Source organism: Rhincodon typus, chromosome 29 (assembly GCF_021869965.1).
Source record: "Rhincodon typus isolate 14 chromosome 29, sRhiTyp1.1, whole genome shotgun sequence".
NCBI classification, from domain to species: domain Eukaryota; kingdom Metazoa; phylum Chordata; class Chondrichthyes; order Orectolobiformes; family Rhincodontidae; genus Rhincodon; species Rhincodon typus.
Window position 1 is genome coordinate 3,443,103 of NC_063360.1, and position 69,390 is coordinate 3,512,492.

General features: G+C 42.5%; 1 long non-coding RNA gene across 1 annotated transcript; it reads right to left on the reverse strand.

The window, feature by feature from the left end:
- Positions 1 to 23,542: 23,542 nt before the first annotated feature.
- Positions 23,543 to 52,673, reverse strand: LOC125486479. Its single transcript, XR_007265138.1, has 2 exons — positions 52,322 to 52,673; positions 23,543 to 28,721 (listed from the first exon to the last, which is right to left on the reverse strand). It is a non-coding gene; the product is annotated as an uncharacterized LOC125486479 (long non-coding RNA).
- Positions 52,674 to 69,390: the final 16,717 nt, after the last annotated feature.

The window sequence follows — 69,390 nt, forward strand, 5'->3', positions numbered from 1 at the left end:
ACTGGACCTTTCCTCCAGATCAAATTGGGCATTTCCCCCAGATCACATCAGGCCTTTCCTCCAGATCACACTGGGCACTTCCTCCAGATCACACCAACCCTCATCCCCAGATCACAACAGGCTCTTTCCCCCAGATCACATCAGGCTCTCTCCTTCAGATCACACCAGGCCTCATCCCCAGATCACACCGGCTCTTTCCTCCAGATCACACTGGCTCTTTCCCCCAAATCACACTGGGCATTTCCCCAAGATCACACTGGCTCTTTCCTCCAGATCACATCAGGTCTTTCCCCCACATCACACCGGGCCTTGTCCCCAGATCACACCAGGCCCTTTCCCCCAGATCACACCGGACCTCATCCCCAGATCACACCAGGCCTTTCCTCCAGATCACACTGGGCACTTTCCCCAGATCACATCAGGCCTTTCCTCCAGATCACACCAGGCCCTTTCCCCCAGATCACACTTGCTCTTTCCCCCAGATCACACCGGGCCTCGTCCCCAGATCACACCGGGCCCTTTCCCCCAGATCACACCGGACCTCATCCCCAGATCACACCAGGCCTTTCCTCCAGATCACACTGGACCTTTCCTCCAGATCACACTGGGCACTTCCCCCAGATCACATCAGGCCTTTCCTCCAGATCACACCAGCTCTTTCCTCCAGATCACACCGACCCTCGTCCCCAGATCACACCAGGCCTTTTCCCCCAGATCACACTGGCTCTTTCCCCCAGATCACACCGGGCCTCGTCCCCAGATCACACTGGGCCCTCTCCTCCAGATCACACCAGGCCCTCTCTTCTAGATCACGCCAGGACTTTCCTCCAGATCACGCCGGGCCTTTCCTCCAGATCACATTGGGACTTTCCCCCAGATCACATCAAGCCTTTCCCCCAGATCACACCGGGCTCTCTCCTCCAGATTACACTGGGCCCTTTCCTCCAGTTCATACTGGACCCTCTCCTCCAGGTCACACTGGGCCCTCTCCTCCAGATCACACTGGGCCCTTTCCTCTAGATCACACTGGATCTCTCCTCCAGATCACACCGGACCCTTTCCTCCAGACTGCGCAAGCCTCACCTCCAGAGCGCTCCAGGCCTCCCCTCTTGTTCATGCCAGGCCTCAGCTCCAGACGACCCTGGGCCTTGCCTCCAGTCTGTGCTGAACCCACCCTGGATCTGCCTGCCCTCGCCACTGCCAGAGATGCCAGGGTACCTCACTCTCCATCACATTGGGCTCGCTCACCCCATAATGGCTTGACTCCACCACAATGAGTCTGCTGTCGTCCACATTGACCTCCTCCACGCAGCACAAACTTGCTCTCCACTGAGTAAGTAGATTCAAGTGAGAATAAAGAAGACTGTGAGACAAGAGAAGAAAAGTTAAAAGTGGACAGAGCAGATGAGCTCCAGGCAGGAGGCCGCATACTGCTCTGCTACGCCGTCACCATCTTCAATGTGGGACATTTTTCTATGTTAAAGGAGCTATACAAATGCAATAGATTGTTAGTGTCATAAGTTGAGCCTTTGTGGGCTCTTCATGGACCTAATTACAATCATTATTCTGACTCAATGGCATGATGAAAAGACTAAGTTAGGTCTCTGTGCAGAGAGGTAGCCTGCCTTGCTCAATATTCCAGAGAAACTACTAGAGCTAGTGAAGTACCCGAGACTGGATAATGGGTTTGACTAGAGGCTAAAGTTGCAGTTAGACTCAAACTAGATGCAACATTCTGGTGACCGAGAATGGGCCTGCACAAATATATGATCAGAGCATCGTTAAGAATATCTTTAGGTAAACACATGCTTTTTAATTATAGGACTCAAGATAGAATGATTTGGGTTTATGCAGTCACATTTTCATTCTTTAAGCCATTAAAATGATGATTATTTTCTTTCTATGCACGAAGGAGCTGGAGATGGAGCAGTCTGTTTGTTCCCGAAGATGTCAGAGGAGATACTGGCTTGACGGGGAATGAGGTGTTTGGGCATTTCATTCCTCATTTGATTTCACTCTGTCGTTGCCACACGTGCTCGATAATATCACCTCAACAGTGACACTTAATATTCCTGTCAGTCAGCACAATCCCAGACCATTGGAGACAGGTCCGTACATGATCACAGCAACAGTGTCAGGATGGAAGACCCAGCACTTTTATATTGAGAATGCACACTGCAAAGGGCAGAGGGCAGTGAGAATTGTCAGGAAAGTAATTAAACCAGTTAAACAGGCAACGCACTTCAACTTTACCCCAGCAGTTCAGAGATTTCCAGGTATTAGGAAGGTGGGAGCATGTGGTAGGTCAGTACTGATTCCAAATGGTAGCCATTGTGAAACCTGGTGTGTATGAACCGGAGTGAAAACCACTAGTTTTCTACATTCTCCTAACAAAACTTGCTTCATAAACAATCATGAGCATTCTGGGGGAGCCTGTTACGAGAGAGGTATGTTTAATGACTCCCATATCTGTACAGAAAGGCACCTGTAGCAAAGTTAGAGGAGACATTACTACGGTAAACCCACTAGTACAGTAAAGGCTACAATGGCATTTCCCTAATATCTCCTTTCTCATAACGAAAATAAACAAAAAATTATATGCTCTATTGCTTGCAGTTACAAGCTACACAATTTCTCCAATAAACATGGTCCCAAAGAAAATCCTCATGCATCACCAAAATAGTGTGTTAATCCTGATCAGTTGCACTTTTGTCAGTTTCTGCACATTGATTTTGTGCATAGGTTTTAAATCCTTCAGGTCTCCTAATGGTACACATTGTCATTGTCTGTTTTTCTGGTATCTACTTGGTCTTAAGACTGTTGTTTCTTCTCTGGACAGTGTTGTTCCAAGGTATGTTGCTGTGGGACATTAGTGAACCAGGTGGGTTTTTCCAACAATTCACAATGGATTCATTGTCATCATTAGATTCTTAATTCTAGATATTTCTATTGAATTCAAATTCCACCGTCTGGTGTGGTGTGATTTGAACCCAGGTCCCCAGAATGTTATCTGGGTGTCTGGATTAACAGGCCAGTGATAATAGCCCTAGGCCATTGCCTCCCCTATAACTGGTAACTGTTGTGTCATGGCAGGAACAGTGGACCTCAGGGAAAGATGACCATTCTGTATTCTGTGCACGGGTAAGATCATCTCTTCCAACCGACAGCCTACCGTGAAGGGAATCCTTCTCCAGTTATGTGTACGTGCCCAAATTAAAACAAGGTATAATTGTCCATGTTCCCTGCATATCCATTGTCAAGGATTTTCTAGCAGAGCATTTAGAAAGCAGTGGCAGGTTCAGACAGAGTCAGCGTGGATTTATGAAAGGGAAATCAGGCTGGACAAATCTGTTGGAATTCTATGAAGATTTAACTAGTAGAGTTGACAAGGGGAAGCCAGTCGATGTAGTATATTTGGACTTTCAGAAAGTGTTTTACAAAGTCCCACATAAGAGATTATTGTGCAAGATTAAAGCGCATGGGATTGGGGGAATTGTATTGAAATGGATAGGAAACTGATTGGCAGAGAGGAAACAAAGAGTAGGAATTAATGTGTCCTTTTCAAATTGGCAGGCAGTGACGAGTGGGGTGCCACAGAGATTGATGCTGGGACCCCAGCTATTCACAATATATATTAATGATTTGGATAAGGGAACAAAATGTAACATCTCCAAGTTTGCAGATGATACCAAGTTCGGTGGGAGGCTGAACTGTGATGAGGATGCAGAGATCCTTCAGCATGATCTGAACAGGTTGGGTGAGTGGGCAAATCGATGGCAGATGCAGTATAATTTGGATAAATGTGACGTTATTCAGTCTGGAAGCAAAAACAAGACGCAGGCTGTAAATTGGGAGAGGGGAGTGTACAGCGGGACCTGGGTATCCTTGTGCACCAGTCGCTGAAGATAAGCATGCAGGTGCAGCAGGTGGTAAAGAAGGCAGATGTTATGTTAGCCTTCATTGCGGGAGGTTTCAAGCACAGGCGTAGGGATGTGTGTTGTTGCAGTTATACAGGGCCTTGGTGAGGCCACACATAGAATACTGTGCGCAGTTTTCATCTCCTTTTCTGAGGAAGGATGCTCTTGCTCTCAAGGGAGTGCAGCAAAGGTTTACCAGGCTGATTCTGGGGATGGCAGGACTGACATATGAGGAGAGATTGATTAGATTAGGATTGTTTTCGTTAGAGTTCAGATGAATGAGTGGAAATTTCATAGACACTTATAAAATTCTAACAGGACTGGACAGGGTAGATGCAGGGAGGATGTTCCCGATGGTGGGTGTGTCTAGAACCAGGCGTCACAGTCTGAGGATTTGGGGTAGACCATTTAGGACGGAGATGAGGAGACATTTCTTCATCCAAAGGTTGGTGAGCCTGTGGAATTCATTACCACAGGGAGCAGTTGATGCCAAAACATTGAATATATTCAAGAGCTGGCTAGATATAGCACTTGGGGTGAATGGAATCAAAGGATATGGGGAGAAAGCAGGATTAGGCTATTGAGTTGGACGGTCAGCCATGATCATGAAGAATGGTGGAGCAGGCTTGAAGGGCCGAATTGTCTCCTCCTGCTCTTATGTTTCTATGTGAGCTGACTCTTATTCAGAGAATTAAACACCCGCACTGGCTCTATGCTCAGCTCTAGCAATGATTTAGCAGTTTTATCAAAAAGAAATGTGATTTTCTGACATTTTACCTGGATTTTGTACTCACACCAATAATGTGGGTACAGCATGACATTGGTCTTTAGACTGGACCACCTCCCACAGCTCCAGTGGTAATGTTTTCCCACTCGAGGAATGCCTTGTACAAGTCTCTGATGGATTTGCACAATTTCTTTATGACCCCTTTGGTGATTTTCACCACTGCCTCAGGCTTTCCACTCGACAGGTGATAGTGTGGGGACGGGAGTGTGGTGTTGAATTCCCCGGCTTGTTATGAAGTGGTGGAATTTCTCACTCATGGATCGAGGGAAGTTTTCACTCATCACAACGTCAGGAAGGTCTGGAGTGTAATGACTGAGGAGTGTTGTCGGGTTACCATCTCCCTGGTAACCATTGCTGTCAGCTGGTGTAACTCCATCAGAGCAGACAACAACGACATGACTGGTGGTTCCTGGGAGAGTGACCAGGTCCACTCTAAATGGTAGTTCAGGGTCAGTCTGGGCTGCCGTGTGTTCCAGCTGCTCCTTCGCTTGATTAGTCTGGTGTTCACTGCATGTACTGCACTGCTACATGTGGGATTTAGTCTCATTTCTCATGTCTGTCCAATGGAGCACACTTCCTGCTGTCCTCAGACTAAATTCAATCCCTCAGTCATTCACATGGAATGTCTTCAGCATCTCTTTTCTCATCTCCTTTGAGACCACGAGTTTATGTCCTTTATACACAAACACCATCTTGGGCTATCACTTCATCTGTGTGTCCAATACTGTCTTCTAACAACAGTGTGTCCTTAGTAAAGCTGAGAATGCTGGAGAAACTCAGCATCTGTGGAGAGAGAAACCCAGTTAATGTTATGGGTCCAGTATGACTCTTCCTCAGAACAACAACATGTCCTAATGTTCTCGGGCCGTCCTCTCATCAATACTTTGAGCAGCTCTCGGAGCTTTGCATCTTGTGAAGTTGCTTGATTCAATGTCTCTGCTGGTTGGTGACCTCTGCAGCATGTCCAGCTGTTCCCTCTCATTGAATCAGGAAGATTTCACACTGGGTCATCACATCCCCAACTCTCTTCATCAGGAGTGTTGCTCTTGGCAGCATCTTGGCAATGGTAGATCCATTTCCTTTGCTTGTCTGTCACATCCAGGCGATACGTAAATGAAGGGACATTCTAAGGAGCCGCTTTGGAGCAGGCAGGAGCAGTTTGAGGAAGATGATCTGAAGTAGCTTGTGGTTGGCCTCACTCTCACTTTGTCTCTCCCGTATACGGGTGGATTAAAATGCTCATTAGCAAAGACATTCTTTCTCCATCTGAGCGTAGCGTTGTTTAGTTTGTGTTAACATCCTGGATGTAAATACAACTTGTTAGCCTCACTGCATTTGTCTTGCTCCAAGTCCTGTCTCACCGACATCACACTGCATCATCACTTCATCAATAACCAGTCAGAAGCTTAGCTCTGGCACTGCCTTCTGTGCTTGTTTGATTCTAGTGAAAGCTGTTTCCTGCTCTGTGCCCCAATTCCACTGCATGTTCTTAACAGTGAGCTGGTGTAGAGGTTCACTCTGATGACAAATTCAGTGAGAACTTTGAGACATAGTTCACAAATCCAATTAACTGCTGCATTGATTTCACATCTTATAGTCACTGCCTCTCTGCTACAGCTCTCAACTGGTCAGGATCTGAGCACAGTCTTTTGGCTGTTGGTACATAACCTAAGGACTCAACTTCAGACGTCTTCAATTGTATAATTTTCTTGTTCAGCTTGAGATTTATCTGGTGAGCTTTCGCTGGCAGTCCCACTGGATTCTGATCATGTTTCTTGATAAATTCTTCCATAATGTCATTTAGTAATGGCAGATTGCTGAGGAAAAGAGTGTTTGAGGACAACAACATCCAATCCGACACCTAGCTCCTGGTTTACAGAGCTGTGGTGGTTCCAACCCTCCTGTGTGGCACTGAGACATGGACTGTCTACAGCAGACACCTCAAGGCATTGGACCAATACCACCAACGCTGCCTGAGCAAGATCCTGCCAATCCACTGGAAGGAAGACACACTAACACCAGTGTCCTCGATCAGGCCAACATCCCCAGCACTGAGGCACTGACCCCACCTTGATCGGCTATGACGGGCTGAGCATATCGTCCATAGGACCTACACGAGACTCCCTGAGCGGGTGCTCTACTCCCAGCTTGGAAACAGCAGGTGAGCCCCAATTGGACAGAGGAAGTGCTTCAGTGATACCCTCAAGGCCTCTCTGGTGAAATGTAGCATTCCCACCGACACCTGGGAATCATTGACCCAAGGCTGTCCAAAGTGGAGGAGGAGCATCCGGGAAGACATTGAGACTTGCTGTCGGGGAAAAAATGGAAGTGAGCTGAAAACAGCAAAAGCAGGGCACTGCCACATCCATGCCCCACTCATCCCTTCCTGTGACCGCCACCTGCCCCAAGTGTAACAGAACCTCTGGTAGCCGCATCAGTCTGTACGGCCACCTCCGGTCCCACCCTGAGACTGTAAGATAGTCGTCCTCGCCTGCAAGAGACCACTTACAATGATGATGGTGATCACTTTGTAATCATCATGGAGAACAGAGGAAATGCTGTCGTGTTGCTGAACTCAATGCTGTAAACTGCCAATGGGAACAGGGTATTGTTCCCCCTGTGGTCCTGTAAAACTTCACCAATGTGGGCACCCCACATTGTCCCATTCACTGGCCACACCCAGATCCCCCATTTATTGGAGCTCATTCCCAAATCTCTCTTTTAGTTGGTTGTCCTTCTTTCTGTTCTTGTCAGGTTTGGGCTATTTTGTGATTTTCTTCCCATTTCCAGTTGTGTTTCATTGACAGATTGTGAGATTTCAGCTCTATATTGTAGAGTTTATTCCAATTCTGATACTCCGACAGAGCTTCCTGTAGATCAGACAGACACCAGTCACAATGTATGTGGTGGATTCAGACTCCATCTGGAAAAGAACTGCTCAAGGTAGGGTTTGGAGGAACAGTTTGCTCTAACAAACACAGGAGAAAAGGTTTGCTACTCTTGTTGGTCATTCCCGTAGTCACTAAACCACTTTAATTCCTTGTCCCTCAAAAAGGCCATGCCCCTGGAGTCTCAAACAGTGACTCAATCATACATCACTGTTTCTGACCTGCTTCCCTCTCCTAGTCCTAGGGAGATGTGTACTCAAAATCCAAAATGAGTATCTACAGCAATAAACAGCCATTATCCACTGTGGTAGTGTCTATGTTCCGAGACAGTCAGCTCTCCATTTTTAGCATTCTTGTCTTAAAACTGGCTATTGGAGGAATAATAATCATCATTCAAGAACTGCAAATAGTTTAAAGACAAGAAATTTAATAAAATAAACATGAATTATACAGTAATAATTTGAGCCTTATAATTAAAGATGATATTTTTCATTCTAGGTGGCCTGGTTCTGCCAGTCTCGATCAGTCTCAGAGTTAATCTCAAGCCAGCTCCTTTGGGAGTGCTCTGTCTCTTAAACTATTGCTGATCAGAGACCTCTGTATTCCTCATTTCTGTCTCCTCCACCTCATGCATACCATGGAGACAGGTTCCTGCCCTGCAACGCCCCCAGTGCTCAGATTCCTGATCGGTATCACAGTGTGGTACAGTGCAGGAGGAGGCAGTTCAGGCTCTTGTGGCTGTGCTACCTCTTTGGCAGAGCTCTCCAATCAGTCCTCTCCTCTTCCCCTGCAAGGTTTTCCACTTCAAAGTTGCTACTGAACCATCCATGACTGCCCTGCCAAGCAGTGCACTGCAAGCAAAATCAAAGAAAGACTTACATTAACTCACAACAATCCTTCACATTCTTAAGCTTTATCTTTATTGAGGGACCCCTGATTAGGTAACTACCAGGGGACCATTTGCAAGGACCTGTGCCCGGGACATGTGTTATCTTGTGTTAAATGTCATCTCATGTGACTGGAGAGGCCGATTTGAGAGGGACAGTTTATGGTTCCAAAACTATCAGTGATGGTTACACTTCTGCCTCTGGGTTTAAAGGCTAGAGGGTTCAAATCTAACTCCTGTGGCTTGGAAGCAGGTTCTAGTCTAATACTCAAGTGGTGTATTGACGGGGAGCTGCTAAATCGAGACTGTAATGGCTCTCTCAGTGCAATGTTAATGATCCCACAGTACTACATTGATGAAGACCAGGAGAGACTTCCCCAGTGACCTGGACAACAGTGATCCCTCAGCCAACATTATCAATATGGTCACATATTGTGACCAACATGGTCACATTGCTATTTGTGGGAGATTCCTGTGCACAAATTAGGTGCTGGCTTTCTACATTGCAACAGCAACTATGCTCCAAAAATACTTCATTGATGCCTAAGTTATTAATGATTTCCTGAGGATGTAAAAGGTGCTACATGAATGCATGTGCTTTTCCCCGTGGTGTTCAAATAGGTCCCCCTCCCTCACACAGTAGGCAGTTACTGTTAAACTCACTTCCTCATTCTACATTGATCATTCGATTCCACTGTCTCTCCAGGATTTGTATCAACATCACTCCACCATTAACACCATGGGGACTAGAATTAACCAGAAACTGACTTGACCCATTACAGAAACACAGTGGCTACAGCAGGTCACAATCCAGTAATCCTGCAGCAAGTAACTCACCCCTGACCCTCCAAAGCCTGTCCACCATCTACAAGGCACAAGTCAGGAGTGTGATAGAACTCTCCCCACTTGCCCTGGATGGGTGCAGCTCCAATAACACTCTAGAAGCTTGGCACCATCCAGGAAAAAGCATCCCGCTTGATTGGCGTTACATCCACAAACATCTATTCCATCCACCACCGACGCTCAGTAGCAGCAGTGTGTACTATCTACAAGACGCACTGCAGAAATTCACCAAAGATCCTCAGACAGCACCTTCCAAACGGCCACTTCCATCTAGAAGGACAAGGGCAGCACCCCCTGCAAGTTCCCCTCCAAACTACTCACCGTCCTGACTTGGAAATATATTGCCATTCCTTCACTGTCGCTGGGTCAAAATCCTGGAATTCCCTCCCTAATGGCATTGTGGAGGACTGCAGCAGTTCAAGAAGGCAGCTCACCACCACCTTCTCAAGAGCAACTAGGGACAGGGTAATAAATGCTGATCAACCAGTGATCCCTGAATCCCTAGAATGAATCTAAAAAATAAGTTTGAACTCTCTGGCCCCATTAGTGAGTTTGGGATCCCCCAATTTCAGTGGAATTGAATATGAAGCAACTGGCCAGAAGTGAAGTTTCAGCCAGTAACCCTGATGGTCTATGTATGGGGAACAGAAATCATGAAGAGTTTGCATTTATGTAGCACCTTTAACAAACTTAGGATATCCAAATGCACTTTATAGCCTTCACTGATGAATTAAGACCATGAGGTATAAGAGCAGAATCAGGCCATTCAGCCCATTGAGTCTGCTGCATTACCAATATCATTAATGCCCAATGTGTATCCCTCCAGAACGTGCTAGTGGATTTGCAAAATTGTGAATGGCTGATTTGGAGGGGACTGTGTTCACAGGATCGTGGCATGGCCATTTACAGCTGCCCCCTTGAGCTTGTACCCCATCGTTCACCATGGCTGGTCACTCAGGGAGACTCTTCAGGAGAAACTAGGCTGAGGACATGGAAACACGTGACAAGCAGGAAGGAAAGCACAAAGCTCATCACAAAACTTTCTTCTTTCCATCACTGAAGTGAGGCTGGCTAAAGATGTGGGGGGTAAGGTTCTGTCCATTGACTAAAGTCGAATGATGTTGGCCAAGTGGGACTGCACAAAGTGAAGTTGAAGTGAAGCCTCATCATGTAGGCCCCTCCTCGCTAAGCTCAGTAGTGGATGTAGTCATCTCCTGCTCCATTAGAAGCTGCACAGTGTACAGCAGGAGTTATAGGCTGGGCCCTCGGATTGTCTCTGTCGTGGAGGAACTAGCATACGGCTGTAAACATGGATGCTGTCAGCATGTAATTTATATACACTCCCTGAGCAATCGAACCTCTGCTCTGGGAGATGGTGGACTGCTCGGCCATGATTCAGGCCGGTCTATGTTTCTCTTTGAAGACTCTCGGACTTCTGTGGTGATGGAGGACAGGAGTCACAAGCTGTACCTGAAGGAATAACCGCTGTCTCCAGGCAGCCACCCCACATTGAGTTGTTCAGGCCTGACAATAGTCAGCGTTGCTGGGACTAGTGGAGGATCACCACAGAAGAGCAGCCATTGATCAAGTGTAGTTACACTCCAGTTCCCCATTGTCTTAGTGTTGCTCCCCCACACTGGTACCCCCTTCCCATTGGTGGAGGGGTCCTGACTGTGGTTTAAGGTTGCCCTTCTAACCTGCCACTCCCTCCTCAAGAGGAGGAGGACAATGTTGTCCCTTCTCATAGAATCCCTACAGTATGGAAGCAGGCCATTCGGCCCATCAAGTCCACACCAACCCTCCAAACAACTTTCCATCCAGACCCACTCCCCCACCCTATCCCTGTAACCCTGCATTTCCCATGGCCAATCTACCTAACCTGCACATCTTGGGCTGTGGGGGGAAACTGGAGTATCTGGAGGAAACCTACAGATACAGGGAGAACATGCAAACTCCACACAGACAGTCGCTTGAGGGTAGAATCGAACCCAGGTCCCCAGTGCTGTAACGAAGCAGTGCTAACCACTGAGACCCCATGCCACCCCTGTGTATTCTCCTCATGTACAGTGCCTCATTACCTCTTGCAAGCTTCTATTAACAGCAAACTGCAGTGTATATCACTGATGCTGCTTCTTTTGTGTGGAGGGAGCCCTTTGTGGAGGATGTTACCATGATGGTGATCTACACAGTCACAAGGAAGGACTCTCCTCACACTGTGACCTAGGTGACACAAACCGTTTTGTGAAATGGAGCTTCCTCAGGTGTTGCTCCTTACTCCTGGCTCAGCAGGAGCAGGGGCTGGGTGTTGGGGGGCGCGGAGGTGCGTGTCCAGGTGTGTGTCAGACATTGGATGGGGAGCACTCCTTTCCATCTCTCCTTTCGGAGCTTCTACCCTTTCGGGGAACGAGGCGGGCAAGTGGAGCTGAGAATGATCAGATCAGCCTTAGTTTCATTGAACAGCAGAGCAGACTCAATGGGCTGAATGGCCTGCTCCTGCACTTTACAATCTCTACTGCCTCCTCCCCACGTCCTCATGTTGCAGGCCAAGTGGCACTGGAACAGTGTCACCTGTACTCCCAAAAAACAAAACATCCCAATTCATCCTGCAATATACCCCAGTCACTGAATCTGCAGTACAGTGATTGTTCATTGAGTCCTGCAGGGAGTACTGCCTTTACCTTACTAAATAAATTAATGAAACTAGGTAAAACAATTATTAATAAAAGTAAAATAGTCACTTCAATGCAAACAATCAAATAGATAAGGAGATAATGCTTGTTAGACACTATCATAAAGGGAGGTGATATGCCATAGTTGAGGTACTTGGGTGTTTATGGAGAGCACATCAGTCCTGAACAACTGTATCTGTGATAAGAGTCTGCAGCTTAAGATTTCTGAGTTGGAGAACATTGCAGAGCACCAGGGAGGGGGAGAATTACCTGGGCACATTATTCCAGGAGGAGATTGCAGCCGTTTGCTTAGCTAGGGTTTCAGAGTTTATCCATGATTGGCACCAGGAGGATGTATCTGTAAGCCAGGAACATGTGAGCATTCAGCACGTAGATGTGGAGGACCCCTGACCCTTGGCATTGACCATCACTTGCTTTCATCGATCAGAGTATTGCGTGCAGGAGTTGGGGCATTGCAACTGTATAAGACATCAGTAAGACCACATTTGGAGTACTGCGTACAATTCTCATCGCCCTGGAAACGATGCAAAATTCATTGAAGAATGTTACTGAATCTGGAAGGTTTGAGTTATAAGGAGAGGCTGGAAGACTGAGGCTTTTTTCCCTGGAACTTAGAGGGTTGATGGGGGTAACCTTATAGAGGTTTATAAAATCATGAGGGACAAGGATAAGGTGAACAGCCAAGGCCTTTCCCCTGAGGTGGGGGAGTCCGAAACTAGAGGGCATAGGTTTAAGGTGACACAGGAGAGATTTAAAAGGGACCTAAGGGGCAACTTTTTCACACAGAGGGTGGTGTGTGTATGGAATGAGGTGTGAGAGGAAGTGGTGGAGGCTGGTACAGTTACAACATTTAAAAGGCATTTGGACAGATACATGGATGGGAAAAGTTTAGAGGGATACGGGCCAAATGTAGGCAAATTGGACTAATTCAGTTTAGGAAACCTGGTCAATATAGACAAGTTGGGCCAAAGAGTCTGTTTCCATTCTGTATGACTCTATGACTCTATAACAAGCACAAGGTACTTGATGAGAACCAGGTCCTTAGCAGGTGTGGGTAAACTAACTCATTCCAGGTGTATGACATCAATCAAATCGGGGCAGAGAAAAGCAATGTGTTGGTGATAGGGGCCAGAAGAGTCAGGGAACTAGATTCCATCCTCTATAGCCACAGCGAGGAGTCCCAAAGGCTGGGTTGCCCTCTCAGGGCCAGGGCTAAAGATATTGCTCCCATCGCTGCAGGGCAGGGAGGATCCCATTACTGTGGTTGTATTTAAGAGCTAACATTCTGCTGAGAGACCCTGAGGAATTAAGGTCCACATTGAAAATCAGAACTTCAAAGGGAATCACCCCTGCATTGTTAGCTGAGCCACACACCAATTGGCACCAGACCAAATGCATGGCTGAAGGAGGTTAGTTTCACTGGCATTGGCGCCAGTACAGTACAGGAGCAGAAGGAGCTGTACCAATGGAACAGCCTACACTTCAACTGGATTAGGATCATTGACCTCTGGAATCAAATAACTTGGGCAGTGCCCTTGTTTAACATCTCCTCCAAAAGCTAGTCCCTTGCTCTCTCGGTTCTATACTGCAGGGTCTGCCTTGACTTCTGTGCTCCCATTCTAAAGCAAAACATGAACAACCAACCTCTGACCTTGATTATCAACGAACTCACAGTAGTCACAACTTCACTAAGCTATTGACAGTTTTAAATGGAGACCAATGATTCTGTTTTGTTATCTTTGGGGAAATCTGTACCCCAATTTATTACAGTGTGGAGCTGGAGAAACACGGCAGGCCAGGCAGCATCAGAGGAGCAGGAAAGTTGACGTTTCGGGTCGGGACCCTTCTTCAGAGAATGCTGCCTGGCCTGCTGTGTTCCTCCAGCTCCACACTTTGTTATCTCTGACTCCAGCATCGGCAGTTCTTACTATCTCTGAATGAGTTATAACCCCAATTTATTAGTTCTTTTCCAGCAGCTAGTGACACTTCTGTAATGATCAGTAATAATTTGGGTCAAATATCACTCACCTTCAGCAACTAATCAGTTTCATTTTCTGCTGTACTGATTTTATTTGGATAATTAAGATATGCTCTTTGGCTGGGAAAGTCTGGGGAAGCCCAGATTTGATTGGCTCAGGGCCTAATGCTGGCTTTGGGCAACGTTAAGACCACCTGCTGATGAAGGTGGTGCAGTGCTGGCCATTCTGCTAATAGTAGGCCATTTGGCGCCTGAGAAAAAGCTACACTGTGTCCAGTTTCTGAACAATATTCTTGCTCGCAACTAATTTCTTAACAGACAGCAGAGCCAAATACTGTTTGAGTAGTTCTGAGGAAGGATCACCAGACCCAAAATGTTAACTCTGATTTCTCTTCAGATGCTGCCAGATCTGCTGAGCTTTTCCAGCAACTTCAGTTTTTGTTTCTGATTTACAGCATCTGCAGTTCTTTCAGTTTTTACTGTTTGAGTAGGTGGCTGAGAGGATGATATGCATAATTTCTGTTCAGTTGTAGCCTGCGACAAGTGTTTTTGCCATCCTCCATCTTGTTTTAGCTCATCACCTTGGCTCAGCCTTGTGATGCCCCTATTCTAGGATCCTATAAACTCAAGTGAATGAGGTTAAGCCCTTTAAATGCTTCATGTTACGTTATTTCATTGAACATAATGAGGCATGCTTCTGGGTTCCTGCCAGGGCTTACTAAGCTCAGGTTCCAGGTCCTCAGCAAAGATAATGGAATCGTTTTTATTCACATGGTCTGGAGTATCGAGGTTAACAAAGCCTTCAGCTAATGCAGTGTGGAAGGTTGTGATATGACCAGGACAAGAGTTCAGTGTGCAGCGATAGTCTGACAGAAACAGTCAAAATTTAACACTGTTCCTCATGTTCCGCAAGTGGCCACATCTCCCCCACACTGTCCTGAAGCCACTGAGAACTCTCCCAGAATTGCCGTGAAAGGTGAGAACCTGGGACTTCACCCATCCAGGTTGTTGCCAGGATGCAATTGTCACTGATGCAGTCAATTAGAAAATGCACCTTCAGGATACTGTCAGCAGTTTTTGTAGGAATGTGGATTGCATTCCTGCAGGGCTACAGGATATCAGAGGAGTTTTATTGAAGACATGTCTTAATGCCAGCCCTTCATCAGCCCATGGTGTTTTTCCTGCTGACATCAGGAGGTTCATTGCGTGTGAGCACAGGGAAGCCACTCGAGTTTATTGTTTTCAACACTGCAGAGATAATCCGCACAGTCTCCCTGAAGACAGATACATATCACATTTGTGTGAGCCAGGCTGAGAAACAGAATTGTGCAGACAAGTCGACCAGGGCAAGTGAGCCAGAACATCATGTGTGTCTCTGCTGCCTCAAGTGGCATCCACAAACTTGCTCTGAGATTCACTCTGGCTTTGATCTTGGCTCCTGCGTTCAGGGAGTGTTGGAAGAAGGTCAATGGACAATCAAGAGTGATGTTAAGGTATTTTGACATTGGGTGGTTGGTTGGACACAGGACTGGATGTAAAATTTCTCACTGGCCAGCTCGCTCATGTGGGGTGTTTAAATGGCAGATTTGGGCAGGGTTTGGTCAGAGTCTCAACTTCACGAAGGCAGTTCCTAGACATGTGAGTGTTTTCTCAATACTTTTCATTTGAAAAACCAGGGCTGAATGTATGTGAAGAGTTGTGATATGTGTGTGCGTGAGCGTGTGTGTATGTGTGCGTGAGTGTGTATGTGTACGTGCATATGAGTGTGTGTCTATGCGAGTGTGTGTGAAAGTGTGTGTGCATGTCAAACACTGAACTGTGCGGAGGGCTGCTCTTGGTTATTTTTGGTTTGATTTGATCTCCAAGATGGTATTAGTGGTGTGGATCTCACACAGTGGGTGATTTTGAAAATGTTCTGTAGCATCCCTGTGCACCGCACTCTCTCTCATTGGCACATGTTAAATTAACAAAGCCAGGTTTTTACAGCAGGTTCACACACTGAGGCTGTTTCTAAAAAGACCTGAGTCAGGTACACAACCTCAGTGCTCCGATCAACCTAGAGTCATCACAACCCGAATGCTTTGCTCACTTCAGCTCTGCCTCTCTCTAATCACTGGGAAAACCCAAACCCACACCGCCTACGTCATTTCCACAATTGGTTTCTCTAATCGTCTTCATGCTGACATCCCTTTCTCCAGCCTCTCTGTACTGATCATTTAGGACATGGTAAGACATCCAGTTAAGCTCAAAGTCTGTGTGTCATATTTCAAAGTCCCATTAGCTTACAGTTCCCAACAGGAAAATGGATCATGTTAACAGAAATCTGGAGGCAACGGGAACACAGACAACAACAAAGCAGTTCCTTATGTGCTGAAGTATCTACATTTCTTTGAAGAATTATATATCATTTTTATCACTAACATTTAAAGCCTATTCCTCGCTCCCCTTGAGAGACTGGTGTTGAACCATTTTCTTGAACCAGTGTTGTTAGGGCGTTCCACAATTTTGACCTAGCGACACTGTAAGAATGCTGATATCCTTCCAAGTTGGGATGGTGTGTAACTTGGAGTTTGTAGCATTCACAAACATTGCTGCTCCTGTCCTCAGTGCTGGAGATTGGGGTGGAGTGGGGGATGCAGGGGTAAAGGAAACTGAAATGTAACTACCTTAAAGGATGGGTGCGGGACCCTGTGCTGGTGTGGGAAGGGGATAAGGTGCAGTCTCATGGTACTGGTAACATTCAAACAAACTGCCTTGTCATGGAGGGCCTGATCTTGTTTGGTGATAGTATGGAAAGGTAGAAAGTAGAATTTCAGCCACAGCAGAGCTGGTTTTATGGGCTGAATGGCCTCCTGACTATGATTGTTTATTATTCTTGAATGTAGGCATTTCAGTGTTGTTATTAGAATATTAATCCTGCACTACAAAAAATTAAAATATAATCACGTGTTTATAAATTGTAGGCATTTGTTTGGTACACTTTCACCTTTCTTTTGTCACTGAGTTCTTGACAGGCATTTTTGTATTTGGTGTAGTGTTATTTGACTGTTGGGGTAATATATGCCTCTCTCATTTACTCTACAGAGTCACATTATTGAAGAATGTCCAGGAACGCACAGATCCCACTGGGAAGAATTCTATGAGGTTATTGCTGTGCTTCATAACACTGGTGATTTCTGAAAAGCTGTTTCTTTCAGGAATGAGATTCTGCAGCTTTTACTGGGAGCTGTGAGAGACTTAGCTCATAGTGCCATCTAGCTGTTTCTCAGAATGCCCTTTGTGAGCACACTGACTGATACCATCCCACAGTACATTGACAAACTCCTACTTTCAATTAAAGACTGAATTTCGCAGTCAGGTCCCCAAAGAAAGAATGGCTGTCTCTGTTTTAAAAAACGTCAGTTTTGAAGAGTTATAATTAACTTTTACTTTGTGCAGTTCTTTGCAACATTGTGGCCTCAAGATGCTGATCAGGGAAATTGAAGTCATATTTATGTCTGACAGTGGAACAATTGAATTGAAATGTGGAAGTGAAATAAATAAAAGATTGCGTTTTTATAGCACCTTTCACAATCTCAAGACATTCCATGGCATTTTACAGCCACTGAAGCAATTTTGAAAGTGTAGACGTCATTGTCGGAAATGTGGCAGAATCTGCACACAGGTAAACTCAGACAAACAGTAACATGGTAATGACCAGACCATCTGACTTAGGTGTTGGTAAAAGAATTGATCTTGGTCAAAGTCCTATTAAATCTCCTTTGAATGGTGAACTTTTACATTGACTTGAGGGTAATGTGGGCTTTGGTTTAACATTGCATCTGACCATGCTGCATTCCCTCCGTACTGCACCAAGATACCAGCCCAGTTTACCTGCTGGAGTCTCCAGAGCGGGAGCAACTGTGTTGGCTGTGGCACAGCAAATAGCACTCTCATCTCTGAACTGCAAGATCCACAGTTCAAACCTCACACCAGGGGCCAGATGCATAAGAACCTGAAGCTGATAGTCCAATGCAGTACTGAGGGAGCACTGCATTGTCAGAGGTGCCATCTTTCAGAGAGATGTTAAACCATTCCCCTCACCAGCATCTGATCCTGTGAATATAAGAGATTTTAAAGAGGAGTTCTCCCAGGTGTCCCGGCTAATATTATTCCTGAATGGATATTACAAAGATTGTCTTACCATAAATTGTGGTTAGCTGATGATGGGATTAAGAAGCCTTGACCAAAACACAAATTCTGTGTCTCAGTGAGAAGAGTGCAGTCAGTCAGCAATGTTAATTACTGATCTTCATTCACATTCAGGTCAGTGCCTCTTTCCCAGTTGTATGGCATTATAACTGATTTAGAATGTCATTGTCATAATAAAGTGAAGCTGTTATTGATTTGAGCTGCATGACTTTTGGAGTATTGTGTGCAATTCTGGTCTCCCTCCTATAGGAAACAGTTTGGAAAAGATTTACGAGGATGTTGCTGGGGTTGAAGGTTTGAGCTACAGGGAGAGGCTGAGTAGGTTGGGGCTATTTTCCCTGGAGCATCGGATGCTGAGGGGGGTGACCTTATAGAGGTTTATAAAATCATGAGGGGCATGGATAGAGTAAATAGGCAAGGTCTTTTCCCCAGGGTGGGGGAGTACAAAACTAGACAACATAGGTTTAAGGTGAGAGGGGAAAGATATAAAAAAGGGACTCAAGGGGCAACTCTTTCACACAGAGGGTGGTGCATGTATGGAATGAGCTGCCAGAGGAAGTGGTGGAGCCTGGTACAATTACAACATTTAAAAGGCAACTGGATGGGTACATGAATAGGAAGGGTTTTTAGGGATACGGGCCAACTGCTGGCAAATGGGACTAGATTTACTTAGGAAATCTGGTAGACATGGATAAGTTGGACCAAAGGGTCTGTTTCCAGTCTGTATATTTCTATGACTCTATGACTTACCTTAGATGATAATCAAATTCATAGCAAAGCAATTGTGGGTGATTGCACACTGCTAAACCACACAGCGGAGTTACTGCTGTGATAATTGGTTTTCAATGAGTTAATCAACTGCAGCTCAGGCTAATGGTTAGAAAAGTACACTACCAAATTCAGCAAGATCTCAGACAGCTCTTGAACTATCTAATGATCCCTGTTGTGAAGTGTCTACACACACACAGTGGGTGAAGAGAGAATCAGCTCAGCTGTGACAGCCAAGGAGTTAAATACCCATTTGTCACTTCCTGTGATGACTGATCAATTAGATATTGGTCTTTTGGGTGAGGTTCAGGACATAGTCGCACATTCGTGGGATCAGCAGTGAGAAATTTCTGGAATGAAGTTGGAGTGGACAGTGAATAAGGGAAACCAGCTGGCAAGTACTTGTCCCTGTGAGACTTCCACCTGTGTGAGTCTCTGAATTGTTCATCGCAAGTTTAGCACTGGTCCTAATCCAGTTACTGTTTGTTGGTGACCACTGGAACTCACTCACCATCAACTGGGAAAAACCTACACTTTGTGACCTCAGTAAAGATTTGAATTCATGGCAATTCACACAAGATTGTGTGTGACCAGTGCAGGAAGCTTAGCATCGTCTCTCTCCATCCGAAGCTGGCCAAGGTGATACTCATCACTTCCGCCCTGGTTGATTGCCTTGACAATATTCAACAGCCCACTCTGAGGAAGCAGCCCCAAAATGCATTCGTTCCCCAACATGTTGGATCACAAACACGGAAAACAAGTTATTGAAGAACAGCAAACATCACCATTCCAAGAATTGAGAAATATTCTCAAGTTTCAACACACATTAGACTGGCCCTGATCATTCTGCGCTATTTCATTGAACCCTACGCAATATTAAACCCACTGCCTCCCACACCTACTGTGTTTCCACTTCCTTGCACTGATTTCCATACTGACTTCCATTCCTCCAGATTCTGGGGCGACACACTGTCTCAGTGGTTAGCACTGGGGCCTCAGCACCAGGGACCCAGACTTGATTCCAACCTCAGGTGACTGTGGGGAGTTTGCATGTTTTCTGTGTCCGCGTGGGTTTCCTCCCACAGTCCACAGATGTGCAGGTGAGGTAGATTGGCTATGATAAACTGCACCTAGTGTCCAGGGATGTTCAGGTTAGGTGGATTAACCATGGGAAATGCAGGTTACAGGGACAGGGTAGGGGTGTGCGCATGGGTGGGATGCTTTGCGGAGGGTGGTATGGATGTGATGGGCTGAATGGCCTGTTTCCACACTGTAGGGATTCTAACCACTTTTTGAACAGCAGCTGATGTCTTTCACGTTGTTTACCACTTACAGATCCACAGAGGGGCTCTTGTGGCACTACATCTGGGCCAGCTCCAGAGGTGTATAATAACATTTCTGAATGGATTAGAAAATATTCACTCAACCATCTGTTGTTTGCTTATTGCCCATTACCAAGCCTTTTTATCTTGCACTGTCATACTTATAAATCCATGTCTTCCACCCTTTCATTGACCTTTCATCAATCTTTCTTCTCCCTCTCCAACCCATCTCCAGTCCTTGCCTTTGTGGCTGCTTAAAAGAAAAACTTTGGTTTTATTGAGTTATGGGATGAGCACCAATGGCTGGGTCAGCATATATCCCCCTTCCTAAAGGTCCTTGGAAGGTGGTGGTGATGATGAGCTGCCTTCTTGAAGCTCTGCAGATCCAAAGTGCTGCTAGGCAGGGAGTTGTAGGATTTCTCCGAATGAGACTGGGTGAGGGATATTATGTGACTTGCTGGCAATTTTCAGGTGGCAATGTTTCCAAATATCTTCTGTTTGTAATCCTCTAGACAGCAGAGGTCACGGATTTGGGAGATATGGGTCGAGGAAGCTTTGGTGAGGTACTGCAGTGAATCCTGTAGGCAGTACACATTGCTGCTCCTGCATCAGCAGTGGAGGGGATGGATGTTGATGGTAATAGGGTACCAATCAAGCAGGCTGCCTTGTCCTGGATGGTACCAACCTTCTTGAGTATTGTTGGAGCTACACGCATCCAGGCAAGTGGGAAGTATTCCATCACACTCCTGGTTTATGTGTTGTGGATGGAGGATGTTCTTTTGGGAGGTCAGATGTTGCTTATAAAATTCTCACCTTCTAACCCTCTCTTGCAATCATAGTATTTATATTGCCAATCCAGTTTAGTTTCTGGTCAACGGTAACCCCCAGGATATTGATAGGAGGGAACTCTGTGATGGTGATGCTATTTAAAGTCAAGGCGTGTTAGATTCTTTTGAAAATGGGTACTGCCTGGTGCAAACGTTACTTGCAGCCATCAAAGAATAGTCCCACTCCAAACCTTATGGTGGTGTGACGATCATTGATAAAGCAGGTAATGATTAGGCCTAGGGCACTACCCTGAGGAAATCATGTGGAGCTATCCTGGAGCTGAGATGACTGACCTTGAACAGCCACAACCATATTCCTTGGTACAAAGTACATGCGTGGTCAGTAGACAGTTGACACCCCATTATTCCTGTTGACTTCAAATTTACATGGACTCGTTAACATCACACTCACCTCACCCCCAAACTTCCCACAATTCTAACAAAAGGTTTGAAACTAACTCTATCTCTCTCTTCCTAGACACTGCTAGTGTTCCCAGCGTTTCTTGGCTTTATTTTATTTTCCAGCATCCACAGGAGTTTGCTCTCATTTTAAACATGCCATATTACACGTCACAGCTGCAGGAATCATTTGCAAGCCATGTGTATTGGAAAGGAGGGCTGCAAGGCATCAAAGATTTCTGTAATCTGTAGCCACTATACCAAAGAGCAGTTGTTGTCATAACAATGGCCCTGTTCTTGACAATAACTCAACGGTCTTTGTGAAGTGTCTTTTTAATAATTCCTTAGTTATTAAAATATTTTTACATTATTTTCATATTGCACTGTTAAAGGGATTATTCAGGCCTTTATTCTCATTGAGAGAAGGGGATTCTGACCACGGAGTGTGCAGCATTTCAAAGGGTGCCCACTACTGCTGCTCTATTGGTCTTCCCAAAACCTTCACTTAGCTGCAGGATGGCTCCGTTCTTACCCACTTCTCATCAGCAGGATCACCCACAACACCACACTGGTCACAGTAAATGTTAGAAGTAAATGGCTGACAATATATTCAAGATTTTTTAAAAACTGTTCAGATCCAACAATGTTAGGTTATAACTGAGATTTTTGATTTATTTATTAAGCAATACCCAACACTACTCACCCTCCTCTCAACATGTTTCTGGATGGTACTAGCCAACTGCTCTGTCTGAACCACAGACTTAATATGAGAGAGAATAGAACATTTGGAAAGGAACGGGCCCTAATTAATGGAGACATAGCCATGGCCTACACTATCAGAAAGTGCACGAGCACTGGAGTCAGAGAAATGACCCCAGGTATTGGATAGATGCTGGCCTGGGGATAACTCGCCACAGTCAATACATCAGTTTTAAATATACAGCAACTAATTTGTACACACAAAAGTGGCACAAGCAGCAATGCAATAATGATCAGTTTTTAATTTGTTGGTTGAGGGATAATTATGATCCAGACATCAGACTCATACCAAACGCTAACGCTCCTACTCTAACATTGTGCCACAAGATCTTCTAAATTTGGTTTTTAACATTGCATTGTGACAAGGCAGTACTCCCTGGAAACGTCAGCCTATGTAATATGCTATGTCCACCAGGCTGAACCCGAAAATAAAGGTTCTGCCTCAGAGACCTGTGGGAATCTGCTATTCTGAGTCAATACCAATACTGCAAAATATCTCATTTGCATTCACCTCTCTTCCTTAAATACTTTGACTGAGACTGGCTCAATAAGTGGATGGTATCTGCTGTATGATTTCAGATGCTGCAGTGACATCAACATTATTTGCTTAAATCCCATCATCTGACAACAGATGCGATGTCAGGGAACTGCATTCATCTCTTTTCAAATGGAAAACATTCCCAGCCCAGGATTAGATTCATCTTGGGTGTCTTCCATTCTGAGAGTTAAGCTAATCAGATAAGCCTGAAAGCACTTTCTCTCAGACATCTAACATCACTAGGAGAAAGCAATTTGTATGGTGTCTGGCATCTGAAGTGAAGGGCAACAAGTTCATCATTAAAAATTGACTTGCATTTGGCACAAAATTGGCTAACTCAAAGGAAAGGCCATCTCATTCTGCTTTACAGCAAATGCTGTATATTAAAAATAGGAAACATGGAAGCCATTTTGATGGGACTATTTTGATAAATCATTCCTGAGTCACTGAGAGGAGCCCAAATGAAAGGCAATGGATATGAAAAATTCTGTGAATTCTTAAACTACTCTATTATTAAATAGAAGAGAAAAATGTATAAGTTTTACATGTTTCTATACATATAATGTTGTTGTTGATCACACCATATACTTTCAGTATTATTTGTACTCCATGTAGTAATCCATGTTCATTATCACATTACTATGAATTTATCACAAGTCTACTATATCAATATGCTCAAGACGTGGGCAGTGTTATGGGTTGGTGCAACTTATCTATAATTTGTACATAAAACACACAAACACAGATGATTTCGTGACTTTTTTTTATTGACGATGCAAAGAATAAGGTGAATGAACTCAACATCAGTTGATAAACAGGCAGAGAAAGGAAGTTTTTGAAATCTAATGAACAACATCCATTGGTGTTCGTGCCAACTGAACCGTTTTATGATAACAACACACTGAAGATTAGATCTCCTCTGGAGCCAGCCAAATTCTCCTCAAACTACGAAGCTAACAGCACACCCAAACCAGAGCCCAATACACTGAACATGATGCACTGGCATTTCTTAGACAGCACAACCAAGTCAAACTCCTGAATGATTCTTTGTGCCATTGGTGAGTTTCATTTTCCTCACACAAAGGGATGTCAAGAATTGAAGCTGCTCCAATTAAACATGCTTACGATCTGAATAGCTTTCTAAATAAGGTCGTGTCCTCCAAAGGACAGGCATTCCTCACAAGAGGTCTTGCTGTATGAAACCGGTGCACAAGGTAATGTTTTGAAAATATTCACGAGACATGAATACATTGCTCACATTCTGACACTACAATTCACAAAATTATATGTCACAGCTCTTTGAGACAAGATTGAACACTGTACACCACATGGCTTCATCAGAGAAAGCAGAAACTAAAGCTGGAGAAATCTTAAGAGTGCAATGTCCATCTTTGGAGATCACAGCCTGAAAGACTCAGCCCCCACTCCTCCAAATCTCTCTCTTTCTCTCTTCCATGTTGGAATTCAGAGATAACAACCCCAAACTGAGCTAACAAAATCAAATTCAGCTTATGTGAAATGTCAAGTACAGTTTCTGACTTCACCTTATGGACAATAACTCCAATTTCTCCCTGATTTTTATGCCCCCTTCATCAGAAAGCAGCAATGGAGTGTTGGGTTCTCTCTCTCACCATATTCAAGATGCTAATGCTTGTACACAAAGCTTGGCATACCATGCTGATTGGCTACTGGATGTTGGAGGAGGGCTACTGTCACAGAGTTTACTCAGAAGCACAACAGATGGCTATGCATGCAGACTGCACCAGGAGTCTTAGAAGAGAGAAAACAGGAGCTGTAATGCTGGCTAATCGTTCCCCTGACTGTGCAGTCCTCAATTTGCAGCTTTGGCACATTTTAAGTTAGCACAGTTTGGGATTTATGTATCCTTGGAATTCACAACCCTCTAAAGAATGCTTTAAATAAAAATTATTTCAGAATTAAAATTATATGATTCAAAAATGAATTCTGATGTTTGTCAACGCATTTCCTTTAAAAAAAAATCAGAAACATCAGGGTGATCATGTAAAAGCTAGTTTGAAATATTCCAATGTTTCAAGCAGACTGCTCAAAATGAACAACTCCCTGTGTTGTACCTACTTTTAGACATGTTCATTTTAAGAAGCCTTCTGTAAGGAGAGTGCTGCACTTGCTCACGTAAATCCCCAACTCCTTTAGAGCAAGGTCCTCTGCTGTTCGGTTCACTCAGTAAAGAACAGCTACAGCATGAGCACAATTCTCAATCAGTGAATAACAACGTGAGATGGTCACTTCAAACACACAAAAACAGAAGTGAGAAAAGGCAATCTTCCTCAATGCAAACTAGCTCTGAAGCAGATCCTGCTACCTTGGAAACTTTTTCTGCTCAAAGCGAGATGAAGGCCCAAGAGGGAAGATTTAAGATTTCACACACTGGCAAATTAAGTATATTCCTCTGTCTTTCAGAAAGTTATGTTTATAAATAATTAGAACTTTCCAAGGACAGTGTGTTGTTTTAAATCATTCAGCAATACGAATAAACCCCACTTGCCAATGGTTAAGTTCAAATCATCAGAGGAATGTATTTAAAAAAAAAACTAACCCGATTTTCTTTGATTCTTCACACCAAAAGATTTGGCTAAAAGATAATTACACCTCTCCTTTTTAAACTCATTTCCTTTCATTGGTCCTTCCCACAGTATGCATCATCCTTGACATGCAATGTACTCCCACTGTTGGTTGTTAGGTAGTAGTTTAAACAGCCAAGCTGCCCTTCAGGTGATCTTGTCCAATGATCAGAGAGGCTACAAATAGTAACTTGGCAATGGTGGAACCGATGCCTGAAGCCATACCCACTGTGACGCATATGCTGGTGCTCTACTCATTAATCATTTCAAATACCGTACTTTACATAACTACAAAATGCCATGCTCAGTTAGAAGATTAAGTGCTGCCTTTTCCAATTCTCCTGAAAACAATGATGCTGTTGCAAGGTTAAAACTCCAGTTACAGGCTGTTCCAGTAAATCACTCCAGCAGCCAAGTGGTCAGTTTTGAAAGCAGCAACGAACAATACATGACTTGTGGAGAACGTGATAATATCACAGCACCCACACACAACCACACTTCCAGCAGGACCATTCCCTAATGAGCAGTCTGTCTGGATTTCTCCCTCTCTGTTTGCTCAACACAGGCGCACTGTTGTCAATTCTATTCCCTGTATTCTGGTCCTGGCTGAGATGAGCTAACTCATGTACTGAGGGGGTCAATGCACAGACCATGCTTCTCTATACGGGTCAGGGTCATTGACCTTAAGCCTCTCAGACATTTTTCTGATGTGGGAAGTTGGCAGCAACCCCAGAATAATGGCGCTCATGGGCTACTGTCCTACAAAAGAACCTCCGCAGTAAATTCACAGGCTAATGTCTTTACAGTGAACTGTTCGAGGGAAGAAATAAATGTGGTTTAGAGGACATCATCATGTGAAGCTCACGTATTGAGCTGATATTGCAGACACCCTGTATTTCCTCAGCCGTACATGATAAAATGCTGCTGGCTTACTTTCCCATTTAAGCTGTGAGGTCCAGTTCAGAACATTCCCTGTTGTCTGCTGCTGTGGTGTGGGATCTAGCACAAATCAATACCAGCGTATGTGGCACAGTGACCGACCAGTTTCAGAGTCATAATTAACACAGAACAGGACAAGAACCCAACTGAAATGCCTCACTTGCTTTGACTAAGCACTAACTAGGGTATGTGATGAGCATTCAGTAGGGCTAGGGTTCCACATGCAGACAGCATTAAGATATGTTTAATCGACCTGTTCAGATGTTTTTTTGAAACACAGGAGCAGGTGGGACTTGAACATGGGCCTTCTTGCTCAAAGGTAGGGACACCACCACTGTACTATGAGATCTTCCCCAAACAGCAAAATGTCACTGGTGCACCAACCTATGTAAGAAGGTATATTTATCTCACCAGAATGGCAGCAGAGTGCTTGTATGTGTATGTCTGTCTGTGTGTCAGTGTGAATGAGAGTGTGAGAGAGAGACTGAATATTCAACCATAGATGGAATCACAGCTGAGTCCAAACCTAGCCAATCTGCATTTTAAGGGCCAAGTATGTGTAGTTTGTAGCAGTGTTTTTTTAAACAGATGGAACACCACCACTGCGGTCTCGGTCAAATTCAGATAATTCAGCAAAAATCAAGGATCAAATCAGGGATCATCCATTCTGTTTCCCCTAGTAGCACATGATGTCTTTAATCAATGCACCCTAGCAAGGTGGTATTATACCCTTAATAGCTGACGCTTCCTGTGGCATAGAATCATATTACACAGGCAACTCATGTGGTTGGCCCCTCTTGGGTTAACTCCACCACATACGGTTTCAGAAACATTTTTACTATAGATTGTTGCAGCATGGTGTAGCAGGTAGCAACAGGACTATTTACACTGTCATAATGGCAATGAATATATCAGTCTGGCCCAGAAATAAATAATTCTGGCCAACCAAGAACCATATTAGATCTGCAGTTCATCAGCACTCATTCTAATACTGGTCTTTAGAAATTTCACACAGCATTACATACACATATTCAAACATAACAGCTGCATAAAAAAAGTTAACATTTTAAGAGCACATTTTCTTGAAGCAACCTGTTATCTGAACCAGCCCTACATTCCCTGCAGTTTGAGGGCCCGATCAGCTTTGGTTTAGATCTGTGACTGGTCTGTAATAGGAAACAGCCCAGTGCTCTAGTCTGTGTTGGCCTGATTACTAAGTGCTGCTACATGGCAGTTCTTCTCATATTTTTAAACAGCAAAACTTTAAAAAATCCAATATTTCCCTCCTTTAAAAGTAAAATCAATGAACTGTAACAGATACAATGCTCGTACGGCAGACTGAAAATTCATACTGACTGGTGGATGTGACGGGCAGCATGGATGTGAGATCAGCAGGGGTGAAACAAGAGGGAGAATCAGCAAGAGACACACATCATCAAGAGGAGCAGTGCACTGACTAGTCAGTGAAGACTTAGCCCACTTATAGTTCAAACTGGCAGTGAGAGCAAAGCATCGAAAAAAAAACTGGGTCTGACCTGTGCCACGCAGTTTGGCTCAAGCAGAATGCAGGGGGAAAATATGTCAGACTGCAGGGGAGTTCCAACTTGCATCTGCTGGTCGGAATGGGCTGTGATGTGTGGGAAACTGTGGGACGGCAGCACCAGCTGATAAATCACCCAGATCAGAGCAAACACCCTGTGGCATTGGAACCTACCACCTGACTTCATGCTGAATATGGAGTTACATTTGTATCAAAAAGGAAAACATATAAATTGGACAAATCTTGGAATGCATATTGTACTTGCGAGGAGAGCAATGTATTCTTTGTGGTTTTGCAAATGCTTTTTCATAATTAAGTGGGGAGGGTGGTGGTGGTATGGGAGATGGCAATTGAGGTCAGCTTGGAGTGCATTATGACCATTAGTTAGTTTCACATTCATTTGACACTGTTTGGAGAATGAGACAAGACAAGACAAAACACAATTGTAGCCCAAAAAGAGAAATTCCCACTCGCATCAAAATACAACTGCTAAGCAACAACAACGCTCAAACCTTCGGGAGCACTCCAAGTTCAGCCCAGCAGTTTAACTTGCCCAAGGGTTGAGAGAAACAAGTTAAGAAAGAAAGAATTACTATCCAAAAAGGGACAAAAAGCAAGAGGAAGATTTGGCGATGACAGGGACGTATGGGGAAAATGAAAAATACTGCCTTTTTTTTCAGCTCCACAGTTGAAATGTTGAATTTTCCTCATGAAAGATGTTCTATGACAGAGACCTGAAACATGATGAATACACCTAACACTTATACACAATCCACTGAATTGGATCTTCCCGTCCCAATGACTCTTCAAGTGCAATCTTCCTTCATTGTGTTCGTAGTTGGTAGTCTGCAAAAGATAATGGAGGAGACAAAAATCAAACAAAGATATCAACTTTCAAACATTATCCAAAATGAGACAGAACAAACCGGGCAGGATATAAAATGCTTTGTATGATTATACATACTTCATTGCACAGGGTAGACTACAGCCTGTGTATTTGTGAGAAGTAGCGCATCATTTTAGACCTTCTCATTCACTATGTATGCTATTAAAAGTCACAAAAACAAAACAGTGCTTCTTTCGCATCCCTAAAGCCACATGGTACTTTACTATCGCAACACCACATCATTCTGCATTCTATTCCAGTGAAAAGTGAGTAGGGTCTACCAGCAGCAGCTTATACGAGAAACCAACAATATCACACTCTCATGCTTCCAAGTTCTGCTGCTTCCAGCTGCAATTTATACAACATTTGCTTTTAGTTCTCAAAACAACTCCACCTTCCGCTCAGAACCCCCTGTGATGTTCTGAGGACGGGTCATCGGACCGGAAACGTTAACTCTCTCTTCTCCTCCACAGATGCTGCCAAACCTGCTGAGCTTTTCCAGCAACTTTGTTTTTGCCCCTGTGATGTTTGTATCCCCATAATCCCTGTAGGAGATGCTTAATAGTAGCCAGAGTCTTTAACTGATTTTGCCCTCTAAGCCAATTCCAACACCTCATTACCTTCGCCTGATCAGCAACTCAGCACAAATGGAAGGCTAAACCGTCCTTGGTCTGTATGCATCAGCTACTTACTAGGAACGCTTAACCTGCCATCAATGAGTTCTCAAACTTCCTTACTCCTTTGATGTTGGAGGGTTGGATGTTGCCATCAGTTTTAAATAGGGTCTTTTCAGTTGAGAGCTTTGGTCCAGTCCAGGCCAACCAGCTGAAGCTCTTCTCTCTTTTCTGGATTCAAGGGTTGTGTATAAAATAATGAGCCAGCTTACAGTGGCCAGAAATCTGCCAACTACAAACAGTCTCACGCAGTGAGGACAGTGGGCACAGGAGAGACAATGGTTACTATGGTACACTATATAGCATCACATCTACAGTTGGAGAGCAGCTTAACTCAGTAACAAGCTGCCCATCACCTGACGCAGGTATTGGAAACCTGAAACAGTTCCTTCACAGCCAAATTTTTGAACAACATTTTTAAAACCACAACTCAAATTCAAAACAAAAAAATTCAAAATTCAGGACTCAGGAACATTTTCTTCCATTTCTGATCATTACAAATTTGCATAATTGACTCTTGAGCTCTGAAATGATTCTGCAATTCCCCACCTGAGACAGCTCTATACATGTCCAGTTTAAATAAAAAAAATCAAGCAGCACTAACCAAAAACAAACTACTACAAGCAAATCACAAGCACAACAGCTAGAACAGAAATCTGATTCACTAGATTCAAATTCACTGGCATCCCAAAGTACAGTAACTTGAAATGTCTACACCACGCTAGCACCATAGTCTAGAAGTGGCCACCATAGCAGCCTGGTTCACTCTGGGTGAGAGCTTGAGTTGGAGTGTGACTTATTGGTGTCATATGTACCAAGATACAGTGAATACTGTTGTTTGCATGTTTGCATGCCATACAGGCAGATTGTGGGCAGGAGCAGTTGCCATACCACACTGATGCATTCAGATAGGATGCATTTAATGGTGTATCTATGGAAATTGCCAAGTGTCTTTGTGGACATGCCGAGTTTCCCTAGCCTCCTGAGGAAGTAGAAGTGTTAGTGTGCTTTCTTGACCATCATATCAACATGGGTGGACCAAGATAGATTGTTGGTGATCATCACTCCCAGAAGCTTGACGTTCTCGACCATCTCCACTTCAGCACCACTGATGCAGACAGGGGCGTGCCCTTTACTCCACATCCTGAAGTCAATGACCAGCTCCTTCATTTTGCTGATATTGACGGAGAGATTGTTGTCTTAACACCATGCCGCTAAGCATTCAATCTCCTTCCTGTACTGTCTCGTCATTGTTTGAGATCTAACCTACAACAGTAGGTTGTAGGGCAGACTACTTCCATTGGAAGAGATGATGGTTTCCGGATTCCACAAATATGAACAGATACCAACCATTCAGCTCCTTGGATCTGTTTAAATTGATCATGACTGTTCTGTGCCTCAACTTCAATGCCCAGCTTTTACTTCAGACCTTTCAGTCTCACAGTCTAACAGTCTAACAAGATTGCTCTTGGTCTTGAGCGCATTCTCAGTCTATTATGCAACTTTTAAAAAAAATTAATATACCTCTCCTTTAAAAGGCCAATCAGCCTAGTGAATCTCTGTTGTACTCCTAATGTGCGTAAATCGTCTCTAAGGCAGGCACTCACCAAGATTCATTCTGATAGTAGTAAGAGTTCTTCATCCTGATACTTGTATTACTATATAATAAAGAGTTAACCTACCACTTGCTTACCTAATTGTTTGCAGTACCTGCATAGCAATTTCCTGTAATTCTCATACAAGGACACTCGGTCATCTCGGAATACCAATATTTCCAAGTCTCTCACCATTTAAAATATCATTCTAGTTTTCTAACCAAAATGAATAACTTGCCACATTATATTCCACCTGCCATGGTCACAGCTAGCTTCGCATCAGCAGCGAATGTGGATTGTTGATAACAGCTTACATTTATACACACCTTAGCATATTACAGCATTCAAAGGAGAACTATGCAGAAAATTAGACAAAGACACATAAGGTAACTTTTGTATAAATGGCCCAAAATCTTTTGATTTGACAAGATTGAGTAGCTTCTCCAAGGATGAAAGAGAAGAAGAGACCTGTGAGTGCTTTAAGGAAGGAACTGCAGAGGCATAGGGCCTTGACAGCTCAAAGCACAGGCACCAGTGATAGAGCAATTACATTCAGGAATGCTTAAGAGGCCAGAATTATATGGGTGCAGATATCTTACGGGATTATGGGGTTGGAGGAGGTTACAAACATAAGCACACGGAAAAACTTGAAAACAAGGTCACGAACTGAAACATTGATATGCTGCTTGTCCAGGGACCAATCTGAGAAGGCAAGGGTACAGCAGAAAGAAACAAAACTGCTGATCTCTTGACAGCAAAATGGACACAATCGCTTTGTGAAAACTCTTCACGGGGCAGGGTGGGAGGGAGGATACAAGAGGTAACACTTGACCACGCCCAGTTTCAACGGTCCTTTCTTAAATGAGGTGAGTTTGAAAAGTTTGAAGGCTTTTATTAAAGTTCCCTCCCACAACCTCACATCTGTGTCCAGTTTGCACGCATTCTCAAAAACTGCATCTGAAATCGCTTCTTCTCATGGCTGCATTTCAAAGGGATTTTCCCAACAGATCATTTCAGCTGCTGGCAGTACAGACTCTCCTGAAGCACACCAATAGTCCCACTGGCTTTGCTCTGTGTGTAGTGTGCGTGTTTTAAAACAAAACAAACACTTGAAAGAGGCATATTGACATGCTAGCCATTAGCGAACAAATTCGCCATTTTTTGGAATAATCCAGGGCATTCTTAAAAAATCTTTCAGAGGATGTGGCTGTTGCTGGCAAAGCCTGTATTTGTAGGAAGGTAGGAAAATAAGTTGAGAAGTGGACATAGGAAGGTTTCAAAGGAATGTAGTAGGTTAAGTAAGTGGACAAAGATCTAGCAAACTAAGTATAATGTAGGGAAATGTGAAATTATTCATTTTGGCAAGAAGAATATTAGCTAAACAGGAACAAATTCAGAGCTCTGAGATTGCACAGGGATCTGGGTGTCTTAGTGCTCGAGTTGCAGAAGGTTACCATGCAGGTATGGCAAATAATCAGGAAAGCTAATAGAATGTCAATTATTGCCGAGGGAACAAAATACAAACGTAGAGAGATTTTGTTTCAGTTACACTGGCATTGGTGAGACTATTTCTGGGGTACTGTGTACAGTATCAGGCCTGCTTATTTAAAAAAGGATGTAAATGCATTGGAAGCCATTCAGAGAAGGGTTAATAGACTGGTACCTGGAATGAGGGGGTTGTCTTTATATGTACGACAGATTGGGTCTGTATCCATTGGAGTTTAGAAGAGTAAGACTTGATTGAAATGTGCAAGATCCTGACGGATGCATGTGGAGAGGATGTTTTCTCATGGGAGAATCTAGAACTATGGGGCTACATTTAAAAACAAGGGGAGATCATTGAAAACAGAGCCAAAGAGAATTTTTTTTTCCCCTCAGAGGGTCATGGGTCTTTGGAATTCTCTTTCTCAAAAAGCAGTGGAACCAGAGTTCTTGAATTTTTATGGCATGATATCGATAGATTCTTGGTTAGCCTGGGGACAGGGAAGATATGGAGCAATAAGGTCAGCTATAATCTATTGAATGGCACAGCAGGCTTGAGGGACCAAGTGGCTAACTCCTGCTCCTAATTCATACGCCATGTGTCATTATCCATAATAGCTCAAGGTGGTGGTGGTGGTGAGTCACTGTCTTGAACTGCTGCAATCCACGTGGTGTAGACATACCCACAGGGTTGAAAGTAAAGGGTGTGCAGGATTATGACCCAACAACAGTAAGAGAATGGTGATTATAGTTCCAAGTCAAGATGGAATGTAGCTTGAAAGGAACATGCAGATAGCAGTGCTCACACACATCTGCTGCATTTGTTCTCTTAAGTAGTAGAAGAACTTGCAGGTTTGGAAGATGCTGATGAAGAAGTGATGAAGTGTTATCCAATAACACTGTTATACAAACACATACAAATATCGTATTTGACAAATACTTCTCCTCACCATCTGCTTCCATACAAACAAGTTGAGAATGTAAATGACATGTAGACTAAGAGTCTCAGATCAGTTAATCTCAACCTACAAACCAACCATTACTTACCTCTCTTGAAGTATACTTATCTCTGCTGTAACTGTCAATTCCCATAAAGCCAATTCATATTGCTCAGATTCCACATTTCCCCCTATTTTAAAACCAAACTTTAGAGCAAACCTTATTTTAATGCAGTAGTGTTCCCGACAGTTTACCAATTGTACTGCAGTGTTTGTAGCTTGGCTGCAACATGACAGACTCCTCTCATTCCATTTAAAGCATTCCAGAAAACTTACTAAGGAATACTGCAAATTCCTAATCAGGTGATTTTACTATATCACAAACATATTGCTTTTTATCCCCAAAGATAACAGTGGGTGAAGAGTTCCACATTTTCTGCAACAGTTTTTAGAGAGAGGGGAGTGAAAGAAAGCAGGAAAACGAGCAAGCGAGTGACAGACAGAGTCAGAAGAGACGAGGAAGAGAATAAGCAAGGAAGCAGAAATGATAGGAGTTCAGGAGAAAGACAGAATGTGGGGTGGAGAAAGAAACAAAGCGGAGGATGGTGGAGAATGCAGAGGGGAGGGTATGGAAAGACAGCCAGGGAAACAGCAAGCAGAAGGAGATCTCAAGAGAGAGCCAAAGAGAAAGAATGCAGAGAGAGCAGATAAAGAGAACAAAAGATTAGGGAAGAAGGCTGAAAATGTAATTTGAGCAAAAGGGATGATGCAGCAAGTTGGAAAGCCTTTTAAAACAGCAAGTAGGATCAAATTTCAGGATTCCTGTCCCATTTGCTTTCTCTGTAATTTTCACTGGTATGGGATGAGGAAGCCAACATGCAGCAGCTCCACCCTCAAACTTGCACCATTGCCGGGTTGGGTATTTCAAACACTCTAACTTTGATACAGCTGGCCGGTTTCATTACTAACGTGGTTCACAGCACCTTATTGAATGCATAACCAATTAGTGAACCTTTGTCCCAAGTCAGGAGCCATAACGAAAATAAAGCCATTCAACATCCCCTCTGAAATGCACTTCCCCTCGTACCTTCAAAAGGGAGGTGAAGGCCTAATGGCATTACCACTAGACTGTTAATCCAGAGACCCCACTACTGTCCGAGTTCAAATTCTGCCATGGCAAATGTTGCAATTTGAATTCAATTTAAAAAGAAACTGGAAGTAAGAACATTATTGATGGTCAGAAAAACCCGTCTAGTTCACAAACATTCTTTAGGGAAGGAAAACTGCCTTCCTCACCTGGCTGGTCTGGCCTACATGTGAGTCCAGACTCACAGCAATATAGCTGACTTTTAACTCTGGGCAATTAAGGATTGGCAATAAATACTGGTTAGCTAACAATGCCAACATCTCATGAATGAATAATCAAAAACTTCTCATAAAGCCATAATTTAATCCCAGCCATTCACAGAGTCAATGATAAAAAGTTTTAGCTTCATACCTCTTAATATTTTGTGTAACAACACACAGGCAATGAAAACACTGACCAACTGTGTAGAAACAGAAAATAGGAACATTCAGGTCCTACAAGCCTGATCCTCCATTCAAAAAGCTTTCACCCTGTACTATTTCATCCCTTTAGCCCCATGAACTTTATTGAATGGTTTCAAGAAATTGATAAACGTTTTGCCCTCAATCTCTTTGTGTCAGAGAATTCCACAAGTTCACCACCCTATGGGTGAAGAAATGTCTCCTCATCTTAGTCCTAAATGCCTGCAATCCCACACTGTATCCTTAGACTGTGACCCCTGAATTCCCCAGTCATCAGAAACATCCTTCCTGTGTTTAGCCTATCCAGTCCTGTTAGAATTTTATAGGTTTCCATGATACGCCCCCCTCATTCTTCTAACTTCCAGTGTGTATAGTCCTTATCAATCCAGTCTCTCTTCATGCCAGTCAAACCATCCCATGAATCGGTCTGGTAAACCTTCGTTGCACTCTCCATAGCCAGAACGTTCTTCCTCAAATAAGGAGGTCAAAAATGCATACACAGTACTTCCAGGTGTGGTCTCGTCAAGGCCCTGTACAACTGTAGCAAGACGTTCCTGCTCCTGTATTCAAATCCTCTTGCTCTGGAAGGCAACTTAGCATTTGTCTTCTTCACTGTCTGCTGCATTTGAATGTATCAATAGGAGGAGTTTTGGAGATAGTCTCAGTATGAATGCTTGGCTGTGCTCCCAGATTCAATAATGGACTCAGCCCCGTAGGGAACATTAGCACAGGATGGAGTTGGAAATACTACTGACTCCCAATAATGATGAAAATCCAGGCCTGGGTTTGAAATGCTGACTGCATGAGAAGCATTTGTTGGCATGAATCGATGGGAAGCCCATCTCGTGGTTCAACAGCATCCAACACAGAGGCATTCTTGCTCTCAACCTTAGCATAAGACGACCCTATCTCCATCTTTATAATGTGAGACCATCAATAATTTATACATCATTTTTCACAGTAGTGGGGGCTCAGCTAGTTACACTCTATCTTGATTACATGGATAAAGAAATCAATAGTAATAATATAACAAAGTAAAATAACAAAATATATCGAACTAAATGTAAATCTAAGTTTTAGTAGGAGATAAAGCAGGTCTAAAGTGATGTAGACAGAGTAATTGAGTTGGCAAAGTAGTACTTTCTGAAGTGTGAAGTCATTCACTAATGGTAGTGAGAATTGAAAATAAAATACATTTTAGAAGGTGTGATATTTGTAAATGATCATGTTCAAGGAGAATTGAGGGCACTATGAGCCTAGTAATATTGAACAAATTCGATCCCACAGCAAGACGGCTCGATAGACCAGAAGTTTTATTTTTGCCATTTGTGGTCAGTCACTGGACATGTTCACAAGACACTGCCAATTTATTTTAATAAAAAGAACAAAGGTCCATTACAGGCAAAAGGACAAAAAGAAACAACTTTACACTATACAAGAACTGGACAAATTGGTCTTATTACAAATACCAGATATAAAGATTCAACCCTTTTATCCTCAACACCATCTCACTGAAGAGTACGTAGATGCTCAAACCTCAGTAAAGAGTCAGATTAGGAATGTCCACTTTAAAAGTTGCTTGTTCAGTGGTCATGACGGCGACTGATTTCTTCCCAGCAAAGCTCTGCATTCACTCAATGCTTTTTTATTCCATTAATAACCTTCCCTGAGACCCTTAAACAAACTGCAAGCACAGCTCAGTTATTTCTTAATTAACATGAACTCCTTAAACTCCTCATTCACAACCTGTTTCTGGAGCCGTATTCTTAGACATTAAACCATTCAATGTTTCTTTTCTTCTGCCTCTGTTGTTTTGGAGACTGTTAAACAGCACTTCTGCTTTTCCTGATCTTTTCTCTCTGAATGACCCGCTCTTCTCTCTGAAAGGAACTTGCAACACATTGATCTTCATGATGGCACTGTCTTTTGAGAACAACTTGTTTTTGTCTCTCCTCTACAGGTCATAGGATATCTTCTCCTTTCTATTCTTGTTTCTAAAACATTGTACTATTCACTCAAGAGCTTTAAAGCCTTATGCAATTGCCTGTGAACATATTCTGGACAACCTGGTACCATTCTCAGAATTCAATAAGGAAATTGAAACTACAACCCTCCTTCTGAACTCACAATGTAGCAATATAAATCAAATTTAAAGCGAGACAAATGGCGCTTTTTACTTGATTGCAAAGACATTTGAATACACTCTAGCAAAATAGAAAAGTCTTGCTGAAAGAGTGAAGGTTTTTGGTGAGACCACATTTGGAAATACTGCATGCAGTCATGGTCTCCACATTTAAGGAAAGATATTCTTGCCATTGAAGTGGTACAGCAAAGGGTCAACAAGTTGGTCACTGGGATGAAAAGGGCTGATGAAAGGCTTAGTAATTGGGATCACTCTCCACAGCTTGTATGAAAAGGAGACAAGCTCACTGACACAAAACCTGAATCTGAAGAGGCTTGATAAGTTTAACAGGGATTGTTTGCCCAGTCTGGAGAATCTAGAACAGGCCTGACAGATTAAGGATGAGAGGATCAATCATTAGGTGTAAATTGTGCAATTTTTTTCACTCAAGGGCAGACCTCCCAGTTCTGTGCCTTAGATATTTAAAGCACAGTAGAAGTCACACAGCAGAGGCCAAATGACCTTTGTACGAGGTTTCACGGTAGCTGCACGGCCATGCAACTTCCAAGGAATGTTGCTTAAAAGGATTTTGAATCTTTAGCATTCTTTACCAAAAGCACTGTGGACACTCAGTCAAGAGCTATGGGAAGCAGGCAGGAAGTGGAGTTGAAGCAGAATATCGCCCATCAATGGGCAGCATGGTGGCTCAGTGGTTAGCATTGCTGTCTCATGGTGCCATTCCACCCTCAGGCAACTGTCTGTGTAGGGTTTGCACATTCTCCGTATCTGTTCCTCCTGATGCTCCAATTTCCTCCTACAGTCCAAAGACTTGCAGGTTAGGTGGATTGGCCATGCTAAATTGCCTACAGTTCCCAGGAATGTGTGGGGTAAGTGGGTTAGTCATGGGAAATGCAGGATTACAGGTAGTATGGTTGGGGGGTGAGGGAGAATGGGTCTGGGTGAGATGCACTTTAGAGGATCAGTGTGGACCCAATGGGCCGAACGTACAGTACAGTAAGGATTCTATGATCTTACTGAATGTTACAACAGGTTCAACAGGTTAAATGATCTACTATTTCTTAAGTTATATTCATCAACTGGAACAGAGAACTAGAGACAGCCACAGATCTTTGCATATCCAGTTTCTAGAAAAAGGTTTTTTTTAAAACTTGGAATGGAAGCCAACTATTATGTGATCAGTCACGTTGAAGTGAATTGCATCAAGGTGATCTCAGGCTGAGGTGATAAGTTTAAATCCCACAATGATGTGTTGCCAACATTAATATTTGCAAAGGACAAGAAGTTGGTGAATGGAGAACTGGTGTAGTACAGCAAGTGACAGTGCAGCATTGCTCTCAGAACTTGTGGCTAGAAGGAATGACGCTTGTATAGATACTCCCAGCATAAGGCAACCTGAACTGGAAAGTGTTATTCCACTCTGTATTGGGAATGGTTAAAGTTTTTAAGTTGTCTGCAAGAGCAGTGATTGACGATATTGGCAGCATCATCATTCTTGGAAAAGGCAAAATGACCCATTCCAAAGAACCAATGCCATTTGTTTTGATTATCCCAAAATACTTAGCAACGTCAAAATAGAATAAATAGAGTCGCGACTCAAAATTTCTCACATCAACTGCACTGGCATTCTGGCATTTCCCTATGCATGAATTGATCAATGTGTGAATTTCACCAGAAAAATAAACAAACATATTTCAAAAGTCCTCTGTTTCTTTTCAAGAGCATTGAGTTGTCTTGAATATGTGAAAAGCACTGTAGATTTGCGAGTTCTTTTTATATTTAACTGAAGGCTGTTGGTTGTACACAAAGAGTCTCCCGGAAGAAAAAGAACCACAGGAGTGAAACTTAATGGCCCATTCTCTGGAAGAAATGGGTGCAGCAATAAATTGGTGTAGAGCTGGATGAACACAGCAGGCCAAGCAGCATCAGAGGAGCAGGAAAGCTGACGTTTTGGGTCAAGACCCTTCGTCAGCTTTCCTGCTCCTGATGCTGCTTGGCCTGCTGTGTTCATTCAGCTTTACACCGTGTTATCTCAGAATCTCCAGCATCGGCAGTTCATACTATCTCTGCAGCAATAAATAGGGTGTGTTTCTGCAGTGGAGTCAGCAAAGATCCCCTGCCAACGATCAGATGAACAGATTCCAATAAAAACCCACATGTGGCTAAAACCAGATTAGAAGCTTTCAAAATAGGAAAGGGAAATAAATATCAAGCAAACAGGCCCAAACTGAGGCCATTTGCAGCTTTTAATTTTAGAACACTAAGATTTTTTAAATACTTCTGGTCAGATGGCTTGCTAGTGCTTAGAATAAAAACGTGAGGAATCTCCAAGCTTGCCTGCAGCATACACTGGAAGTGGTTGGAGTGCAGTGAAAGTTTTTTAGCACTTCAATGACAAAGGCCACTAGGGAGATGGGAGGGAAAATGCCCAAAAAAAACTGAATTCTTTGTTAATATGTTTACTTAGGGAGGATTGGTGGAAGCGCTCCAATCCCATCAGGTTGTTTGGTGCTCTTTATAAGAATGCAGGTAACTTTTTCCTAACTCAATTATGTCTGCAGCTGTCACTTCCTGTACAGACTAATCGAACATTGAAGTCTCTGGTGAAAACAAAACAATGACAAACTTGAAATAACAGCATGTTGAAAACACACCTGTATCCGCAAAGAGAAATACTGTGGGAGACTACTTTTAGCCAAATCAGCACACAACAGAGTTTAAGCGGGCATTGAATGGAGTTACAGAATTTCCCCACCCACCTCCAACAGTCTCAATGAATGTCACCAGTTGGTGGGTGGGATAATTAGGGTCTTACAGTTTTCTATTCCATACAAAAGTATTGAGATTGTGAAGCCAAACCTCCTCTTCCTGTGATAGAGCCGAGGGTCAAGGCCTTGCTCAGTTCTAAGGTACACAGATTAGGGTAGACAGATAGACTGTTTAGCTGGGGCTTCATTGTGGACACAAAAGGTCTCTAGACCATACCTTAAATAAGTGTTGACTGAGGAATTGGTTGGCAGCATACCTTGCACATAGGAAGATGGTTGTGGTTGTTGGAGATCATTAAACTCAGCTCCAAGACAGCACTGTAGGAGTTCCTTGTGGCAGTGTCCTATGCCTAGCCATTTGCAGTTGTTTCGTCAATGATCTTCCCTCCATCATAAGGTCAGAAGTGGAGATGTTTACTGCTGATTCTATAAAGATCACTACTGAGATAACTCAGATATTGAGCCTAAATGTAGCAAGACCTGGGCAATATCCAGGCTTGTGCTGAAAGGTGGCAAGTAACATTGATGCCACATAAGTGCCAGGCAAATGACCATCTCCAACAAGAAAAAAAAAAATCTAACTATCACCCCTAGATGTTCAGTGATGCTCCTATCACTGAATCTCCCACTATCAGTATCTTGGATATTACCACTGACCAGAAACTGAACTGGACCAACAATACAAATACTGTGGCTACAAGAGCAGGTCAGAGGTTAAGAATACTGCAGCAAATAACTCACCTCCCAATTCTCCAAAATCTAACCAGCATCTACAAGGCCCAAGTCAGGAGTGTGATGGAATACTCTCCACTTGCCTAGATGAATGCAGCTCCAACAGTCAAGAAGCTTGACACCACCCAGGACAAAGCTGCCCGCTTGGTTAGCACAACATCCACAAATATTCACTCTCTCCACACTTGACACACAGTGGCAGCATTGTGCATTACTTACAAGATGCACTGCAACAATGCACCAAGGCACCAAGGCTTGTTAGACAGCACCTTCCACAAATACTAACACTTCGATAGAAGCTGAAAGGCAGTAGAAACTGAGAATACCATGACCTAGAAGATCCTCTCCAGGACCCTTACCATCCTCACTTGGTTAGAAATTGCTGTTCCTCAAGTATTGCTGGATCAAAATCCAGGAATTCCCTCCCTAACAGCACAGAATGCACCTGCATGAAATCTTAATATATCCATGATTTACACGAGGGAACTAAATAGCTCGAAATTTACAGACAACACAAAGCTGGTTGGGGTGGAGGGAGGGTGAACTGTGAAGAGGATGTAGGATGTTTAAGTGCGATTTGGACAAGTTGAGTGAGTGGGCAAATACATAGGGGATGAAGTACAATGTGGATAAATGTGAGGATATCTGCTTTGGTTGTAAAGTAAAGCAGAAGATCATTATCTGAACGGCAATTGATTGGGAAAGGAGAAAGTGCAACGAGACCTGGGTGTCCTCGTATACCAGTCACTAAATGTAAACATGCAGATAGGGAGGTTATGTTGCAGCAATATAGGGTGCTGGTGAGACCACACCTGGAGTACTGTGTACAGTTTTGGTCTCCTTACTTGAGAAAGGATGTACTGGCACTGGAGGGGGTGCAGAGGAGGTTCACTAGGTTGATTACGTAGTTGAGAGGGTTAAGAAGAGAGATTGAGTAGACTGGGATTATACTCATTGCAATTTAGAAGCCAGGGTGGGGGGGGTGTGGGGTGGGGTGGGGAGGGGATCTTACTGAAACATAGAAAATTATGAAGGGAATAGATAAGATAGATGCAGGGAGGTTGTTTCCACTGGCGGGTGAAACTAGAACTAGGGGGCATAGTCTCAAAATAAGGGGGAGCAGATTTGGGACCAAGTTGAGGAGGAACTTCTTCACCCAAAGGGTTGGGAATCTGTGGAATTGCCTACCTAGTAAAGCAGTCGAGGCTACCTCATTTAATGTTTTTAAGGCAGAGATAGATAGTTCCTTTAGGAATCTAAATCTAAGGGTTATGGTGAGCGCGTGGCTAAGTGGAACTGAGTCCACAAAATGATCAGTCGTATTCTTATTGAATAGCAGTGCAGGCTTGATGGGTCAGGTGACCTACTCCTGCTCCTATTTTTTTAATGTTCTTGTGCAGCAGTTGGTGAAGAAGGCAAATGGTATGTTGGCATCATAATGGAAGGACTGGAGTACAGGAGAGATGTCTTGCTGCAATTGTACTGGGCATTGGTGCAGTTTTGGTCTCCTTGTCGGAGAATGTTCTGGAACAAGTGTAACAAAAGTTTACCAGACTGACTCCTGGGATGGCAGGACTGATGCATGAAGAGACATTGAATCAGTTAGGACTATATTCAATGGAGTTTAGAAGAAGTTGCGGGTGGCGGGGGGAGGGTGGGATCAGAAACCTATAAAAATTCTAACAGAACTAGATAGGATAAACACAGGTAGATGTTAACAACAATTTTGAAGTGGGAGGGGATCTAGAACTGTGGTCATGGTTTAAGCATATGGTGTAACTCATTTAGAACTGAGGTGAGGCAAAATTTCATCTACAGAGTGGGGAACCTGTGGAATTCTCTTCCACACAAAGTAGTTGAGGTCAAAACATCGAATGTTTTCAAGAATGAGATAGATACAGCTCCTAGGCCTAAACAGATCAAAGGGTATGAGGAGAAACTGGGAACAGTGTAAGGAGTTGGATAATCAGTCATGTTCGTATCGAGTGGTGGAGCAGCTTCGAAGGGCCAAATGGCCTACTCCAATTCCTATTTTCTGTGTTTCTAAACAGATTGCAGGTCAAGACGATAGCTCACCATTAACTTCTAAAGGGCAGCTAGGGTGGGCAATAATGCTGGCCATATAGTGGCACCCACATCACGAAATAACAATTAAAAATTGGGAGAGAGTCTAAAGTTAAACATAGACAGCAAAGCAGTCTGACTGCCACCTTTTTTAAAACAGTCTTTGTAGGTCAAAATACAGAATTATGGCTTTGGCCAGATGTAGGGTTATAACATAGGCTGTAAGAATTCTGGGAGTGCCACATATGATCATTCATCTCTATCCTCCCACTGTCATTCACCCAACATGTCCAACTTTACTCTTTGCTGACTTCCCAAGACTTTTGGATGATTCTTGACACTGTTAAAACAGTTGTTGTTATCGATCTTCAATGTTAATGAGTATTCAAGGAAAATGAAAATGTTAATGTTTTTGTCCTTGGTTGCTTACAGCATTGGACTAGAGGTTAATAGTTAATTTCTGGTGACACCAGGCCAACCCAGCCATGTTGGCATTGCAGTCTGGCCCAGATGCAGATGACATGATGTCGGATCACAAGGCAGACACTGATGAATGCAAAAATATGGTAAGGTGCTGTCTGCAAAACTGCACATGCCTATGAACAGCCTTCTCTTCACCCTCCAAAGAAAAGGAGAAACTGCATGATTGACAGTAGCGTGTGCTCAGATGGGGCGGTTTATTGGTGGTTGCCACATGGAGGATCCACTGAACCACAAGAACTCCTCGTACTCTAACAGCAAGTACTAGATAATTGCCTTGGGGGGGGTGGGGGAGAAAGAAATCCATAATCCTATCTTGGACTTCAGAGAATCGGCACTTGTCTTCGGCGGTTTACTTAGGCTATATTTCAAAACCATCAAAAAAAAGTCATATTTTATACAACATCTCTTTCAACAGAGTCCAGCTCCATCCCAATAGCCACATACAGCAACCCTAAACATTCAGCATATAGCACACAGTGCCACAACTATAAAAAGAGAAAAATCATTGGCTGCCTTTACTATGTTGTTTCTCTGCCCTTTGATTAAGTACATTTTTAGTGGCTTTGATAAGTAAAAGATTGATGCACAGATGTACTTTTTTTAAAAAAAGCATGTTTCTCAGCAGTTTTTTTGAAATGCTAGAATGCAACAGCAATATCTTAAAGATTTTGGTGGAGACTTGAGGCTTAAAAGCCTTAAATGAAAAGCTAGACACTGTCATATGTTGGTCAGTTGGCACATACGAAGGGCAGTGACTCTGGGGGTGACACTCCCCTAAATGAGCTCACGGAAGAGCTTAGTGTGGTCAGACCCAGGAAGGTCAAACAGAAACCTTCACTGTATTTTTTAGGGTTTTAAAGTAACAGTGGACTTTAAACAAATTGGCAAGGCACCACTTCTTGGTTGATTTTCTACTCCTGAATTGAAGATTTAAATTTGTTCACATACCTACATTTGAATAAATAGTGGTCAACACATTCTATGCAACTGCTCGGTGGTTCCTTTGTGCGTCTGCTTGGGAAGCTGGAGGTGTTTTAGGATAACTGGATGTAGGGTTCTTTAGGATATGATGAGAACAGGTTGAAAAGTTCAAGCAGTAGCGAAGCAGAGATTCAAATATCACAACCAAGGACTTATGACAATCTAGCCTCCTCAAAATGTGTAAGGATCAAACAAATGTTGAGGAAACAAATGTTAACCTGCCAATTGATTCCTAGGAGTAGATGTTAATCTACTTGTTTCAGAACTCATATAACTGCTTAAAATGACAATATTATAGAAAGGTTTTCTCCCTAAGGTTGAATAAGGCGAGCCACAGCACTAAATGTTAGAGGATGTTTAGCTGGCAACAATGAAATGGACAGAAAATTGAAAGGGAAGAGATCATTATTGTGCAGTGCAACTAGTGAACTAGAAAATATCTAATTTGATGAAAGAAAATACAGACAAAACTATATGCAGGAGGAGAGAGGGGGCACTCACTGGCTCACATCATTAGACTTTCTTACAAAGGACATATCCAGGTCTTTTTTACTCACCACCCAGAAACACATATCAGGAAACATGAAAATTTTTTACAAAGTTTTACTTTTAACCTGAGGTTATTATGTCATAAATATGTTGCCATAAATGAAGTACTCCAGCAGAGACAGCAGTTAGCTGCTTTCGTCACAGTGTAGGGAACTGGAACAGTGGGTGAAACAATAGAGAAGATGAATAAACTCATCTAAACAGTGAGCTTGCTTATGGTCTCTAGAAACACTGAAGTCTTGGTTTGGTAAATAAGGGCTGTACAGCTGTATGTTTAGTTCACATGAATACTGCATTCCGTAAGGTACAGTTTATAATGTCTACAACATAGTAAAGTAGCACAAGCTGCTGTGTAGATTGTTATCAAAGATAACAAGATATCAAGACAGGTAATCAAAAGCTTGACTCATGAGATAACAAGGTGTAGAGCTGGATGAACGCAGCAGGCCAAGCAGCATCAGAGGAGCAGGAAAGCTGACGTTTCAGGCCTAGACCCTTCTTCAGAAATGCTTGACTCATGAGGCAGGATTTAATAACTTCCTTAAAAAGGAGAAAGATGTAGAGCTGAAGGTATGGCTTCCAATGCTACAGCAATAAAAATCAAAAAGTAGACAAAAGATAGAATTGGAGAAATGCAGAGATTTCAGAGGTTTCATAGAGAGGAAGGGGTGAAGATGTGGAGGAATATGTAAACAGCAATGAGAATTTTAAATCTGTGCTATTGCCGGACTTGTCCACAAATCTAAAACTCTTCTGCAGTGCTAGCAAGGTTACAGAGGATGATGAATGCTGAGCAACACGGCAGATTCCTAGTAAACCATACAAACAACAGAAAATATTGAACCTGGAGATTACGTTGCTGATATACCAGAGGGCTTTTCCAATAAATCCATCAACTACTATTGGCTTTTACTCAGCACTTGGTATTATTATGTCCCACTAACAGCAGCTGTTGGGTGTGCACCGAACACTGTGTTAGCATGTGAGCTCTGCCATAATAGAGAAGTGCTACATCAGATCAGATGTGTTTTCTAAAGAAAACGGCTATTAGGGTAAAGCTTCTGCTACCATGACATCTTCTCCACTTGGATTCACCCAAATCGCATTGAGGACTTCTTAAAAATGGACAAGGGAGTGTGAAATAACTCCCGAGTTTGATCCCTGGACGCAGCAATACCCCAACCATACAGCTCTCCCCCGATTACACCTGTGGTCAATAGCCTCAAGTAAATTATTCTGTAGCTGTTTCACATCCATTATTTGGCAGAGTTCTTTTCCTTCTCACTAAATTTTCCTCTTCCATCTTCACAGCTTAACTCGATCTGTGGTACTGCCCCACAGGTGCTCGCAATCTTCTGATACCTCAGCCAACTGGCCATACAATATAGCCCTCAGGAATGAGCCCTGGCTGAAAATACATGCTCCTGCTTCCAAGGGTGTTGACGTGAATTGCAGTGTGCCCCCTGACACTTGGCAGGAATTAGCTAACTCAACACAGGCCAGGGATTGAATCTCAGACCTGCCTGGATCTGTACCACCTGGGCCAGAACATCTACTCAACAAGTCAGATAACAGCTGTATTCTGCGAAATTTTCACCAGGACTTTTAGTCTATTAACCCAACAGAAAAGACGACGCAATGGAAAAGCAGTAGACTGCATCCAGATTGTAACCAGATTGGAGTGCAGCATCCCAATGGACCACTTACCTCTTAGTGCATTTACCATATAGCGCTTTCAATTAAGTGTAAAACAACCACAAATTATAGATCTAAGGCAGCTGCACTGACAGCAGATAAGGTGCTGGATGAATCTATCTGGATGTTGTGAAATGACCAGAAGGTCTTGAGAGGCTGTATCAATAAGCAATCAGAAAAATTTCAGGCATCAGAAATTTAAGCTGAGGAGACACAAGAATTTTAAACTGGCTGTTGTTCAAAAACAGGCTTGAAGTGTAAACTAGGTAACAGGTATATGGTTCATGAAAAGAGACTGACAAAGTTGGCCTATGTAATTATTTACAATGATGAAACATTCAAATGTCAGACATTTAGTTAGAAGAATTTAAAAAAAAGGAAGCCTTGTGGAATCAGTTAGCAGGCAGGGTGTTGAAGACATTTCTGAAGTGAACAGATGTAGGATATGGAGGAAAAAAAAACAGGATGATCTAACGAAATGGAATGGACAAGGCTGAGTCAATAATATTGCCCTGTTCTTAAAAATGCTTAAGTTCTTAAATTATTCTTCTTTAATGCCTAGAACTCAAAACACAGGAAACTCAAAGCCAAGTCTCACTTACACACAGCAGCCAATTTCAGAAATCCAGTCAGTTCTGTGTAAAGTACAAGTTCCTGTTGTTAAGTGTGTTCTGTCATCTTTGTAAATTGGAGGTTTGAAGTTGCAGTTTGCAGAAATGAGAGGGCAGAGACAAAGCTGACAAAAGGCTCTCGTATCTATCAGTTTTCAAACTGCAGCACTGGGTTGCGACTGTCTTTTCAATCACTCAGTGGGCCAAACAATGAATGCTGCCTGTGCTGACTGTGCAGAAGAGCAGAATTACACTCTAGCAGGAGCTACCTGAAATTAAAGGTTGGGATACTTAGGTGGGAGGGATGGGGTGAAGTTTACATCCCCAGACTCAGGACTAAATCAAAACTCGCTTGCTCTGGTCTAACTTTATTCAAATTTTCTATTTGAGTGGATTGAGGGAATAGGGAAGGTAAACCTAGGGGAAGCATCCCCATCCTAGCGATTGATGTTTCCTACTGGACGATTCCTGCTGGATGATTCAGAAAAGACCAGAGACACTGAAGGTCCTTCCAGCTGACGAAGGAAAGTAGTAACGGTGGCAGAAGGTAGTAAGAAAGAATGAACCACAATTCCCTTGCTAACTCTTGAATGTGGAGTACACTCTCATGAGTTCCAGTCACCACTCAAATAACCATCATTTAGGTAAAGGACTGAATGGTTAATGTCTCCAAAGAATACGATTAAAAGACCTAAGCTGCTTTTGGCCTTACTTGGTGAGCATACACACATTCCACACAGAGAAATGGAAGCATTCAAGGCAATTTCCTCTTCCTAGTAGTATGGGCCAATTGCAAAGCATCTATAATCAGCCTAACTGCAATAACAGACTAGGTTTAAAAGTGTGGAAATGAGGAGACTTTTTTTCTTAAAACTTAGTGATTTATTACAATTTGGTACGTACTCCTTGAAAGGATGGTGGAAAGAAACTGGGGAGGAGGGATAATTAGCAGTTCTGTTAAAGAACCAGCACAGATGTCCTCTGTTTTACCATAACAGAAAGGTTGGTGGCATTTTACAGGTAATATAAAATTATTACAGGTTATTAAAAGGGAGTTTTTTTTAAAAAATGGGTTCTATTTCTTTCCAGTCTCATCAGCTGACGGAACAGCAAATTGAGATATGACCCTACATCCAATGGATATTGGGGCAGCGGTATGCAAAGAGTCACATTAATCTTTCACAGTCCAGGTGAGGCGATGCACTTTGGAAGTAACAGGAGTACTCAATGGACAGCAGGACAATAGGATACTCAGAGGATTCTTGGGGTGTTTGTTACAAATCCTTGATGGTGATAGGGTAGTTAACATAGCATATGGGAGGCTTATCTTTATCAGTTGAGGCATAGATTATAGGAGCAGGGAGGTTATGTTGGATCTGTAGAGGCCAGAGCTGCAGTACTGTCTGCAGTTCTGGTCTCCGCAATATATAAGGTATGCGATTGCACTGGAGGGTACAGAGGAGACTCACCAAGATATTGCCTGGGATGGAGTACTTGAGCTATGGAGAGGCCAGATAAGCTCAGGTTGTTTTCTTTGGAGCAGAGAAGCTTGAGGGGTGACCTGATAGAGGTGTGTAAGACTATGAAGAGCATGGAGAGGATGAATAGAAAGCACTTATCTCACTTTGTTGAAGGGTCAATGACAAAGGGTCATAATTTTAAAGTGAAAGGCAGGGGGTTTAGAGGGGTGTGAGGAAAAAACATTTTCTCCCAGAAAGTGGTGGGGGTCTAGAACACACTCCCTGAGAGGGTATTTGTGGCAAGAAACTTCACAACCTTTAAAATGTACTTAGATGAGCACTTGTTATGTCATAACATTCAGGGCTATCGGCCTAGTGCAAGAAAGTGGGACGTGTATGGATTTAGTGTAGCTTTGGCAGTACAAACATAAGGGACTGAAAGGTCTCTTCTGTACTATATAATTCTACAAGTTCACTTGATCGAATAGAGATCCTTAAGATTATGACAAGGTTTGATAGTCTAGAAATAAAGAAGGTGCTTCCTCTTACAGGAGGTCCAAAACTAAGAGGCCTGAAATGCAATAGTCACTAATAAACCCAATGGGGAATTCAGGAAAACTTTTGAGGTCTGAGTGCTTATAATATGGAATTCCACCACTGCAAGCAGTAATTAGGCAAATGAAATTGATGTATTCAAGTGGAACTGATGTAAATACACAAGATGGGGTAGAGAAGGAACACAGCACTATGCTGATATGTGTTAAAAGGAGGAGGATGGGTTGTGGGGAGCTGAAACTTAAGTATGTGAGAGATTGGCTGAATGGTCTGCCTGATGGCAGTACAATTCACGTACCTCTATGAAATCCTATTTGATAATGTCCATAGAAGGAGCAAACCATTAGTCACCATGACTAATGTGTCATACTCGTACAATGGGCTCAAAAACATTCAACGACAGCCCCTCCTCACTTCCTGGATTCCTGCTAGGGGCTAATTCGCACCCGTTAAAAAACTGGAGTGGAAATGAACAGGTGTCGCAGTAGCACATAGAAACTTCAGATGGACTATTACATTAGTAAATAACACTTAACCTCAGCAGACTACGGGAGAAAACATTTAAGCCATAGTACATTATGCAGGACAAGGTACCCTGTTATACTCTGCACTCTCTCAACAGGGCTGTGGGACAGACAGGATTGGTGGGTTTTAAACTACACTTTATCATTCTATGTTTTATGTTGTTAAACTGAAATCACTGTGCTCAGTAATAAATACAGTATTTAAGCCTGCCACCAACGGAGACAGAAATCTCAAGCAACAACCACTTGTTTATAAATGACCTAAAGAATTCAAGTTTTCACTGGCAAGATCTGATGTTAAAACTGTTTGATGCCCCTTCTGTTTAGGGATAGAGGAACCTCAGAATGGCACTGTGAATATAGAACTGAACTTTAAAATGTAAACCAAGTTGAATTTTGAAGATCGAGATATTGAAATCAACAGAAAGAGTTAGCAAGAGTCAGAAAAAGGTGGACAGAAACCATGAAAAAGAGGAAACAGAACAGGCTAAGGGTGCAATGACCTATTATTCCTGCTCCTATTTTTCATGTAACAGAGAGCAGGACAGAAATCAAGCACGGGAAAAGGAATGGAGAGAAAACAAAGACGGAACTAGAGAACAGGAAGAAAAAGGAGAATGCTTGAGAAAGAAAGGATATGGACAGTGTTAGGACAACATAGCTATATTTGAGGCCTATGTGATATTGAATGGCTTGGACACTTTAAACCAAGGAATGAGATCAATAGTTGACATGGGTATGATTCCAGCTGCTAGTTACAGAAAGACATGACTTTAGAAAAACAGACAAGCAAAGCTTTTAGGGAGATTAAGTACAGGGTTTATTGACTAATTGCTCAAAAAAACTGGCTCTGGAAGAGACAATAGGGATCTTGCTGAACAAACTTTTGCTTTTGCTTCTGCTTCAAAAAACTTCTATCGAGCCAGATAGTCTGAGACCTTCAAAGCTTGCAGTAAAAGCTGCAAGTTTCTCTCTTCCTCTCTTAGTTGAAGTTATTGGGAACCTCAAAATGTCCATATCCTAGTATTTTGACACCCTTACAAAGAGTTTGAGAAGTGAAACTGTGGCAACTTTCCCAATTGTTCGAACCCAGTGGCTTCCCATTCATGCTGAAGCTTGTTTGGAAGACCTTCCATCAGTTTGTAGCAATCAGCAATTTTATTTTATCACAAAGAAATTGAGAGTGTTCATCAAATTCTAGCTTTGGTTTCTCTGTTTCTCAGACCACTGGCCAACAGGGTGTTTCCTGTTTGCCCTTTTAAAAACACCATCTCTGCATAGTTCGTGTGCCCTTTGTGTAGTGAAAGTCTCTCTCTTTGGGATGAAACTGGTAAAGTTCTAATTCGGGATTATAGCTTAGATGTTGAACAGTTTTGCCAGTCATTTTTTAGAAATTACTTTTGTTTTATAATAAAATGATTATATTTGAGTTATTTAAAGAAACCTGGTGAATTGCTTTTCATTCTGGACTGCAGTACCAAAAGGGAAACCTTATCTATTCCCTTCATAATCTTATATGTTTCTACAAGATCTCCCCTCATTCTTCTGAATTCCAGTGAGTGTAATCCCAGCCTACTCAGTCTCTCCTCATAATCCAACCCTCTCAACTCTGGAATCAACCGAGTGAATCTCCTCTGCACCTCAAGACGGGACCACTAGGTTATGTAGGGTGAACACCAGCACAGTTTCTGGTCATTCAGACCAGCAATCTATTATGCAATTTCTATTCAAATAAATACATGTATCACGCTATAAATTGATGGATTCCCATGAGACCGGGATGATTGAATATGCATTGTTCCTGTATAGATTCGTATAAAAGCAGATCAACATAGGCATTTAAGTGTATGGTTCCATAACACAATTTAGATTAAATTTGTATAAAGTAACTACAGATTTTTGTGATGAAGTTAGATTAAACACATATTTTGGATTGGCTGTTTTGAGGCTCATTTATTGGATATAATGGCTGTAGTGTACCAGCTGTTGAGTTAGTAGTTACAATCCAGCATCCATACACCATTCTGCAACATACGTACAGAAATACTTTCTGTATTCATTGCGTACAGATGAATTGCAGCTGCCTGACATTATCTCCTGCTTTGATCATCCTGGCTTAGAAATGTACTAATTATTACAATTTCAGCAGCGAGCAGTATGTGACACAGTGAAATATATGGTTGAAATCTGGACAAGTTTTTGCCGTGAACTAACCATGGTGACTGCAATTCACCCTATGTTGAAGCTAAAGATTAAAACAATTTGCCTCTCAATACTGGAATGAAGCTAAATTACCTCTCAATATAAAACTGGTGCATTTTTAAAACTACGTTTTTAATTTAAGCAATTACAACAAAATCTGAAATAGAGTTCATTTTCTATGTTGGACTCAGCTATCAAATCTTTCCACCACTTGCAAGCAAGCAGTCCGGCAAAATTATAACGCATCAAGGGTACAGATGAGATAATCAGGAATGTTTCATTATAAAGTTGCAGTTTCTGCTCATAAATATTTAATATCATAGAAAAACTCTGATAGAAATGAAAACAGAAACTGCTGGAAATACACAGCTGGTCAGGGAGGGTCTTCAGGCAGATACAGACAGATGGGTTGTGTTGCTAGAAATTTGTGTTTTAAATTTGTATTTTGTTTTATTACTTCAATGGAGTCTACTCAGTATTGGATTAAACTAACATCTGAAATTACATTGTAAATCACAACAGAGTCAGCACCTGAGGTACAAATATGCATGTTCCTTACCTCCATTCTGAGTAATATAACGAACCCATGGCAAAGCCTGGTAGCCACTTTTCTCAATAATCTTCAAGTAACGAACCTAACCAAAAGAAAATAAATTCTTAGAAAAATAGTCAAACACGCTCCTCCTTTTACCTACCATTAGATTTCCTTCATAAGCTTTAGAGTGAAGCCCATGTGCTGACGTTTCAGTAAAATAGAATCGGCCAGTTTTTATAACATAAAAGGAGCACATTATCGTGATGGTAGTAGGGAAAAAGAAATCAGCTTTGGTGTCAAAGAAGCCACAAACTCTCCTCTCCATCCACTCCCTCTCCCTGCAATGATGTTCTAACTTGGGTCAATTAGGAACTGCTTTCACAGCAGGATCAGTAGCTAATTCTTTGAAAAGAAATTGGAATTCTACCTTGGTCCAGAGCTTTGCGTCCATACATGTTGAACAGACTATCCTGTAAATCCATCATATAACTTTGCTGTGTCTGCTATTTAATGTGTAACTTTGTAATATATATTGAACACGATGTCAGTTAAGTCATGTTCAATGCTGATGTTGGCTTGATTGTTACAGCGAAAGTTATAAATATTAAGTTTTGTTCATTGGCTTTTTGTTGGGGGTCATTCATTCAATTTGGTTCTTTCTAATATTGGTCTGCACAGGGATTATAAATTTTAGGAGACTGTCCCATTCTCTGTTCTCTATCATACTTTCACCTGGATGATTTTGCATTTAGCACACTTCTGTCCAGTTCAGTCAGCTTCACAGTTGCCTCTGCAAGCACTGGTCCTTCAATAAACAGATATGCATCAGGTAGAGGCAAGGTATGCACTGCGAAAACTGAAAATGAAAATATGCCAGAAGTATCTGATTGCAGAAGATAGACTAAGAATAGATTTCTCTAGGGTTTATTTTGAGTAGGTTGGGGTGTGCAGCTGGGGCTGGTGGCTAATTTGATCTGCAATATAAATCTCAGCTCCAGATCGAGCTGATGAACCAGAAAGGTGGTTTCTTGAAAGCTCTAAGGAGGTGGTTCTGGTAACTCATTCAACCAACTGAACCACATGATTTCAGGGCAGAGGTCACTTCAGTCTCCACAGGCTTTTTTTTTTTTTTTAAAAGGGCTAACCACATTTATTTTCGTAAACACAGCAAGAGCAAATATATATGTTTAATTTTAGCAAAGATCAGAGAGGCCTTTGATACCCACTTCATCTGAACTGAAGCCTCAGCATTTTAAACTTCTGGTCTGAAAAGAGAGCTTTGTTTTACAGTTTACTAAAGACGTTACAAAATGAGACTTTTTAAAAAGTAAATTATACTGTAATTGGCTATGAAAGAACATATATTTCCAGATAAAAGACTTCTCATATTCAAAGTTCAGACTTGAACGAAGTCCAACCAGTGAGCAATTACTCTATGCCCAATTATAAGTAAGTCTATACCGTCTTTTCAGATTGCTGTTTAACAGGCTTTACATACAGCGCTCTATACCTCAAGAGTGAAAATAAATGAAGGTTCTGAAACATCAAATCAAATTTGTTTGATAAGTTTAGAAATCTGACCTTAAAAAGATAATCTATGAAAGTCCCAACTCTGATCAAATTAGACATGTGGTCTGGTATTTGTGAAAGTAGGAAATGGAAAACAAACACCTGGCTGTCAGTGATGCAGTTTAAAATTATACAAAACTTGTACCTTAATTTACTTTCTTCAGGGACCACCCCCTCCCTCAAACAAACAATCACTTGGTTCCCTTAAGTGAAAGTCTTAGCTAAGTGATTCAAACCCGGACTCCTGAGATATCAGCACATAATCCAGGCTGATTTAGTACACTAGTACTCAAGGTGGTGCCTTTTTGATGTTTAATCCAGTCCTCGCTAGCCTTCCACATGGACAAAGATATAACAACATTAATTTTTGTTATTCATTCATTGGATATGGGAAATGCTGGCTAGGTCAACAATATTGCTTGTCCCTAATGGGCCTTGGGATGATGATAGTGAGCTGCCTTCTTGAACGTAGATATACACTCAGTGCTGTTAGGAAGGGAATTCCAGGTTTTTGACCCAGCAATGAAGGGATGGTGATATAGTTCCAAGGTAGGATGATGTGTAGCTTGGAGGATTACTTGTGGGTGGTGGTGTATCTGCTGCCCATATCTTTCTAGGCGTAAATGTCACAGGGTTGGAAGATGCCGTCTAAAGAGTCTTGCTGAGTTGTTACAGTAAATCATGTGGATGGCAAACACGGCTGTCACTGTGCATTGGTGGTGGAGAGAATGAATGTTGAAGGTGATGGATGTGGTGGCAATCCAGCAGGCTGCTAGTTCCTGGAGTTTGAACTTCTTTGGTGTTGTTGAATTATGCACTCGTCCAGACAAGTTGGGAGTACTCCTGAGTTGTGCCTCAGAGATGGTGGAGAGGCTTTGAGGAGACAGGTGGGAAATTACTTATTGCTGAATGTCCATCCTCCCGTTTCAGGTTTTGTAGTGATGGCTGATCAAGTTCAGCTAAACCAAGTGCTGCAGTGATTATTTCTAGCCTGAAAAGAGATTTGATTTAAAGTTTACCATGGTTGTAGCAAAACAAGCTTTTTAAAAAAGGAAATTATACTGTGATTGGCTTTGAAAGAACTTATTGCTGAATAAAAGACTTGGCCTATCCAGGGTTCAGAGTTGGGTGAAATGCAACCAGTGAGCAATTGCTCTATTCCCAGTGTTTTCAGTTTGCTGCTTTACAAGCTTGACAAATAACAATGAGCAATATCAAAGGATTTTTTTTTTTTTTTTATATAGGGTCATTGGCTGGTAATTGTGTGACACGAATGTCACTTGCCACCTATTAGCACAAGTCTGAATGCCTCCAGGTCTTGCTGCATCCCCATTTCTGACCTTATGATACAGGGAAGATTATTGATGAAGTAATGAAAGATAGTTGAGACTAAGATACCATCCTGAGGAAGTCCTACAGACATGTTCTAGAGCTTAGGTGATTGACCTCCGACAACCACAACCATTTCTTTTGTGCCTGGTATGACTCCAATAAAGTAAAGAGCTTCCCCTCAGTTCTGACCCCAGTTCAGCTGGGACTGCAATGATGCCACACTTGGTCAAATACTGCCTTGCTGTCTTGAGTTCAGCTATTTTTTGTCCATGCTTGAACAAAGGTTGTATTGAGGTCAGGAGCTAGCTCATTAAATGAGTGCTGCTTGATAGCATTGTTGATGCCACTTTCCAGCGATGTGCTGATGCTCAAGAATAGACTGATAGGCCATTAACTGGTCAGGTTGGATTTGCCCTGCTTTTTGTGTCATCCTGGGCAATTTTCCATATTGTTGTAGTTGTACTCAGTTCTGGAGCACAAGTCTCCTGTACTATTACTGAAATGTTTTCAGGGCCCTTTGCCTATCTACTGCCTTCAGTCATTTCTTGTTATTACATGGAGTAAATTGGCTGAAAGCTGGCATCGGAGTCATTCAGGTCCTCAGGAGAATGCAGAGAAAGTGGAGAGATTATCTATTTGGCACATTTGTCTGATGAGTGCACTGATAGATTGGGTCTCCTCCTCAGTGAGCAGTGAAGAGTAGCAGAAGACTTCTCCCATTATCCTGATCAATATTTACTCCTGAAAAGGACATCATTATGAGGGGTTATCTGGTCTTTGTACTGCCTTGCTGTGCTCAAATTTGCTTTTGCATTTATCAACATTGTAACAACAACCACAATTCAAAAGCAGTTCATCTATGAAGGGTTTTAGGAAACCCTGAGCTTTGGAAAGGCACTGCAGAATTTCCAAGATTTCTTTTCTTCCTTCCCTTGTTCATGCATCATTCCACCTTCTCCTACACCCACACAGTCATACAACACGGAAACAGAGCCTTCGGTCCAACCAGTCCCTGCCAACTATAATCCCAAACTAGTCCCACTTGCCTGCACATAGCCCATATCCCTCCAAACGCTTTTTATTCATGTACTTGTCTAAATGCCTTTTAAACATTATCACTGTACCCACATACATCACTTCCTCTTGAAGTTCATTCCATACATGAACCATTGTGTTTTAAAAAAAATTGCCCCTCACAAAATCTTTATCCTCTCACCTTAAAAATATGCCCCATCTTAAAATCCCCAACCCTAGGAGAAAGGCAGCAGCCATTCACCTTATCTATACCCCTCTAAGGTCACCTCTCAACCTCCTATGGTCCAGTAAAAGAAGTCCCAGCCTATCCAGCCTCTCTTTATAACTCAAACCTTCCATTCCCGGCAACATTCTGGTAAATCTCTTCTGAACACTCTCCAGCTTGATAATATCCTTCCTAGAGCAGGGAGGCCAGAACTGGACACAATACTCCAGAAGAGGCCTCACCACTGTCCTGTACAACTTCAACATGACATCCCAATTCCTAGATTCAAAGGTCTGAGAAATGAAAGCAGGCATGCTAAATGCCTTAGCCACCCTATCTATGTGTGATGCAAACTTCAAAGAATTATGTACATGAACCCCTAGGTCTCTGTCCTACAAACACTGCCCCAGACCACCTCCACTCCAAAAAACAACCTACCATCATTCTGTCTCCTGCCGTTAAGCCAATTTTGTATCCAATTGGCAAGCTCACCCCGAAGCCCATGGGATCTAACTTTACTAATTAGTCTACCATGTGGAACCTTGTCAAAGGCTTCACTAAAGTCTAAGTAAACAATGTCTATGTCCTGCCCTTGTCAATCTTCTTGGTTACTGCCTCAAAAAACTCAAGTTAGGTGAGACAATTTCCCTCGCTTAAAACCACGCTGACTGTCCCTAAGCATTCCTTGCCTCTCCAAATGTATATAAGTCCTCTTTCAGAATCACTTCCAGCAATTTACCCACTACCTAAGTCAGCCTCTCAGGTCTATAGTTCCCAGGCTTCTCCTTACATCCCTTCTTAAACCAAGGCACAACATCAGCCACTCTCAAGTCATTCAGCACCTCACCCATATTTAGACGATACAACTATTTCTGCACGGAACCCTGCAATTTCCCCCCTAACTTGTCACAACATCCTGGGATACACTTAAGGTCCTCGAGATTTATCCACCTTTATATTTTCTAAGACTTCCAGCACTTACTCTTACATAATGTGAAATGTTCGAAACATCAATTTTTTTTTTGAGTTCTCTAGACTCCATTTCTTTCTCCACAGCAAAAACTGATGTGAAATATTCTCACACTGTAGACATTGATCTTGGTGCCATTCACGGTGCATTACCAGCCTCCTTCAGCATTGTGAAGTGCCTCTAAGTACCTTCTTATGTGATACCCCTAGTATAAAACTGATGTAATGCACTGGAACGTCAAAAGCTGCTCTGTGATACTGTCTATTCTCATAGCTTGTGAAACTAAAGTCAGGACTTGATCACTGACGTCAATAGGAACATGAAACAGGAGAAAGTCCACTGTGCCCGTGAGTCTGTTCCTTCACTGAAAAAAATCATCGGTAATTTGCATTCAACTTTGATGATCTGCCTTGGATAAATAACCCTTAATACCTCAGGCACCATCTAAGAATTGCAGGTAAAGTTAGAATCATCATGACAAAGGAGGAGGCCATTCAGCAGGCTTCCGTATGACCAGCCAAAGAACATTTCAAGCTCTACTGATCTGATTCACTATTCCTCCTTTGGAAATCCTAAAAGTTTAAATGATTACCATGAGCACGAGTTTCCCTGGTTTCTATGACTGATATAACTGAATGTGAGAAGATGGCAATAGCTGAATTAGCCTTTAGCCATCGGCTGCCTGACCACAATATGCCACATGACTTGGGGCCCTGAGTTTATTTTCTCCTGTACATTTCTGATGTGGTTTGGAGATCTTCTATCCTACCACTGTATAATCTAACTAAATGCCGCTTACTGATTAACTCTGCTGGTATAGTATTTGTGGTCTGTAATATAAATACACAGAACCTCCAAGTGCTGCCAACCCGGTCAACCGTTGTCAATACCCTGAGACAGCAGTAGGTGCAGGCAAACCTCACACTGCAGCTTGCAATTAACTTCTCTCTTTGGCACATTAGCAACAAATCCCACACATTTAGGAAAAATTAACAATAAGTGCTCAGCTGTGAAAATCATGTTTAACTTTGGCACAAACTAGAAAGCTTTGACATTTGAAGGATGTCTTATGAGATAATTCCAGAGAAAAGGACGTGACTGGGAAGCAGGCAATAAATTCCTACATTTGTTTCAGTTTATAACTGGCAGTTTTAGGTGCTTAGCAAAACCAATGTTTAAACCGATATTCCAAAGGCATTTGTGGCAGTGCGCGTCTCTGTGCCAGAAGTCCGGGTTTATGTCCCACCTGCTCCAGTGGTGGGTTATAACATGTCCAAATAGGTTGATTAAAGGTATGTTAAAATGACAATCCTGGAGTTTGAAACACTTTGGAAAGATCACACTATTTGTTTCCCCCCCTTCCACCCCCACCTCTCTCGATAGTTCGCCGGATGCCACAAACATGTAAACTAGGAGCTCCATGTGCATTTTGACCGAAGCAGCCATTGTTCGCAGCTGAGCTTATGCACTAGTTCCTGTGGGCTACCCATAATGGGGGCAGCACAAGGAAATGTTTCAACTGCAATACACAGATACTGAGGGTAACTGAAAGCAAAATACTGCAGATGCTGGAAACCTGAAACAAACACAAAGTGTTGGAGAAAAATAGCAAGCCCAGTAGCATCTCTCAAGATAGAAACAGTTCACATTCAGTCTAGTGACTCTTCAGAACGGAAAGGTTTTTTTTAAATAAATCATATACTTTTGACTGAAGAAGGAGCCCAGTGCAAAATAAAAAGGGGCTGTTAATCATGGTAAGAAGAAGAAAAAAAAACAATGTGAAATTGATGCAATTTTAAGTATGACAGAGAGAAAGGGTCTTCTCTACTAAGTACAGAATAAGCAAGACACAGACAAGGCTGTCATTGTGGGAGGAATGCAAGAAAATGGAAAATATGCACTGTGGTTAGCTTAACTTATTAAACTCAATATTGAGACCTCGAGCCTGTAAAGTGCCTAAGTAGAAAATGAGGTATCATTCCTTGAACTTGCACTGGGCTTCACTGGAACATTGCAGCAAGTCCTGGTCAATGACGTTAACATGACAGCAAGGTGGTTTGCTGAGAGGTCAAGCAGCTAGGTGGTCAGGGTCAGTCCTACAGTCAGAGAGGTGGTGTTCCACAAATTGGTCACCTAGTCTGATTTTGGTCTTGTCAACATAAAAGTAGAACACATAGTGAGCAGTGAATACAATGGACTAGATTGAACATACATAATAAGACCTGGGAGGAGTAGGCAATTCAGCTACTTGAGACTGCTCTGCTGTTTGATGCAATCATAGTTGATCTCATCTCAGCCTCAACTCCATTTCACTGCCTGCTCTCAATGACCCTTCAACCTGCTACTAATGAAAGAAAAATCTATCTCCTCCTTAGCTGAGGGGAAAAAAAGACAACATTCTACCCTTAATAAACTTAATCCACTTCAGCACTAGAATCTCTATATTTAAAACATCTCTTTGTAAAAAAATGAATCAATCATCTATTTTGTTGAGTTGTGGGAAGGCAGTAATAGTTGACTACAGTGTGTAGATATCAAAATTAATTCCTATGTCAATGTAGAAAATGCTTCAGGAAACTAGTTACACAATAAATTCACTCCCTCTCAGCAAATGACACCTAAACAAAACCCAAGGCTCAAATGAGGCATTAATGAATTTCAGTGTCAGATTGAGCAACGAACCTAACAAACAAACAAATCATTAGGGGACCTTTAAACAGAAATCTAAATAGGACATGCTATCACATAGGCACAAGGGAAGCAGCCAGAGCAACACTATACCCACAGGAACAGGACAGAACTTTGAGGAATGCGGAATTAGATTCATCTTTGGAAGCATTAACACCCCTTGTATGGAATGGCTATTCAAAAGTACCAAGTTGTAAATTTTTAACATCAGTGCATATGGGGTATAATAATTAGCTCCTTAAATATAGAGGGAAATTAGCAACAAGTCATGAGTGGATTACGAAAGGAAATCCCATTACTGGTTCACCAAGACTGTGTTTCACTGTCCTACTATGGTAGGACAGCCTAAGCTATATAAACCGTTTTTACTTTTATCGTTCTGTTCTGTGGTGGGCATGCTGTATGCAGCAAGTCGATGATGGCAGAATTAATAATAGTGGAACGTGATAAGGTTTGTGCTAAGAGAGCAGTTCTATCTTTAGAGAGAGAAGGTATACTTGGCTCATCTCAAACAGGAACTGAAGGATCTCCCCAAATGTAATCTCAATTTTTGCACATTTGATTAAATCAACATGCAAATTTTATGGTTTTTTTGCAGCAGCGCCTACAAATGAAAGTGTTTTTCTCCCCGCTACTTCCTCTTGCAAACACTGACATTGGCATTAGAAACTCGTTTAATGAACTTTAACCACTTCAATATTATATTCTACACACAGAAAGCAAATTATTTTCATCTAGTAAAACTGATCTTCCATGATATCGCAGAGGTAGTCAAGATTAAGCAGTTCTCAGATAAAGTTGATTAACAGAGCAGGTAGGGAACAATTGAACCAGAATGTGTGGACATATTTGAAATGGTGTTTTACCTGCCTACATTCAGTCCTTATTTACATACTATATAGAATCATACAGCACAGGCAGCAAACACTTGACTTATTGAACCTGGACTGGCAGTGGAAAGAGCGATTGAATTAGCTCCATTTCCCTCACTTGTTGTCTCAGTGCCTTTTTTGATCCAAATTTGCAATATTTCCAACATTAAAAAGACTGAAATTTTCATTATAAACTCTCACGCTGATATTTATGCTGGAACCTGCTTGTGAAAATTGATCAAGCCACAATTATACATTCCTGGCAGTTTGGATGCAGCACCTTCACAGGCAGAAAATAATTACAATGTGACATGTTTACACACGAATGCAGAAAATTAAAACGGAAGAGAAAAACACAGGAAGTGTATGAACCACAAGACTAACAAAAATGGTAAATTTATTGTAATGCACTTGTATCCACAATGCGAAAACAAAATCCTGTTCAAAAGCACTCTAGTTTACTTCTGGACAAATCCTCCTTAAAAAGTGTGTGTTGCTAGTCAAGCCAGCTTGTATTGCACATGCTTAACTGCACTCAAGAAGCTGCCTTTTTTAAACCGCAAGAGTCAATGGGGATTAGGTACATCCATAGTGCTGTTAGGAAGAGAGTTACAAAATTTTGACGCAGTGGCAGTGAGGGAACTGCAAAATAGTTCCAAGTCACAGGATGGCAAGTGGCTTGGAGTGGAATTTGCAGGTGCTGTTCCCACATATCTGCTGGTTTTGACCTTGTAGATGGCACAGGTCACAGGTTTGGAAGCTGCTGTCATAGGAGACTTCATGAATTGCTGCAACGCATCTGGTAGACGGTACACACTGGTGTCACTGTGCATCGGTAGCAAAAGGACTGGAAGTTGAGGTGGTGGATGAGGTGCCAATCAAGGCAGCAGTTTTGTTGTAGTGTTGAGCAAGGCACCAAATATTCTTCCCGAAGGACTCTTCTTGAAAACTACTTTTTGATCTTCAGGGGCTCTTTTTCATTCTCACTAACTCATTTATTCAGTGATGCAATCACAGAACAAAAATACACAGCGTTTGTGTTGAATATGCAGTAATTGCACTCTTAAATAAGCAGAATTAGATGAATTCATCAATACCCTCAACAATTACCAAACCGCTATTAACCTAAAAACCAGAACATGTAAGGAATATATTCATGCCATAGACAACACAGTATTTAAGTTGCCACAAGACAACAGCCATTTTGTTTTGGAAAGTAACTGACATTACCATCATCCCAAATACAGACTGGTAAGATCACATCTAATGTGCTTCCATCGCATTTGCTCAAAGCTGGAAGGTTTCAACCAGGCAAAGTTTTTAAAAATTCATTTGCAGGATGAGGGTGTCACTGGCTAAGCCAGCATTTATTACTCTTCCCTAATTGCCCAGTGTAGTTAAAGAGTTGTTGTGGGTCTGGAGTTACATGTAGGCCAGACCAGGTATGGGTAGCAGTTTTCTTCCCTCAAGGGCATTAAGTGAGCCAGATGGGTTTTTCCTGACAATCAATAAATGGTTTCATGGTTATCATTAGGCCTTTTATGGATTCAAATTCTATAAACTACCATGGTAGGATTCAAACTCATGTCTCCAGAACATTACCTGGTTCTCTGGATTATTAATATAAAGATAGTATCACTGGGCCATCACCTCCCTTTAATTACTACGCTTTTTACTGCATCCCAGATTTCAATCTCAGGTTTAAATTTAAAAACTGACAATATTGTTTTACAATAGGAGCATCCACTGCATATTTTTGCTTATACACTGGTTCCTGCACATAATTGAGAGCTTTCACATCAATCTGTAATAAATTAACAACTCAGTGATCTAAGGATTTCCTGGCTCCTAGTCCAGTATTCCTTTGTTGACAGGCAGCTTCCGTCTCCCCACTTTCAGCCTCCCTCCCCGCCTTCCTTTCAGTCTTTCCATCTCTAACCTCAATCACAATCCTTTGCATCTACCACCCCCTCTCCGACTTTCCTTTTTTTATGCCCTCCTACCCTCACCCAAATCCCTTGCAACTTCCCGGTTTGCTCCATGCAGACCCTTTGCAGGCTCCTTGGAGCCTACCCCCAAAATCCCCTCGCAATCTTCACTCTTACTTCCACCTCCTTGAAGCCTCTCCCTCTTCTCGAATCCCTGTGCTGTCTGTCAGGGAAGAGGAGGCAGCTACTGGATTGGTTGAAAGAAAAAGGCTGCAAAGTGGTTGGAGGGACAGGGAGATGCTGCAAGGTAGCAAGAGGCTAAAAAGGGGGAGATGGCAATGAACTGGAAGAAGGGAAGACAGAACTGACAGATGGCTCCCCAGCCTTGACACACTGGCAAAAGGTTTCCCAGCTTCAGCAAAACCAGCCTCAAATACCCTGCACCCAAAGGCCCAAGATCAGATCATCAGAAGGCTGCTCCAGCAACCTCGTCCTTACCCTGCCCACTGCCCTTTCAATTGCAGGCTGCTCCACTTAAGTTTACTGCTGATAGGTTCAGTACCAACATGAGGTCAAATGGGACAGAACCAGCCTGTGATCAGAGTAGCAGATTCTGTCCGCTATTTACAACAGTGATGTCGTTTCTCACCACCCCACCTCCCAATTTAACACTCACTGTGGGGGTGACTTGCGTTATTCTTGCTTCTCATGTGTTGTTAAATCTGCACTCAAGCACGTGGAAAGTATTCCAACACACTCCTGGCTTATGCTTTGGAGATGGTGAACAGGCTTTAGGCAATCAGGAAGCAAGCAGCATTCCCAGCCTCTGACTTGCTCTTCCAGGAACTCAGTATTTATACGGCTGGTCCAGGTCATTTCTAGTCATTTGTAACTTCCAGGATTTTGCCAGTGGGGGGCTCAGACAATAATGCTATTGAATAGCAAGAGGTAATAATTAGATCATCTCTTTGGACGTGGTCATTGCCTGAAACTGGTGTCGTCTGGATGTTACTTGCTACTTATCAACTAAAGTCTGGCAGCTGGCCAGGTTTTACTTTAATTGGACATGCACAGGTCCAGTATTTGAGATGTTAAGAATGGTGGTGAACTAATCATCAGCCAACTATCCCACTTCTGACTTTGTTATTTAGGAAGGTTACTGATGAAGCAGCTGAAGATTGAGCTTGGAACACTACTGAGGAACTCCTGAAGTGGTACCTCTGGACCGAGATGATTAGATGCTGCAGTGACCAGAGAACCTTCTCCTTAGAGCCAAAAACAGCAGTTGCTGGAAAAGCTCAGCAGTTCTGGCAGCATCTGTGAAGAGAAATCAGAGTTAACATTTCAGGTCAGGTGAAGGATTTCCAGCTCCAAAATGTTAACTCCGATTTCTCTTCGCAGATGCTGCCAGACCTGCTGAGCTTTTCCAGCAATTTCTGTTTTTGTTTCTGATTTACAGCATCCACAGTTTTTTCAGCCCTTCATGGTGATAGGTAAATGTTCTTTATTCAAACCACATGATTTAGATCTTTTATATACATTTTGCTTCAAAATGCAAACATAATATGGTATGCACTTTGGAGATGCCACTATTAGCCTCTGTCCATCCACCAGTTTGTAGCAGACTCAGCAATGCACAAGATCCACTTAAGCCAAACCAAGCTGAAGATCAAATTTATTTCCTGTTAAGAGGGCAGGTGATGGTCTAGTGATATTATCTCTAGACTATTAATCCAGAGTTCCTAGTCATATTCTGGGTTTGAATCCTGCCATGGGCAGATGGTAGAATTTGAATTCAAAAAATATCTGGAATTAAGAGTCTAATGGTAACCATGAAACCATTGTTGATTGTCAGAGAAACCCAACTGGTTCACTCATGTCCTCAAGGGAAGGAAACCACTGTCCTTACCTTGTCTGGCCTACATGCAACGTGGTTGACTTTTAACTGTCTTCTGTGAAATCAGGGATGGGTAATTAATGCGAGTCAGCCAATGACACCCACATCCCATGCATGAATCAAAAAACAAAAACTACAGGTTTCAGTTAAATTAAAAAGTTTAAAAATCTAGGGAAAAACCATCTTCCACCTTCCATCCCCAACATCACTACTTTGCATCCACTTGCTAGTCTAATCTAGGAGATATGTCAATGAGAATACAGGCATTGGGATCAGAAGCAAGCCATTCAGCCATTCAAGCCTGTCAGCCCTCAAATATCTTGGCTAATTTTCTGCCTCGTCTCAGTTTTCTACCTTAGAGAGCAGAATTTACTTCACATAACCATAAATCCAACATCATCAATAAAAATGCAGAAACTTGGACCTACTGGCCTAGTAATCCCCATGTTAAGGTTAACATGCAGGTTCAGTTGGCAGTTAGCAAAGTTAGCATTTCAAGAGGGCTAGAATGCAACAGCAGACATGTACTGCTGCTCAGCCTACATTTGCAACATTGAGCGTTGTTTTGGACCCCGAATCTAAGGATGCGCTGGCGCTGGAGGGAGTCCAGAGGAGGCTTACAAGAATGATCTCAGGGACGAGGGGCTTGACAAATGAGGAACAGCTGAGGACTCTGGGTCTGTACTCCACAGAGTTCAGAAAGACAAGGGGGGGAATCTGATTGGAACTTACAGAATACTGGGAGCCTGGATAGTGTGAATGTGGAGAAGATGTTTCCACTAGTAAGGGAGACTAGGACTTGAGGTCACAGCCTCAGACTAAAGTGATGTCTCTTTAGAACTGAGATGAGGAGGAATTTCTTCAGGCAGAGTATGGTCAATCTGTGGAACTCAGCCTCCACAACCCTCTGTGGCAATAAGTAATTGAGCATCTTTAAGGCATAGATAAGTTCTTGATTGGTAAGGGGATCAAGGGTTACAGGCAGAAGGCAGGAGAAAACGGGGTTAAGAAACATGTTAGCATGATTGAGCAATGGAGCAGACTTAATGGGCTGAATGGTATTATTCTGCTCCTAAAACTTATGGTCTTTTAGTAAAGGCAAAAGAGAATGGCTTAGTAAAGGCAAAAGAGAATGGCTCAGTTAAGCCTGATTTTGCTTTTACCCAAGTTCTATCCTTGTTACTAAAATCCATTCTAGCTTGGAAACTCTTTGCTGGGTATTCCCTACCTAACTGGGTGAAGTGCAAGAATGGTGACAGCTTCTTTGTCTACATGTTTTGATGCAATGCCTTGCATTGTATTTACTCACTGATACACTGGATGGTACTGTCATCTGCAATGATTTGTAAGCTTTCAGTACCTACTGTTCCTGTAACAGTCAACACAGGCAATCAATCAATACAAGGTGGCTGAGAGGTTAAGGCGATAGTCTGCTAATCTATTGTGCTCTGCACACGTGGGTTCAAGTCCCATTCTCGTCGCTAATTCCATCAGCTTTCGCTGTTTTCTTTCTTTGGGTGGCACGGTGGCTCAGTGGTCAGCACTGCTGCCTCACAGCACCAGGGACTCAGGTTCGATTCCAGCTCGGGCAACTGTCTGTGTGGAGTTTGTACCTTCTCCCCATGTCTGCGTGGGTTTCCTCTGGGTGCTCCGCTTTCCTTCCATAGTCCAAAGATGTGCAAGTTAGGTGGATTGGCCAAGCTAAATTGCCCATAGTGTTCAGGGATATGTAGATTAGGGGGAATGGGTCTGGGTGGGATGTTCTGAGGGTCAGTGTGGACTTGTTGGGCCTAAGGGCCTGTTTCCACACTGCAGCGATTCTGTGATCTGAGTGTGGATAGGTTCCCTATATTGTTTCTGTTGGCACACGAAATTGGGTCTTCACACATGGAAGACACTGAAGAATCACAACTTACTGAGAGCTATATTGGTCAGAGTTTCCAAACAGTACTGAACACATTGCCTATTTTTAGGGTCAGGATGGAGGCAACCACAAGAGAAAATGTCATAGCCAGATTTTAAAAAATGAACTTGTATTTACATTACCGCTGGCTTACAAACAGATCATGTCAAAGTAAATCACAACTAGTTGATTACTTTTAAATGTGGTGACGATTGTATGCAGGCAAACCCTGGAGTTATAAGGTTTTACAAGTTTTTACAGCATGGAAAGAGGCCCTTCAAATGGTCATCATACCATCCATCTATTCTAGTCCTATTTTCCAGCAATTAGCTATGGCATTTTCAAGTGCTTATATTAGTTCTTAAATGTCGTGGGTTCCTATCTCTACCACCCTTTCAGGCACTAAGTTCCAGACACCCACAAACCTCTGCAAATAATTTTACTCAAATCCTCTCTAAGTCTCCAGTGCCTTATCTTAACGCTGTGCCCCCTGGTTATTGAGCCTTCTAAGAAAGAAGGACCAAAAATAATTCTTCCATAGCACCTTTCAACAAACAAAGGATATCCCATCACCCATGATTCATTTTGAAGGGTGTATGAGCACACATGCCAGTCAATCTGCATACACCATGAATTACAAGCTGTGTGTGCTATCAGACTGTGTGCTGGAAGTGTCCCCTTGTGTTTCTTTGAATAATGTTTGAGATCTTTCACATCCATTTAGACAGATTAATGAAGCCTCAGCACAATTGTCACCAAAAACAAAAAGGCACCTCCAGCAACAATTCCTCGCTACTATACTGGAAGGTAGTCAAGGTTTGATGTATATGGAATTAGGCTGGAACCCAAAAGCAACAAATTACATTATATAACATCAGCCATACAGAGAAATAATCAACAACACTTCAGAGGCACAAACAGATACAAATATATGGCGATTTAATGTATACACTGGCTGGTTGCGAGGTAAAGGGTATTTTGGAGTGAAAATACCATCCCTAACAATGCCCTCATATAAAAGGTACAAGGTACTATAAAAAGTAAAATTCCAGCATTTGGATCACCAATGCAAGTCTTCACAGCAAGAGGCCACCCAAAAACAGAACAAAGGGCAAAAATGGAATTTGGAATATGGTATCAATATCCATCTGACAACTGCTTACAAAAATCTCCTCTGGTCACCACTGTACGTGCTGACCGATATAAATACTGGTCTCTAAGAGGTAAAACCAGGAATTTCCAAGATAACATATCAATTTCAACTTCAGTGCAAATGTGGCACTTCGTTTAATTTAATAAGGATAAGCCTCCTTTATGGACCCTTTTGCTAATGAACAAGAGAGGGAAATGTGATGGCCAGATGCACACAGAGCAGCAGTAATTCTATGGACTAGAAATGAAGGGGAGACAAGCAGACTCTCCATTAGAGAGCACCATTGTTTCCTCTCTTTCCATTAGACACAATCAGCACTCCTCCTCTCTCCATTAGACACACCACTGAGTAGCAGCCAGTGACTGACTAGTGGGTACCTCAGGAATCAGTGTTTGGACCACATCCATTCACAATCTACATTAATGATTCAGATCAGGAAACTAAATTAATATCTCCAGGTTTGCAGATATAAAGCTGGGTGGGAGGGTGAACTGTGAGAAGGATGCAGAAATGTTTCAGTGCAATTCAGACAGGTTTACCGAGTGGGCAAATACATGGTAGATAAGTACAATCTGGATAGATAGGTGGTTATCCACTTTGGTAGCAAAAACAAGGAAGGTTATCTGAATGGCAATAGACTACGAAATTGGGAAGTGCAACGGGACCAGAGTGCCTTCTACACAAGTCATTGAAAGCAAGCATACAGGTGCAGCAGGCAGTGAATGCGGCAAATGGTATGTTTGCCTTAATGGCAAGAAAATTCGAGAACAAGAGCAGGGATGTCTTACTGCAGTTGTGCAGGACATGGGTGAGAGTACAGTGTACAGTTTAGGTCTCCTTAACAGAGGAATAAGGTCCTGGCTATGGAGAGTGCGACAAAAGTTTACCAGACAGATTCATGGGATGGCAAGACTGATGTATGAAGTGAGACTGGATCAATTAGAACTATATTCACTGGAGTTTAGGAGAATGAGGGGGATCTCAAATAAGTCTATAAAGTTTTAACAGGACTAGATAGGGTAAAGACAGGAAGGACGTGTCCAATGACCAGGGAGTCCAGGACAAGAGATCACAGTCTAAGGATATGGGATAGGCCATTTAGGAGTAAGATGAGGAGAAATTTCTTCACTTAGAGTGGTGAACCTGTGGAACTCTCTGTCACAGAAAGCACTTAAAATGTTTTCAAGAAGGAATTAGATATAACTTTTAGGGCTAAAGGGACAAAAAGAAAGCAGGTAAAAAGGTACTCAGTTGGATGATCAGTCGTGATCATATTCGATGGGGTGAATGGCCTACTCCTCTTTCTATTTTGTATGCCCACCCCACTGAACACACTTGTCATTCCCCCTTTCCCTACTGGATATACCCATTGCTCTCTCTCTCTCCCCATCATACAGACTTATCCCCTTGCTTCAAGTTCTACACCGCCCTTTAGTACAGGATAAACACAAAACTCAACATTATAACAGAGTTAAAACAGGCTGGAAGTACTTAGCAGACTTGTTGTGGATGTACTCAAGTTTCAGAGGACAAGTGTTGTA